General features: G+C 32.9%; 6 protein-coding genes across 6 annotated transcripts; 5 read left to right on the top strand and 1 right to left on the bottom strand.

Annotated features, from left to right (window-relative positions):
* Window positions 1-7,687: 7,687 nt before the first annotated feature.
* On the bottom strand, window positions 7,688-9,049 carry LOC107637537 (MYB-like transcription factor ETC1). Its single transcript, XM_016340944.3, has 3 exons — window positions 8,883-9,049; window positions 8,601-8,691; window positions 7,688-7,957 (listed from the first exon to the last, which is right to left on the bottom strand). The coding sequence occupies exons 1-3, from the start codon at window positions 8,947-8,949 to the stop codon at window positions 7,849-7,851; spliced, it is 267 nt and encodes an 88-aa protein (XP_016196430.1). The 5' UTR covers window positions 8,950-9,049; the 3' UTR covers window positions 7,688-7,848.
* Window positions 9,050-37,008: 27,959 nt separating this feature from the next.
* Window positions 37,009-38,649, top strand: LOC107638627 (ATP synthase gamma chain, chloroplastic). Its single transcript, XM_016341979.3, has one exon. The coding sequence runs from the start codon at window positions 37,211-37,213 to the stop codon at window positions 38,336-38,338; it is 1,128 nt and encodes a 375-aa protein (XP_016197465.1). The 5' UTR covers window positions 37,009-37,210; the 3' UTR covers window positions 38,339-38,649.
* Window positions 38,650-42,262: 3,613 nt separating this feature from the next.
* LOC107638628 (soluble starch synthase 3, chloroplastic/amyloplastic) lies at window positions 42,263-49,449 on the top strand. Its single transcript, XM_016341980.3, has 16 exons — window positions 42,263-42,717; window positions 42,904-42,955; window positions 43,046-44,191; window positions 44,352-44,560; window positions 44,940-45,210; window positions 45,648-45,823; window positions 46,159-46,266; window positions 46,628-46,737; window positions 47,027-47,132; window positions 47,356-47,526; window positions 47,607-47,735; window positions 47,941-48,123; window positions 48,233-48,364; window positions 48,461-48,572; window positions 48,665-48,788; window positions 48,911-49,449. Exons 1-16 carry the CDS (start codon window positions 42,631-42,633, stop codon window positions 49,047-49,049), a joined length of 3,255 nt encoding a protein of 1,084 aa, XP_016197466.1. The 5' UTR covers window positions 42,263-42,630; the 3' UTR covers window positions 49,050-49,449.
* A 613-nt stretch (window positions 49,450-50,062) lies between these two features.
* On the top strand, window positions 50,063-53,164 carry LOC107635908 (uncharacterized). Its single transcript, XM_088484016.1, has 3 exons — window positions 50,063-50,359; window positions 50,509-52,745; window positions 52,859-53,164. Exons 1-3 carry the CDS (start codon window positions 50,212-50,214, stop codon window positions 52,934-52,936), a joined length of 2,463 nt encoding a protein of 820 aa, XP_088340142.1. The 5' UTR covers window positions 50,063-50,211; the 3' UTR covers window positions 52,937-53,164.
* A 2,885-nt stretch (window positions 53,165-56,049) lies between these two features.
* On the top strand, window positions 56,050-56,997 carry LOC148566551 (protein S40-4-like). Its single transcript, XM_088484017.1, has one exon. The coding sequence runs from the start codon at window positions 56,151-56,153 to the stop codon at window positions 56,652-56,654; it is 504 nt and encodes a 167-aa protein (XP_088340143.1). The 5' UTR covers window positions 56,050-56,150; the 3' UTR covers window positions 56,655-56,997.
* A 10,165-nt stretch (window positions 56,998-67,162) lies between these two features.
* Window positions 67,163-67,600, top strand: LOC148566552 (anthocyanidin 5,3-O-glucosyltransferase-like). Its single transcript, XM_088484300.1, has one exon. The coding sequence runs from the start codon at window positions 67,163-67,165 to the stop codon at window positions 67,598-67,600; it is 438 nt and encodes a 145-aa protein (XP_088340426.1).
* Window positions 67,601-72,089: the final 4,489 nt, after the last annotated feature.

The following is a 72,089-nucleotide window of genomic DNA, read 5'->3' on the forward strand; positions in this document are numbered from 1 at the left end:
CTAAATGGACCTCTATGGTTACGTTCTATGTGATAGCAATAATTAAGAAATACACGCCCAATGGATGGTGAATGGAGGAAAACACACAACCTACCATGTAGGCTACAATTTAATTGTTATATTTAAATTGTTTGAGTACAGTTGAATAAAGTGAAAAAAATATTGAAGGGCATAATAATATATAAAAAGGCAAGAAATCAGTGTAAGCCATAATTATATAACAGAAGAAAAAATGATACCGCATAGGGTGAATATGTCAGTGGTAGAATTGAAAAAAACTATTAAATCTATAAAAATGATAAAATAATTTATTAAAACTAAAATGTAGCTAATGATCGTCAAAATGTTAAAAAATTTATATAACCGATACACCAACTATATATGGAACAACAACCAGTAAATACATTGAATGTATCAGCTTAAAAGTTATATCACGATCTGGTCATTAAAAACTTGTAAAGCTTGATTGTAACATAAAGAATCCCAAAAATAAAAACAAAATCAGATAATTAAATAGAATTAATAAGCACAGTCAAAATAATATAAATAAATGAACAGTGTATCTTACTTCAAACACTTAACATTATAATTAATCATTACATTGATTGATGAACAGTGTATCTTAACATTATTCTATTTCATGAAATTATTAAACAATAAACTCAAGTATAGTTATAGAATCTTATATATGGTTTTTCAAAAGCGTAAGAAATAAATAAAAATTATGAACTTAGAGGATATTATATGTATTATTTTCTTTTTTTATCTCTCTCATATATATATATATACAACATCGGTCCCACTCTAGTCTGAGTTGTATGTACTTTTTCACCACATCTTCCAAACAGATTTTGTTAGCTTATAACTCTTTATTTATAGTCCCAATCCAAGCGGAATTTATAAAACACAATTTTAGGGTAAATCACTTAATTAAATCAAAGGCCACTTAAATTTACATGAATTACTCAAAACAAAAAATGTTAGGTAAATCACCTTTATAACTATATAAATTGAATTAGTATAATTTAAATTACAAATTATAGTAGCAAAATCGACTTAACATATATCAATTTATAAAAAAATGCACTAAATATAAATCGAATTGACACATGTCGATTTACCCATATTTTTACTAAATCAAATCAATAATCAATTTACTAAGTAATGCACATGGTTTCATGTCACCCGTAATAATTCGAATTTGGATAGTTTGAATTAGCTCAAGATTTATGCCTATAGCAATTCGAATTGACTGAATTCGAATTAATCCTATTAAATTAAAACGGATTGATTCGATTTACTCTAATTCCTGTTTCAATGTAAATTAAATCGAACATGCCTCATTCAATTTAGTGACAAACCTCTATATATAGAATTCGAATTCACTTGATTCGAATTACATTTCACCAACCCAAAACGTAACATCCAGAAAAAATAAAGCAATCTATAGTACAAGATTGATACTGCGAAAATGGAAGACGACCCAAATCGAATATATCGGTTGGACGGAGTCGCGCACAATGCTGATAGCGTGCATAAAGAGGTTAGTAAACGAAATTTAAATTTTTATTTTATTTTCTTTCAGAAATAAATAATTTCTAGTGATATTAAATCGAATAGAACTTGATTATTAAAATGATTAGAATGTCTAAACTTAAAGTAGTAGTTAGAGTATTAATTTAGGGGTTGTAGTGTGTTAAAAGATTAGTAATATTAAATTTCTTAGAACTTGAATATTAAAATTATTAGAATCTTTAACCTTCAAATAGTTGTTAGAATATTGATATAGGCTAGTTGTGTGTTACAAGATTGAAATCACAAATACATGTTGGATAAGGAGTGATTAAGTATGTTGACAGATAGATTTAACAAGTTTTGATAGAGTTTTTAATGTTAGAAGTTTAATGAGGTTAAAAATTTTGTGGAGTTTAATTTAATTTAATTTGGATTTAAAGTGTTGGATTAAGTAGGCAATAGAACATTAGACAGAATTTAGAATGATTACATTTATTTAAAAAATTGAATTATGAAACGTTAGATTAATGACTTAAATAGTAGACTAACTATGTTCTATTAGAATTTAATCTAATTTTAGTTAAAGTATTTTTCGATTAAAATTGTCCGTAATAGAGAATTTTGTCATTGTCATGCAGCCCACCGCTGTATCACGAGTATGAGGAGGCAACATGGATTGCATGGTATGCCATTACACGATAGGACCATGTCGTGCCTACAGAAGGCTGGCTGACCCATCTCGCGAGGCTCAACAACCACTGGTTTAGGTTGGATGAGCTATTAGTGAGTGCATTTGTGGAGAGATAGCGTCCAGAAACATACATTTCATCTGCCATTCAGTGAGTGCACGATTACGCTACAGGATGTAGCCTACCGGCTAGGGCTCCCGATCGACGGATAGAACGTCAGCGGATGTCTGACGGACTTCGAGCGGTACATCGACGGTGGCCGTCCGGCATGGGTTTGGTTCGAGGAGTTGTTGGGTGTGTTGCCGCCATCAGACTGCATCGACAAGTTCACTGTGAAGTGCACTTGGATGCAGGAGACATTCAGTGACATTCCTGTGGGCGTAGACGAGGAGACAGTCAGGAGGTACGCGATGTTGGAAGGCCTCGATATGTAAACTTCGTGAAATTAATAAATAATTAGTCAATAAATTAATTATTATTCAAAGAAATTAGGAGAATCAAATTTTTATAATCTAAAGGAGTAGAAATATTAAAAATACGAATTTTGACACTAAATTTAAAGATTTTAGTCCAAAACTGGATCAATAAATCGAACCGGTTGGACCGAATCTGAACCGGACCCAAGGCACATATATAAGGACCAACATTTAGCCATCTTAATTTCACTCATCATCCTTTAACCGAATGAGAGTACGAAGAGCATCGAATTGGGAAGGAAACCTCGAACCCTCGTCGAACATTTCAATTCCACGTAACTTTCAATCCGGAGTTTTGATTGACGAGTCGTTAGTGGTCACGTGTTCGTCTTGAAATTCTTTTCAATTCTATTCGAATAAAGTGGTAAGAAATTAGCATTTATCTCCTAGTTCTCTCTCTCATAAATTTCATGATTTTAGGGTATTGAATGATTTTGATGGTTTAGGTAAACTCCAGTAGCAGAAAATCACTGAGTTTTGTCCAATTGATCCATGAGTAAGGTAAGAAATTGTTGAACCCTTGTGAATCATTGAATTAGTGAATCCTATGATTATTATAATGATATTGTGTGAAATAGATTGTGTTCTGGTTGATCTAGAGTTCAATTGGGCGGTTTGGAACAAAATATGGGTAATTAGGCTTGAGGAATTGACGTTTGGAAGCTTGGAGCTTGTGAAAGGAGAGGTTTTTGAGGTGTTTTGAGCTTAGGGAGGAATCGGCCAAGGTATGGTTTTGGTTTCTCGTAGTTAATATTTAATGTCACGTGAAAACTTAGGCTAGAAGACCTTAAGATAAGAATGAACTGAACAAATTGTTGATGGATTGTGTATATGGTATAAGATGTGTGGTTTAGTTGTTGTTAATGATTTGCTATTGGAGTTGGTTGGTTTTGGAAAAATATTTAATATTGGAATTAGTTTGGTTTTGAAATAATTTGATACTGGAAATGATTTGAATGACTGAGAGGTGTTTGGTCTGGTGGTTGGGACCCTTGAAGGGTGGCAGAAATTCGAGTTTTAGAGGAGATACTACTGAAATTTCTATAAGAATTGGAGTTTTGATTTGAAGTGTTATTTTAAAAAGAAAAAGATTATTATGTGGCTTGTGTATTTGAGACTATTTGTTGACTCTCTATCGCAAGATGGGACCGGACACTTTAACTCCCCGAGTTTCCCCATGGGTATGCATATATATGGATTTTGAATATTATATTATTGAGCTTGGAGTTTGACTCCATGGAACGTTATATTATTGAGTTTGGAGTTTGACTCCATGGATATTATTTTGAGCTTGGGGATGCGCGCACAAAGGGACTGTCCAATGGTTAACTACTAGGACATGTCGGGTTGGCTATATAACCGACAGATGAGACTCATCAGCCATAGAACAGGCATACATCGTGTGCATTTGTATATTTTTCTTGGGTGTGCATTGGTTTGGTTTGCTTAATTGCTTAACTCTGCTTATCTGCTACTTGTTCTATTTGCTATAATTGCACCTCTATCTGTGATTTCCTTGCTTGAATTGTATGTGTATGTTTTCTGAGAAACCCCTCTTGGCGGAGGTGTGAAGGGGGGTTGTTCTACCAGTGATTCAGAGGGTTGAAGGAGACAGAAAGTGAAGTGTTAAGTTAAAGTTAGATTTAGAACTTGAATACCTTAGATAACTTACCTAATTTCTGGTTTAGTTGGGTCTTTAAGCTGAAATCTGAGTGTCGGAGTTCTAGGAATGCCTCTGGCTTTTGCAGGACCTTTTATATTAACTATGTGGGCACATTTACCATGTTGAGAACCTCCAGTTCTCATTCCATATATATTCTGTTATTTTTTAGATGCAGGTTGAGAGACACCTCACTGAGCGTCTAGAGTTTCCTGTGTAAGCGAAGTTTGGTTGTTTTGGGATGCTGTATTTTGTATTTATGCTATGTATATATGTCTATAAATTTTCCTCTGTATATATTTATATTTGCCCCTCCTAGAAGTTGACTTGGAGAAACATGTGTTTGTTATGTAGTTTGAGTTTTATTTTGGGTTGTATATATATATATAATTATATACTCTGGCCGGCCTTAACTTCGCAGATTGAGTCTGGAGGTTGATATCTGTGTTTTTGGAACTCTGATCTGTATATCATATTTTTACCCTTCTTTTGAGCTTACCTATCCGTTTTACGATTATCCACGTGAGTGTGAAACGATTTTCTGTTTTCGCTTTGTTTAGCCTATTCTTCAAGGCTCCTAGATATAATTTCTTTCAACTATATTTATATAAGTCTTTTCTTTTAGAGGTCGTAATACCTCGCCACCTCTGCTTTACGACTTAAGCGTAAGGCTCTGTGTGGTAGGGTATTACACGATACACGGTGGGAATATCCAAAAAAGACGTGGAAATAAGCATGCGATTCATCAACTTGCCCACCCACTCGCACAGGACTCGTCTTCAACACTACAACACTACCCGGCATCGTTGTCTGAACACCTAACACCCATCGGGACAACTCATTATATGACTCTTCTTAGTCTCTGTAAATCTGAGCCACGGCTTTCTGCTTAACCAAACAAACCCTCCTGTAAGTCGGTTTAAAACCAAAACGGGCTTATGTCGCATTCAGTAGTACCTTGATCGACACGGCAGCATCGGCTCTAATTATAGGCAGTATGAAGGCTGAGATCACATCATAATCAAGCCTTCTGTGATCACTGGATATCGAAGTGGCTATACAAATATGCGGTCTATTGTACCATTTTATGTCCCAAATATCTCTGCGTTGGCAGAGACTGATACGAATCAACCATGTTCACGCGTTGCCGAATTCCTTACACTTCCCATGATACTTGCGATAATCGGATTCTAACACTTTATACTTAACTCCACGTCGGATGCCATAAGTCTTCACACTCAGCACGACCTCCTCTTTATCTTGAAATTGCTGACTGACTTGGAACTCAACTAGTCCTCCTGTATCCTATGTGTCTCTGGTCCTAAATTCGACGGGCACGCCAAGTACCCCTACTGTCTTATGGCATTCAAGTCCAAAGTTGAAAAGTGTGGGGGGTACTACTGAGTTCCTGAACTAGCCGCTCCACCACCCCCAGCTGGAGTACTGCTTGCTATGTCATCATCACTATCATCGGCAATCGTGGCGGGCTCCATATCATCATCATCATCATCATCATCATCATCATCATCATCATCATCATCATCCTGTAGTGCATCTTCCACACCATCCGATACTCCACCCTATCGAAAATTCGGTACCACATCAGGAGTACCGACCATCGCAATTGCAACATCACCGAAGAGTCCAGTATCACCTACTTCTCCATCACAAGTGCGATTTATATTAGTAGGGAAGGACATGGAGGCAACCAAACATCCCTCAGACTCAATCACGGGCACAGATGAAAAGGCACCAACAGGTATCGAACTAGAACAGGCTGGCGTGGCTGATGACTGAGGATTTCGGTTCGAACCTCTTGAACTAGAGACCACATCCACAAGCTTGGCCAACAGTTCAAGGATCCTCACTTCGAAAAATTGCCAACGAAAATGTAATAGAACTTGCAAATCTTCATCGTTACCTATGACGAAGGAATCGTACTTCACATCATTCTGTAACACGAAAATCGAAATTCTATAGAATAACTTCTCTATCCGTTTGAATTTCACTTTAGAGAGTAAAGTATGATCTTTCACCATTTATTTTATAAGTGAGACTAAGAGTAAATATGAGAGAGAAACCATTTAATGATAAAAGATCATATTTTATCTTCTAAAATAAAAATTCAAAATTTAAAAGATTTTTTTTTTTCTGAAACGGAAACTGCCCCAATAATTATAACTTGCTGTCACGGAAGAAAATACTAATATGCCAATAATGTCTGCCACTCTGCCTTATCTGCCCCACTAACTTTTTTCATGGATGATAGTACTAGTTAGTATTAATATGGATTTTGCCAAATCTATACACATTACATCGTCGAAAGTATATGGGAGACGACAAGAATACGTTTAAATTAAACTTATATTTATTAATTATTTATAATATATATATATATATATATATATATATATATATATATATATTAATATATATATATATATATATATATATATTAAATTAAATAAAATAATTTTAAATTACTATTTTCTTGCATTGCTCTTATATTTAATGTTATTAAAATTTAAATTTCATATTTGCAAAAAATTCTTTTTTCTTTATCCTTGACGAGTGCTTGCAAAATCTTGATAATATTTAAATCTAAAGCTTAACCATTTATCTTTTTCTATATAGTAGTATATAATTGATACTTTAGTTAATAAACGTTATATATATATATATATATATATTCACAAATGAGAATATCCATCTTGTTATAAAATTATTTTTTAAAAAATTTAAACTAATAAAAAAATATATAACTTATTATATCTCTAACATATTTTTTGAAATAAGAATTTTTTTAAATTTTACTTGAATCTTTATATACGTTTTTTATTCTCTTTTTTATTTATCTTATGCACTTTTAAAATTACAAAAATGATCGAACTCTAATTTTTTTAGTTATAAAAAATTTGACATTATGTCATAAAACTACTTCTCTCACACACTTATCACTTATAGTTATAAAAGTATTTTAAACAATATAATAAACCTAATAATGCTACTATATATTCTGATAACTAATATGATATAGATTATCTATTATTTTACTATAGTATGCTTTGTGACATTCTATTTTAAGATGTATATTTTAGCAAGTGCACACATTTTTTTGACAAATAACAATGTAAATATGTTTATTCTATTTTTCCCCTTCCTTAAAAAAAAACAATGTAAATATGTTTGCTTGGGATAGAAAAAATTTATATGGTTACAAAAAAGAACTATTCATAAAATTTTGTATTCTACTTTTACTCTTTAACTATATATATATTTAGACGTTTTTTTTTTCATCTTTTATATATGAAGTAAAATAATGTGCAAAATTTTAGAAAGTTAGACCATTTAATAATAATAATAATAATAATAGAAATTTAGAGCATTTAGTAAATAAGAATTTCCTAAGAAAAATTCAGTAAGCAGTTGAATTTATTACAGCAGTGAATCAGAGCAAAACAAAAGCACAAGAAAAGGCGATATGATTGGGGTTTGTTGAAGGAAGATATTATGCAGAGGAAGAGCATTGGTCACTGGGAAATGCGCACTTTGAACTCCAATACTTTTCAATCTCTTGTGCTGTTCTTCCAGGGATTCTCCCAGCGATAAGAGACCACCTGCCACAACCAAAATAAAAGTTCTAAAAACAAAATTATTGTATATATCACATGCTTTAGAAAGCTTAAATAATAATCTCATATGGGACAGTGCTTAAGTAAACTTTTTTCTTAAAACTAATATTCAATTCTAAGGAATTTAAGAGAGTTAAGAAGAGAGATCGAAAAAAAAAAAAGAAGAGATGAAACAATGTGGAATTAAAATCTTGACTGAAAAAAATAAAAAGATTTCCATTCCTCAAGATATATGGATTAAATGAGGTAACGCTACTTAAGCTAAGATTTGTTTAGCATAAATATATGTTCTCTCTCTTTTTTCCTTTTTTTTTTTTGAAAAAATTTCTTTTTATATATATTAAATGGTGAATTCTACTCAACTCTTCTAAAATAACATGTAAGTTATTCTTCATCATGTGTCAAATTTTAATTGGTCATCATCTTAACCATAGTTAGATTATTTTGTAGTTTATTATTTGAGATAGGTAATAATATAATTTCTTAAAATATCAAAACCCCACTTCTGTTAATTGAAGGACATTTCCACTCCTCTATTATTTCTTCGTCCCGTAGCTTCATACTTCCAAACACAAATTTGATTCTATATCCAGACAATAAAGGCTTAAGGAGTAAAGATCAGACAAACCTCTTCCCAACCAATCTAAACATCCTGGCAACAAGATCTTCCTCATCTTCGGAGAATTCCAACATAGTAGGCTCCTCCTCTTGTCTCATCTCTGACATGATTTAAACATTCATACATATAAAACAGAGATATATAATATGTAATAAAGAGAGATCCTGTTATCCATAACCATATATATATGTACAGGAAAAAACAAGGCAGAAGAAGCTAAGTGAAAGATGGAATAATAAACACAATAACACTTGAAAATGATGATGTTGAAGTAGTTCAATATATAATAACCTTTCACAAATTGGTCAGAGCTAGCAGTGTTTGCTTCAGTGGTACTATGATGATTGGAGTCACTCATCTTCTATGTTTTTTTTTTCTTTTTTCTCTTCAGCTTAGAAGATTATTGTGGAAAGGACTATAAAATATAATAAATGGTGTTGGTTGCTAGATAGGGGCCGGATAAGCTACTATTTATAGAAATGAAGATTGTGATGATTAGGTACTACCAATTTGATACTCAAGAGAGGATATAGAGCTGACAAAAAAATTTTTAAAATATTGCATTCACAAAATAGTTCATGAATAATTTAAAATACCAAAAAAATAATTAATAAATATTATATTTTTAATAATTGACTAAATTTTTTTTGTATTTAGTAAACAATTTATTTATTTGATCCAAATTTTTGTGATAATATTTGAATAAATATTTAAAAGATGCATAAAAAAATTCAAAACAAAAACTTATCTCTAGATTTTTCTTTTTTTTTTCCAAAAAATTTTGATCATTCACAATAATTTTTTAAAAAATATAATTTAATATAAAATTACTAAATTTTGAAGATGATAATATCTCATTTTTTCAATGATTCTTGTCAAAATATGATCTCTAAAGTTTTTTTTAGAATATATATTTAATATCTAATTTTTTATTGCATTTAAAAAAATTTTTAGATACTTATTTATCATTAACATGTTTTGGAATTATTTTTGTGAGCGTTATAAATTTTTAAATGTTTTAATAATTTATTTTTACATATTCATATTAATAGAAAAATTCGACCATACTAATAAAAAGAGAAAATATAAGGAGTTAATTTTTTTTAATTATTTTAAAATATTTTTTTGTTCATTTTCTTTTCATTGACCCACACTTGTTAGGATTTTTTATTTAAATAAATTAAATTAATGTATTAATTACTAAAATAAATAATTTTAAAAATTATTACCGAAATAAGTTTGCACGTATCTCGTTTACAATGTAAACGATATAAGGTATGTGCACGTGACATGTGTATATCTCGTTTACAGTGTAAACGAGATACCAAAAGACAAATTTTCAACAGCTATAAAAGGATTTCAACTTTTGGCATTCTCTACATATATTTCATATCTTCTTCTCTCCCGTTTTTCTCACAAAAAGAAGGCAAAAGTGTCTAATAAAGCGGATATATAGTTGTGTGTTTACCCCAATTGTCGTATGAGAAACGACGACAGTGGGGTGATATTTGAGTGTGAGAATCCGTTACTGTTGCGCACTCGGCGTGTAAGTTTGTTGTCTGAGTTGAAAAGTTTGATATTGAGCAACTTTGGTGGCATAGGGACGAGAGAGGTCGGAAGGGTGGGGTATAGGTTGCTAGCACTATTGGGTAATAGAGTTTTCCGGTTTTGACTATTTCGGCTCCTGGGGGACGAGCATGTGCGACTCATATTTGACATCCATGAAAGAATCATGGCGGAACAAGTGATGGAGCTTTCTGCCGAGGTTGGAGACATTGGTAGTGGTGGTTCTGTACACGCAACCTATGTGTAGGACGACCGACCTCTCGCACCACCACCGATTCATGTCGCCATTCCAGTGGAAGACATGGAGGTGGGTGAGGAAGACTCTGACGAAGAGTATGTTGCCGATAGTGCCGATAGTGATTCTTCTGAAGGGAGTGATGAGGAGGAGTTTGTACCGGAGATGCCGGCCGAGACAGTGGTGCGCTATGTTTTGCCTCCACCCTACCCAATTCTAGCGCTATCAGATGTACCAAGTCACTGTCATACATTGGATTTGGACGCTATGCATGAGAGAACTTTGTTTTTCAACACCGAGGAAGAGGATTACAAGCTAGACGGTGGGGTAGAGTTTCGGTTGGGCCAAAGATTCAAATGCCGAGATTCAGTGATGCAGGGTATGAAGAACTACAGTATTCGCAGAAGTGTTGAGTATCGAGTGATCGAATCGGATCGACTAAAGTACCATGTGCATTGCCATCAAGTTGCAAATAGTTGTCCATGGAGTCTCCTGTTGCCCTCCGATAGAACCTCGGATACTGGTGAGTTCATGTTTAATTAAACCTTATTTAGTGATTTATTATTGCTATATGTTGAGTAGTTTCCAACCATGGATGTTTTATTTCGTTAGGGAGGTCCAGAAGGTTGGTGGAACGCATACTTGTTTAGTACCCGCCATGTCCCAGGATCATCGACAGTTGGATAGCGGTCTCATTTGCAAGGTCATCTTACTGTTGATACAGTCCAACCCATCTATCAGCATCCCTGTCCTGCAAGGTGCAGTCCGACAGAGCTATTACTTTAAAGTCTTCTACAAAAAGGTGTGGATGGTGAAGCAAAAGGCAATTGCTCAAATATATGAGAATTGGGAGGAGTCATACAACAAGGTGCCGAAACTGTTTCAGGTGCTACAGAGTTGTGGAATATTTGTGAGCTAAGGGTCGTATCGTACTACGACGGGCACCTTCTGGTCCGCGACTGTAGCATGTTCTACAAAGTGTTTTGGGCCTTCCCATCCTATGTTGAGGCTTTCAAGCATTGCAAGCCATTTGTTTCCGTCGATGGCATGTATTTGTATGGCAGATACGATGGGGTGTTGCTTATTGTAGTGGCACAAGACGGCAACAATAATATCCTGCCTATTACTTTTGCTATTGTGGAGTCTGAGAGTACGGAGGCATGGTCGTTCTTCCTTACTAATTTGAGACGACATGTCACTCCACAAGACAGCCTGTTGGTTATCTCTGATAGATCACAGTCATAGGATACATGAAAATTCCTCGCTCTGGTGGACACCACTGAGAAAATTTCTGGTATATCCAAGACATCAACAGTGGAGTACAGCTAGCGATGTCCGTGATGTCTCAGTGTACTGCTGAGCACAGTGACTGGTACGTCCAAGCCAACACAGTCGAACCCCAAGACAACGCCCGGCACCGCCTAAAGTTCTGAAGCAGTGGCAGCCAACGCAGATCAGTAACAAGATGTAACACCTAGCATACTGTCGGAGGGTTTCTAGGTCGTCCGTCGGTGGCATCTGGCGAACACGGTCCCGCAGCCATACAAGTTTCGGTGAAAATGACTCATTCCTCTGCGTCGCCTGCTGTGGTACCACCGGAGGCCTGGCACCGAGCAGCCGCTCCACCAACTCCCATGTCTCCGTGCAGTACCACCTGTAGAAGTCACAGAAGCACTCCCCAACTGGGTCCCCGTGTGCGCGTAGCCCTAGGTGGTACGCCACGTCTTGTAGGGTGATAGTGGCCTCACCCCACGGCAGATGAAACATGTGGGTCTCCGGACCCATAATCAGGGAGTTGTCGAATGTGAAATCCCTGAGAGGCACCGTGTCGCCGAATCCAGCCTCCCTCAGATACGGGACGATGTGGCGTCCGGTGGAAGAATGGTATGACTCACTCGTCGGGGCAGGAAAAGGCGAGGCCTTTGACAAATAAATATATATTCACAATTATTAAAAAATAAAAAATTGTATAGGTCCATCAACGTATCAAAATGTCTTGACCATTCTATACATCTGCCTAACAGAATTTTACACATATGTACTAATTGGATTTATGCCGACACGATATTTTTCTACTACTATGTACTTTCTTAACTAATACACGTTTTTTCATTCCGTTACGTGAATTTAAAACATTCAATAAAGTTATTGATAATCTAACCAACAAAGTCTGACTTAACTTAATAATCTAACTATCAAACTTGGCTAGTTACTAACTAAATTATAATTATGTAGTAACAATCTAATACACGAAAAATAATCTAGAGTTCCAAATTTTTATCAGTGACCTATTCCTAGTGATACAAATTGTATTCTAGTTCTTGGCAAGTACCCTAGCTATGCCTATATATATATATAGGATTACATAAAACTCAAGATAACAGGACTAACCGCAAAGTCGGCTACCCCGGCGTAATGCCAAGTCTCATTTAGCCTGTTGATGTTCGGATCATGTACATCTACGCGTGCCATCATCGTATTATTCGATAATATTGATAGAACAGGATAAAAGAGTGGAGAAAGTAGTCGAAAGATACAAACTAGGGCCTAGAACCTCGTTGTTAACGACATGTATATATAATCGTAACCCAGCCTTATCTTATTTACAGTGTAAACGAGATACGTGCAAATTTATCTCGTTTAAATTGAAATACGAATTTCAATAATAATTTTTAAAATTATTTATTTTAATAATTAATACATTTATTTAATTTATTTAAATAAAAAATCCCACTTGTCAAGCTTCAACTTTAATTCGAAATATATTTTACTCATCTCTTTTATAACTTCTAACAAAATCATCATTAATTTTGACAGCAAGTTAGCAACAACATCAAATATTATGTTTGTTCAAGCCAATCTTTCTAACATATATGGTCATTAATCTTCTATTTTAAAATCTAAGTGTCTTATGAAAAGCGTAAAATATAATATAATTCGGATCGTATTTACATAAAATTCTTTATGAATATTCAACAAATTCATTTTCAAACATTATAAATATATAAGAGACTTAACACATTCGAAATATATTATCTAACCCTAATATTTATTTTTCTTAGACTATCACTAACTTAAATATCAAAATTTCTTACAAGTATTTCCACCGACCAATTCAAGGATCGTGTTGTGAAAATCTCCTTCCCCCTCACAAAGACTTCACTCAAATAACCTCAATCGAACAATATATTAATTTGTATTTATTTATAAGGACAAGACACTAAAATATAGATATAAAAATATAAAATCGTGTTTGATAAATGAGATATGAATAAAAATATTATATCTTGAGATACTAAATTAATATATTTTGTGTATTCTTTATGACAAAAAAATACCGAATTACTAAGTAAATACACAATTTATTTTTTTATTATTATTATCAAATTTTTATAATTATATTTTTTATTATTTTATTTTTTATTCTAAATTTTGTATGAAAAAAAATGAAAATAAATTAGACTTTATTGATTATTCTATTTTATATTCAGTGTATCATCAAATAAAATATACAAATACTAAATTTTGTGTTTTTATTTTTTATATTTTATTCTCGTGTCTTGTTTTGTCTAGTCTTATAGATTTATTAAAATTTCAATATACTTTTGTGTAACAAGAGATATTGAACGAAACATTAAAATTAAAGTGAATTCTACTCAACTCCCTCTAAAATAACATGTAACTTATCTTTTATTATGTGTCAAATTTTAATTGGTCATCATCTTAATCATAGTTAGATTATTTTGTAATTTATTATTTGAGATGGATAATGATATAATTTCTTAAAATATCAAAATCCCACTTCTATTAATCGAAGCACATTTCCACTCCTCTATTCTTTTTTCATCGCGTAGCTTTCGTCCTTTCAAGCATCGCCGTCGTGACAAAAAGCGCCAACGTCGTCATCATCATCTCTTAACGATGTCGTTGAATTCTCGTCGTAATTTTGTCCTCCTTCCCAATATAGTCAGTATTTATTGCTATCTCCTATCCTCTCATTCGATTCCTCTTTCTGCAGTGGATCATTCGTTATCAACATAATTAATGGTTCGTTTGGTTATTAAATTTTTTTATTAAAAAAATATATCTTTATTTAATTACATGATAAAACATATATTCATATGTAAAATATAATATAATAAATAAATCTATTCAGAGTACTTAAAAATATAATTAAAATCATGAACATACAAATATAATAATAAATTTTATTTTAAACAAATAAACATATCTTTTATCATATATAAATTATTTTAAAAAATGAATAAATAGTTAAAATTAATAACACAAGTCTAAAATGATAAAATCTAACTTTTTTACAAGTATTTTTTATAGTATTTTTATTCTTTTAAATTTTAATTTATTAGTACTTTATTATTTACTTAATAATTAAACAAATTATTTTCATGAAAAATAATTTTTTGTATTATTTTAAAGAAGAGACTAATAAAACAGTTTAAAAAATAACGTAAAAATAATATTTTAAATAAAAAATAGTTAATATTAAAAATTTTTAAATGCAAAAATAAATTGTATAGATATTTAAGAGATAAATATGAAATACATGTCTAAAATAAATAAAACAGACAAAAATAATTCTCTATTTCTCAAAAGTACTTCTATTTTTATATTTTATTTATTTTATGCATGTATTTCATATTTATCAGTTAAATATTTATACAATTTATTTTTGTATTTAAAAATTTTAATATTAAAATTTTTTATTTAAAATATTATTTTTATGTTATTTTTTAAACTGTTATATTGGTCTCTTTTTTAAGATAATAAAAAAATTTTATAAAAATAATTTGTTTAATTATTAATTAAATAATAAAGTACTAATAAATTAAAAATTAAAAGAATAAAATATTATAAAAAATACGGTAAGAAAGTTGAATTTTATCATTTTAAATTTTTGTTGTTAATTTTAACAATTTATTCAATTTTTTTAAATAATTTATGTATGATAAAACATATGTTTACTTGTTTAAAGTACAAATTTTATTATTATATTTATATGTTCATGATTTTAATTATATTTTCAGTATCTTAAATAGATTTATTTTATTATATTATATTTTATATATAAATATATGTTCTATTATGTAATTAAATAAAGATATTTTTTTAATAAAAAAATTTAATAATCAAATTAACAATTAATTATGTTTGTAAAGAGTGATCCACGCAGCAGAAAGAGGAATCGAGTGAGAAGACAGTAGATAGTAATGATATCGGCGCTGGCTATACTAGGAAGGACGGAAATTTAACAACGTAGCCAAGGAATGATACGTTGAAGAAAGAGAGATTGCGTGAGAGTGCAGTAGATGACGACGACGTCGGCGCTTCTTGTCATGACGACGACAGCGACGGTGATGCTTGGAAGGACCGAAGTTACGCGATGAAGAAAGAACTTACGAGTGAAAAGGTGCTTCAATTTAAGGGAGTGAGATTTTGATATTTTAAGAAATTATACCATTACCCATCTCAAATAATAAATTACAAAATAACTTAACTATGGTTAATATAATGACCAATTAAAATTTGACACGTCATAAAAGATAAGTTACATGTTATTTTAGAGTGGATTGAGTAGTATTTACCTAAAATTAAACATATCTATATATCACCTTTTAATTTGTTTACAAATTCTAACACAATTTCGGTTTGCATAAGTTCTCTCAAACTCTACGTAATCAACAAAAATGATTTTTCTAACTAGTATTTAGAGTAAAAATAAGACAATGAATTAACAAATAAACTGTAAATACTAAAACGTAACATATGTTATATCGACGACATAGAATATGTTGTTTATAACTTAAATAAATAGTTAAGACTCCTAATATTTTGTAGCTAAGACCGTACCAATAATGTCTTTATTGAAATATAACAATAAATAGAAAATAAAATCCTTAGACTTTTCCTTTTTTAAATAAGACAAACTGGTATTTACTGTGTGGTACGAAAGCAGAAAACAACGATTCAACGAACACATTAACAGGGTAACGATTCACATGTGGAACAATAAAAAAAAAAAAATTAAAATAACAGGAGAGCTTAACGTGTAAATTTCAAATTTCTCATCAGGAACTTATTATATACTAACTTGAGCAACACAAAATTTCTTAAGAATATGTATGGTTGACTAATTTTAACTATTTTTTTGTCACAAATTTTCCTTTTCTATTGTACCCTTAGCCCTTTAATTTCATTTCAAAGACATTATTATTATTATTATTATTATTATTATTATTATTATTATTATTATTTAGACTGAACGAAACTGACAACATGTCTCCAAGTTGTCTAGGAATTTTTGGCGGTTTCAGTTTCAATGGCATGATTTCAGTAACTTCTACACCATAATTCAACTTCAGACCTCAACTATACTCATAATTTTTCTTCACATAGTTTCAGCCGTAATTATTTCTCATTTGTTTTTTCTTTTGCTTTATATAGCGCCCACAATGACAATGATGATGACCATTCAACGTTCGAATCCAAGTACTCTAATTTCCTCATCATATTAGATATAAAAGAAAAATGGTTGCCACGAAAAACACGAGCAGGGTGATGAAAAGCACTAACTTTACATGAATAAATAAATAAATAAAAAAGACATCAGTAATTTCAATTTTATATATATTCCAATAAATGAATGCATTTGTATAAATAAATAATAGAAATTAAATATTGTTTAAACATATGCCGAGGGTAATTAATTGGGATCAGACATCGACTTGGCAATTATTATAGCCCCATAAGAATAGGATGTCCTTTTGCATAATTGCATGTGTTCAAGCTTTCCATGCAATGCTGGATGAACACGTGGAGCCTCAGCCTACTCCCAAAACCAAGCCTTAGCTCGTTTCCATCGGTAGCACGTTATAGATATTAGTTCGCTAGGGAGACAATGGCTTATGGATCGAACTCTTGATCTTTTAGATTTAAAGTTCTAATATTATGTCATAATACTACTCATCCCAAAAATTTCAACTGATGAAAAAAAAAGTAACACTAATAATTATATGTCTAATACTTCATAAATCTTCATTATACATATTGTACAAATATTTTATTGACTCCAATCCTCATCCTTTTCCTATACATATATATATAACACTCAATTTAACTATGCTAGCCATCGAGCACACCACAGCATCAGATTTAATTTAGAATTAATATTTAATTTGTGCGTAAAATTTGATATTTGATTCAATTTTATAATAAAAATTTTAATAAATTTAAAATAAATTTTAAAATTTATAATCGTAACTCGTATTAATTCTTAAACTATTTTCGTTAATGACATGTTGATTAGATATATTAACTTATTATATATGATTTGAATTTCTCATTCAAAACTTACGTGATCGAGACCTATTAGAGCTTTTTAAAATTTGATTGATGCCCCTAAAATTTCAAAATTTTTAAATTAAACTTGTTATTGTCGTATTTGTGAGGATGTCAGAGAGCTAGCAATCAAATTTATAGGAGGTCTAGTATATCGGGTTCACATCAAATCTAAGAAAAAAGTAGTCTAAATCTTGACAAATTAACTTACAAAATCGAACATATTATTTACAAAAATTAATTCAGATGCTAACGAACGTGAGTTACTATTATAAATTTTGAGGTCTAAATTGAGTTCGTTATAATTGATCAATTTAAATTCGTCTCAAATTTTAAAGGTCAAATTGAATATTTACTAATAAAATTTGATAGCTAATAGTTATTTACGTAAAAATATAAATATAATTGTTAAAAATATAAAAACTAGCTAATTTAGTAAAATTTTTTAAATTTTTAAATTATTTTTAATTATTATTTTTACATAAATATGTTTTTATATGGATAATTATTTTTTTTAAATTAATAAGACTAGAGTTGATGGTAAAAGTCAATAACAAAAATCTAAGTTAAAATAGGGATAAATAAAATATTTTAACGAAAGGTTAATTGTAAGATGAAAAAGTTTTGTCATACATAGAATAAAAAAAAGACTTAAATTTATTTTAAAAATTAATAAAAATAAAATAAAATATTTCATATCATGGTCATCCAGCAACCAAATGACCAATCATAAAAGAAAATCTTCCTCTCTTTATTATTTTGACTTTCTGCCATAATATACACCTTAACGGATAAGATTGTATATCTAATAAAGACAAAAAAGAAAAATAAATAAATCAACAAACTTAGATTTATATTGTCTTCACAGTTCACATAATGAGATCAGTATAGCTTTGATCACAGAGATGGCAGCAACGATGATTGAGGCATATAGCGAGGAGATTATGAGGGTAAGAATAAAATAAAAATTAATCATTTAGATTAAAGAATAAAATCACGACGTTTAAAAATGTTATAAATAAAATTGTAAAAAATAAAAAATGATAAACATAAAAGTAAAACTAATGTTAAAACTTAAGACTAAAAAAATCTTTATCTATTAAAAAAATAATTAAAAAAATTTTTGTTTTTTTTTTAAATAGTTTTTGAGAGTCAAACTAACGATGTTGAAAAAAATCTACGAAAGAAAATGATCTTCTGGATAAAAGCACAAAAAAAAATTAAAATGAATAAGGAAGAACATGCGGAAGATCACATAGAAGAGGAGAAGACCCCTCAAAAAATGCAGAAAAATACTGTAGTATCAACATAAGATATGTAAGATGCTGATATAGTTTTAGAAGCCGTTCCTCAACAATCTCAAAAAGCCTCTTATAGAGGTAAGTTGTTGAATGATGATTTTGATAAACTAAACTCTGAAGAAATTGTTGAAATGGTAACAGAAGAATACCTTTTTGATGATGAGGTGATGGACCATGAAGAGGTTTTTAAAGTTCCCTTCAATCCAAAGCTATATATTGAAGTTACACTAGAAGAGTATGATGAGTGGTGCAAGTCTTGGAAGCAATCTCTTATAGTGAAACCGTTGGGAAAGAAGCTTAGCCTCCAAACTATGGAGAGGTGGGCCAAACAAAGGTGGACAAAGAATGACACGATTAGTGTTATGGAATTAGAAGGTGGTTTTTTTTTTTTTTTCTGATTCGTTTTTCGGATCATGAGGACTATGGATATGCACTTTTTGAGAGACAGTGGATGATTGCGGATCATTATCTGCTCATATAGCTAGCGATGACGCCCTCTTTTTCTTTTGCAGGAGACTGAAGTCTAGAAGGTAGCGGTTTGAGTGAATACCAAATCTTCCAACAGAGTTGTACAATAAGTATTTTCTATGAAAGGTGGGAAAAAATATTGGAACCATGTTCAAGGTGGATGAACACATTTTCATACACTTTAGAGGCAAATTTGCACGAATTTGTGTGGAGGTTGATTTGAAAAAACAATTGGTATTGTCCTTCTCAGCTCTAGGAAAAATTTTTCTATTTGGTCTATGAAGGCCTCCACCAAATTTCCTTCAATAGTGGCCGATATGGCCATCGGCAAGGTGTTTGGAAAAGAAAAATGAAGTGACTGCTATTGGAGGAAGAAAGGAAATGGCGAATGAATAGAACCACCGTAAAAGAGTGGCAGCAGCTGTTGTCCAGAACCAGTCGGAGTCTTGTGTTCAGGCAAATCAAAAAGAAAAAGAAGTTATTACGGAAAAAATCAAGGAAAAATCAGCAGAATCTGGTCGTTGCAAATACAAAAATAAATCAAAATTTAATAATTTGCGCGAAAGATCAGGATTTTGGAGTTAATACGGAAGAGGGCCCATTTGGACCATGGATGATAGTAAAAAAGAATAAAAAAAAGAAACAAGTAGAATTTTGAAAAAGTGAATGGTGAGTAAAAAATCAGTATTAATACTAACAAATTTGACGTGCTAATCAATTTAGAATCAAATGGAAAAGGAAAGAATCTTAGAAAGGAAACAAATCAACAAGATAAGTCAAAAGAGACAAGGATTATGGCTAAAGATAAGCATCAGTATACTAAAACAACTAATATTGTGAAATGTCAAACATCTGGAGTAAAAAGGAATCAAATGTCAAAATCTCAAAATGGAAAGTCTATTGAAGTACCAAGAAGAATAGTGCTGGCAAACCAAATATGGAGAAGAAGAAATCAGCTCAACAGGAGGGAGACTTAAGTAAACACAAACTCATAAAAGAAATCAAGAGAATGGCAAAAAAAAGGGGAAAAACATCATGAATATTGGGAGCAGTTCAACAAGCTGTTGAATGACATTCACAGAAATTACCAACAAAAAAATTACGTTAACTTAAATGATCCTTTGGACCCCAAGGTTAGTGAGCTTATCGCGGTAACTATAGGAGGAGGAATATTGGAAGAAAAGACCAAAGGAAATGGTAAGGATAAACCTCCAGAAAGAGAACTTATCTATGAAAAAGATACTACCATGATGGACAAGGAAAGTAGCTAATCTTCACATACTCCTAATGAAAGCAACATAGAAGAAGGGGCTCCAAAGCCTATGGAGACCTAATCTGTTTATCTGAATAGACCAGGGAGTTATTATCCTTATCTCATGATCTTTTATTATATTTGTTTTAATTATGAATATTATTACATGGAATTGTAGAGGAACTTCATCAAAAGGACTTCAGTCTATTATTAAAGATTTAACTCAAAAATATAGAAGTTATTTTTGTATCCTTCTTGAGACTCATATTTCAAGTTCTAAAGCATAATCAACTATCAAAAGGTTTGATTTCAATGACTAGTGTATTAGCGAGGCAGATGGCTTCTCCGGAGAAATTTGGTGCTTGTGGAAAAAGAATGAATGGAATATTAAACGTCTCCATATACATAAACAATTTATTCACCTTAAAGTGAAATGGAAGGATGAAGCTTTTTGAAATTTCACTGCTATTCATGGTGGACCACAAGTTAGTAAAATAATGGAGCTCTGGTAATGTTTGGACGATATAGCTGGAAGCATAAACGGACCTTGGTTTTATGGAGGAGATTTCAACTCTATTACCAATCTTAATGAAACAAGGGGTTCTTCTAACCTTTCTCAAGATACAAATAATTTTATAAATTGTCTTAATACTTGCAATTTATATGATTTAAATTTTTGTGACCCTCCCTTTACTTGGCAAAGAGGGAATGTTAAAAGACGTTTAGATTATTTTGTTGGCAACCTGAATTTTTCTGCTAGATTTTTAGATGTGTGTGTTAAACACTTACCTAAACTTAAGTCTGATTATTTACCTATTCTCCTTGATTTTTAGATGGCCGAAACTGAGGTTGGTCCTAAGCCTTTTAGATTCTTGACACCTTGGATCCTCCACCAGGATTATAATAATATGGTGAATCAGATTTGGGACAAAAATAGCAGTCTTTTGCAAAATATCCAAAACATTACTAACAACACTAGAATATGGAAAAAGGAAGTCTTTGGTCATATTTTTAGAAAAAAGCAAAAAATTCTAAATATAATGGAAGGCATTAATAACAAGTTGTCTTTCATTATAAATCCATTCCTAGAAAAACTGCAAAGGGAGTTCTGAAAGGAGTATGAAGCTATAAATGTTCAAGAAGAGGCTTACTGGATTCAAATGTCAAGATGTAATAATATAAAGTTTGGAGACAAGAACTCAAGATATTTTCATCAAAAAGCCAATGGAAGAAAGAACAGGAATAAGATTGTGGCTTTAAAATTTGAGCAAGGAGAATAGGTGAAAGATGTAGTTTTTCTGAAAAATTGGGGAATCACCTACTTTAAGAATTCTACTCAGCAGACTCGAATGCCTCCACTTTCCTTATCACTGGTTGTTTTATGAAATTACTGGGAATAGATTACATGGATATTTCCAAAATGTTACAACTGAGGAGATTAAAGATGTACTTTTCAATTTGGAAAGTTAGAAAGCACCAGGTAGTGACGGTCTACCGACAAAATTCTACCAACATTCATGGAATATTGTAGCAAACTCCATAATCGACTGGATTAAGAAAATTTTTTAGGATCCAGATAACACTGTTGAGGTTAATAGAACTCTAATTGCGATTATTCCTAAAATTTCCTCTCCTGAGAATTTTTGGCACTTCAGACCTATTAGCCTCTACAATGTATGCTATAAATTTGTGACAAAAAAATTTAGCTTTTCGTTTGACAAAGTATGTGCCTACTCTTATCTCTAATACACAAGCTTGCTTCATGCATAGCAGGGTTAGTGTAGACAATATCCTAGTAGCTCAAGCGGTGGTTCATATAATGAGGAACAAGAGTCATGGCAAAAGAATGATGGTTATCAAAATTGATCTAGAAAAAGTCTATGACAGATTAGACTGGAGTTTCATTATAGCAACTTTGGAAGATAGAGGCATCCCGAAGAATATTAATAACATCATAAAAATTGTATCACAACTTCCACTATGATCCTCCTCTGAAATGGCTCACCGTCAGACGTTTTCTTCCCCACCAGGGGCATCAGACAAGGAAATCCCTTTTATCCTTATCTTTTTGCTTTATGTATTGAAAGATTACCTCAACTCATAAATAAATTAATAGAAGATAAAAAGTGAGAGTATATTTCCCTCACACGACATGGCCCTAAGATTTCTCATTTATTCTTTGCAGATGATATTGTTTTGTTTGCTAAAGCTGACAAAGGACAGGTGAAAGTAGTAAAATAAGCACTCCTTCTTCTTTTTTTTTGTGACAGCTCTGGTCAAAGGATTAGTTTTAACAAATCGTATGTTTATTTCTCAAAGAATGTAAATCACAGTATCAAAAACCAACTTAGTCAAGATCTAGGTATTTTCCTAATAGCTAACTTAGGAAAGTACTTAGGGGTTCCTCTCATCCATAAAAAGTGCAGCCAACACCACTTCTAGCATATCATTGATAGGATGCAGACCATAAATTTTCAAGTTTGATTACATTCCATTTAATTTTAATACATAATAAAAAACATATTTTACCGGTAATTGCAGCTAAGGTAGAAAAATTAAGAGTAAATGCTCAATCCGGTCCCTAACCATTTGAACGACGGACAAAGCGCCCCCTAAAGATATGAAATTGACCCATCGGACCCCAACCACACACGAAACCGCTTATAGCGGACCTTGCAACCGGATGGGAGAAGGTGGAGCGATGACACGTCAGTTTCTCCGTCACGTGGATATTGTCTTCTTCCAAATTGAGACCAATAGATCTCTCCCAATTTCAAAAATGGCATCGTCAAGGCCGGATTGAATCTTCTCCAAATTAGAGTTCAGATCTTTGTTGGAGCTACAGTTGAGGATTACTATATGCAAGTCATGATTGAAAAATATGGTGGTTGCTACTCACGAAGCAAAACTGAGATTGGTACCGATGCACAAAGCGAGGGTTCAAGTGCGATGTTGGGCTCGACCAGTAGCTTTCGGAAAGGTGCGAATAGTAGGAAGAAAAAATTTACAGCACCAACATGTAACTGCCGAACATATGCCATACTGTTTGAATCAAGCACCATAGACAATCCAAACAGACTCTTCTTCGGGTGCGCCTATTTTAAGGTAAACACATTGAAGTGGGACATTTTCTAGTTTCACATTCTTTCTTTCTTTCTTTGTTTCTTTTTTTTATTCTTGTCTTAGCAAGTTCATGTGTTGTTGTAGACCAAAACTCCTCATTGTAAATTCTTTGCTTGGCTAGATGAATATGTGACATCTTTCCATGCTAAAGATGTTAGTTCTAATGAATTGGTGGACCAAGTTAAGAGATTGGAAGAGAAGTTGGAATCCATGGAGTTGTTGATGGCAAAGGATAGAGCAGGAATGAAATCTAAGAGTACTAAATGCAAGACTATTCTGACATTGTTGGTTGGAATTGCAATGGCATTGTCATTTTGGGTCTTATTCAGCAGACTGTATGGTTGAAAAATTTGGTACTTAGATTATAAGAACTAGGTGGTTGAAAAATTTGTCACCTTCCCATCTCTGTAACGTAAAATTCCACTTTCATCTTTAATAAATTTGCCACCATGATAAAATACAGGCACAACAAAAACAGACATCTGCATCACATTAAAAAATGACATTATATACACTTCAAAACATCGACTAACATAAATTTTGGAACTTCAACCCACAAAATTTAAACGCAATAAGGATAAAAAATTGTGATTTTACTGATCAAATATACTTGACTAAAACAAGTTTAAACTCTGAACATGCTCTACTTTGCCCTAATTTGCAGATAAATAATTACAGAAAATTTAACCCTAACGAGACCGATTTCTCAACCAGTACAACTTTTTCATCATAGTTTCCTATTACAGAGTACGACCTATCTGATGTTCTTTACTCACGCTAAGTAAAACATGAAGAAAAAGGAAGAAGAACAAAAATGCCACTCACCGTGCCCGATTACTCTTGCAATGCAGTACTGTCGTCGCAAACTCCTCGTCCCTGGAAGCTTATGAGTACATGCCTTAACTCGCAGGTCGTCAATGTCAAGTATAGTTTTTGGAGGGAATGAAGATGAAGGGTTTGTCTGGGTTAGAGTAAAGCGTAAATGAGAAAGGAGAATGGGAGGTTTTGTGGAAATTCAAAACAGCCTTTACGACGCTGTTTCTGAAATTGGGAGGGGTCAATTGGTCTCAATTTGGAGAAAGACAATATCCACATGGCGGAGAAACTGACATGTCATCGCTCGACCTTCTCCCATCCGGTTGCTGGGTCTGCTGTAAGCGGTTTCGTGTGTGGTTGGGGGTCCGGTGGGTCAATTTCATATCTTTAGGGGACGCTTTGTCTATCGTTCAAATGGTTAGGGACCGGATTGAGCATTTACTCAAAAATTAATTGAAAGAGTAAATTAAATATATAAAATATAAAATATAATAAAATTTAAATCGTAAAATTATTATTTCGAATTACAAATCCACCCTTGTGGCCAAATGACCAAATCAGCCACCCTTGCTGCCACCAGCCCCGCCCATCCCACCACCATCCGCCGGCCATCGCCGACCGAATTTCTTCAGTGAAAGTGGTTTCTCTCGATCAAGGTATTCTGCTCATTCATTTGCAGCAGAAGTTCGCCACTCATTGAAGCACCTCGCAAGTCGTTGCTGCTACTGGTGCGCTCCACATTACAATTTTGCTTTCTCTATCATCTTCCCCTTCTATTTTTGGGTACAATTTTGATTTTTTTTTTGTTTGGCTTTAGATTGCTAGGGTTTTTAATGTTGGATGCGATTTCAATTTCGTGATTTCCAAATTTTCTCCCTGAAATTGTTGTTGTTGATGGCAATTAGATTTTGGGTTGGATTTCAGTATTAAATTTTGGATTTTGTTTTTGTTAAATTTATCACCCTGCAATGTCAAATTGTTGTGAAGTTTTCGTTTGTAAATGGGGTTCAATTATCTGTTAAGGACTTAAGGTTTTGTTAGATTAAGAGTGTTACTGCCAAAGTTCAATTTTTTTTCTTTTTTTAAGGGTTGAGGATGGAGAGGAAGGGTGATCAAGTATTGCTTCATCAAAATTATTTTTGAAATCCTGGTGTTGCTTGATACCTCCTTCATGTGAAGTAAGATTAGAGTTGGTTGTAAGAGGACTGAAAATGCACATAAACCATATTGAAAGCAGACTATCAGAATCTATGTACAGTCTGTACACTGTTATTTTCTTTAATGTTGCTAGTATAGTACTTCCAATTGTGGTAAACATGATTGAAGTTAGAACACTATGAAATCAACTAATCCATTTAACCGGCCCCATCTGTTGAGAGACAGCTAAGTTGTTATCGTATTATCATTTTGCCCTCCCTCTATATATTGGTATATATTTTACTGAATACTAATAAATATGGTGTTATGCTAACTTGTTGGGAAATCCTAAAATTTACAAAATATCACAAATCACTTTTTCATTTTTATGTTGATTTTCAGTTATGTGGTTCTATTTTTGAAAAAATAAAATAGTATTTAAGTTTGAAATAAACTTCCATTAGATGTCATGGGACCTAAAAGATGGGATGCATGAGCAAACATATATGCATATATGCTGGGCAGCTTGTTGTGCTTTTTATTTTCCACTGCCTTCTCCTTTCTTGAGGTTCTATAGTGCATTAAACTTCAATCTCTTGTGATACTGCCTCTTTGATATACTTCTGAATTCATGGGAGGCTGTCAAGAACAAACTTAATCTTATACTGTTCGTAAAAAATGCCTTTGCCAAGAATTAGAATGCAGTCTCTTCTACTGAAAGCCATGAGAGGAGTTTGAAACCCAAAGAGGATAAAGAAGAGGAGGAGGAAGAACATGAAGATAAAGTTTCTTTCTCTATTCTAAAGGAAACCCCTTCACAAGAAGTATCTTCAAGTTTGAGTTCTAAGGTTGATGGTTTGGATGGTAATGTTGTCAATAGTGGGGTATATGTACAAAGTCAACAAAGCTACCCACTAAGGAGAAAATATATGCTGCTATTGAATCTGAGCATGCTGAGGAGGAAATTAGTTTACAGTCATCAATTTTGATTTCACAATCTAAGACTAATCAAGAAAAGCACACTATCTTGAGTTCTTGACTGGTACAACTGATGCTAATGGTTTTACAATGGGAGATTTAAGCAACACAATGAAATCCCGGAGTCCAATAGTAGACATAGATAATGAGGATGCTATCTGTATGAAGGAGAGAATCCAATAAAGGTAAATCTATGTTCTCTCTCTCTCTCTCTCTCTCTCTCTCTCTCATACTATACTATACAGTTTAATTAAATTGAGATATTAGTTAATTTCTTTGAATAGGAAGTTCGAAGAATGAAGACATCTCATTTGACTGCAGAGGAGATTACCTGTAGGAAAACTCTGATGAAGAGTCCATGTTTGGAGTCCTTCACTGAGAGGGTATACTTCTATTTTCAGACTACTCTATCTTGTCTTTGATTTATTTGTGCCCTTTTTGGCTCCTTTGCTGATGGCAATTCATTGTACCAATCATGATAAACCTTTTCTTAATCAGGAAGTTTTGAGATTCACATTTATCCGTTTGAGATCAACTCTGCTAGTTGAGCCTTGTCTAAATTCTAAACGGCAATCTTCTCTTCCTTCTTGATTAACATTCTTCAGTTTTGGCTTCTGCTTCATGTTGTAATTGTATGTCATCTATCAATCTATTATCTAACTGTATTCGTCTTGGCATTCAGTCCCACATCATGTTAATATTTAACAAGCCATAAAATCGTGTTTCAGTTAATTCTTGAATCTCATTTTTTTCATTTTTTACTTTGATTTCTTACGAGGCCCCAACTTTAGAAGAGCTTGTATGAAAAAAAAAACCATGTCATCCTTAGGGCCAATTCTAATACTCAAGTCACTAAGCAAGGTTTTGGCTAGTGTGGGTCTGAGGGAGACAATCCCAGAAGTAATTCTTCATAGCTAAGTTTAGATTCATATGTGACTGTTATGTGTATGAATAAAAGAGCAGCACCCATAACAGGCCACGCAAAATAGAATCATGATGGAATGGTGAATGCAAGCATTTCAATTGGAGAAAAGTTAGTTACGAAAAGGGGACACATGGAGAATGACCCGCTGCATCAAGGATCAAGAAGAAGTGAGAGAATTAGAACTACAAAGACTTGCTTGAAAGGCTATGAGAGGGCAGCGTGATGTGGTGCTCCTTTTCCCCTGATAATTCTGTTGTGCTTTCTTCTCTCTCAAATCCTTATTCTCTTCTTAATTTATTCCTTCTTCATTCTCTTCAGGTATCCAGTACTCACAATTGACTCTATGGCTTGACTTCACAACTATTCCCTTAGTTCTACAATTTCTGTCAATATATTTTTCTTGTTCTGTTTTTTTCCTCCATTTACTCACAATTATATGTTATTGTTACATTGACTGAGAATTTTGAATATTCATTGTACCACATTACCAATTCACATCAATATATATATATATATATATATATATATATATATATATATATATATATATATATATATATATATATATATATATATATATATATATATATATATATATAATACTTTCATTCCTCCATGGCTATCGCCGATAATACTTGCATGAAGAGTTTGGAGGCTGAGGTCAAGAATTTGTTTCACATGATTGAAGCGACACACGATGAGAATAGAGCTGAACATGCTCGCGCTAATGAGGTGGCGAAAATCAAATTTGATGAGATCCAGTCATCCTTGACTCAACTTTTATAGGATCGGGCTCTCGGTCATTCCCCTTCGCAAGAGCACACCCATGGTTCGAACTCGGGGGTTGACTGGTAACCTCGTGTGGGGTTGAATCGGAGGGTGAATTTTGATCTTCCCAAATTCGATGGCTCAGATGCATTAGGGTGGATCCTCTCCATGGATTAGTATTTCGATTTTTTCAGGATACCAGAGAAGAGCAAATTGGCATCGCTGCAATTCACAATTTCACATGGCAGGACCAACGATCCCTTGGTTCCAAATGTCTCAGCACACAGCTCAGTTTCGTTCATGGAATCAACTGAAGAGAGCTCTGGAGTTGGAATTTGGGCCTTCTCTCTTTGAATCACTTAGGGAACTCTTATTCAAATTACAACACACGGCCACAGTAGATGAGTACTATGTTGAGTTGTTTCTCTGGCCAATCATACTAGTATAGAGCCACCCGAGGCTTTGCGAAATTGTTTCACTAGTGGATTATGACAGGAGATTCGCCGTGAGGTTAAGGCTTAGTTCCCGCCATCATTGATGTGCGCACTCACCTTAGCCCGCCTCTACGAGGATAAGTTTGCTATAGTGCCGAGAGCCACTATGGGACCTGCCAACCATTGCGCATCCACTGCAACTCCAAATCCAGCTCTGCCTCGAGGTCCAGTGCGTAGTGCCTTGTCACCCCTGTTACCATCTTCACCGCAGCATCCAGTACAAATATCTACCAAATCCCCTATTCATCGTCTAAGTCCCACAGAGATGCAGAGTAGGCATGACAAAGGGTTATATTACTGGTGAGATGAAAGGTTTTTGGCTTCTCATCGTTGCTCAAATTGACAGTTCATGATTTTTCAATTGGAGCAAGATGAGGATCCTCCAGGTGCGAACGTGCTGGCAGAGGTTCCAACTTCCGATGATACTATGGCATAGTTGGAACAAGTATTGGAGCATCACCTTTCCTATAATGCTATGCATAGTACTATTGTCCCTGCTACTATTAGAATGACAGCTTCGATTAATGGAATGCCGATTCAAGTGCTTTTAGATGGGGAAGCTCTAATAGCTTTATTCAACCCCAACCAGCAAACTTTCTGAACATGGCTGTCGAACCTGCTTCAAGGTTTAAGGAGACCGTGGGTAACTTTGACGTCATGACACTGGAGGGGCGAATCCCTTCCTTAGAGGTGAATTTTCACGGCTCTACTATGACTGTTACTGATGTATATGTCCTTAATGTTTATGGGGGTGATCTGGTATTGGGCACTACATGGTTGAAGTGTCTTTGAGCTCATATAGTTGACTATGATGTGGGCTTCATTAAGTTTTTGCATGAAGGGAAGTTTCTCACAGTTTATGGTGACAAAAATCCCACACTTATGCAAGCACAATATCATCACATTAGACGATTTATGAATACTAATGCTATAGCAAAATGCTTTACATTGCAGGTCCAACATGCTAATCAAGAGGAGAGAGATGGCTTGAAATTGCCTAGTGACATGCAACTTGACTTCACAGCCTTATTGTGTTTACATGCTGCTGTATTTGATACACCTTCGGGCCTATCTCCTCCAAGATCCCATGATCATGCCATTTCGTTGGTTAAGGATGTTGAACCTGTCAAGGCAAGACCCTATAGATACCCCACAATTAAAAGGCACAAATTGAACTTATGGTGCAGGATATGCTGAAGGAAGGCATTATACATCCTAGCAAGAGTCCATTTTCGTCTCCTATTCTATGGGTGAAAAAGAAAGATGGATTATGACAGTTTTGTACCAATTATCGCGCCTTGAACAGCATCACAATTAAGGACAGCTTCTCTATCCCAATAGGTGATGAATTATTAGACGAATTGTTTAGAGCTACTGTGTTTTCGAAACTGGATTTGCGTTATGGATATCATCAAATTCTGGTTAAACCAAAAGATCACTTTAAGACGACTTTCCGGACCCACCAAGGCCTTTACGAATGTTTGGTCATACCCTTCGGTTTAACAAACACTTTGGCTACATTTCAAAATATTTTTCATCCTTATTTGAGGAAATTTGTGCTGGTTTTCTTCGATGATATTTTAATATATAGCTCAATATGGGAGGCTCATTTACATCATTTGAAGCTGGTGTTGCAGCTTCTTTAGCAAGAATGCTTGTTTGCAAAATTCTCAAAATGTCTTTTTGGGGTGTCTACGGTGGATTACTTAGGTCACACAATCTCAGGGGATGGAGTTCACATGGACTTGGATAGGGTTCATGTAGTCAAGGAGTGGCCAACACCTTTTAATCCTAAATAGCTTTGAGAATTTTTAGGATTGATTGGATATTACCGACAGTTTATTCAGGGATATGCTTTTTTAGCAGCCCCTTTAACTGATTTACTAAAGAAAGATGCATTTGAATGGACTTCTCTTGCAGCTCAAGCCTTTGAGAAACTCAAAGTGGCTATCTCTTCAAGACCTATTTTGGCGTTGCCAAACTTTGATCTGTCCTTTGAACTAGAAACTAATGCTTCGGGTATGGAAATAGGTGTAGCACTCTCACAAGGCAAACACCCCGTTGCTTTTTTCTCCAAGAAGCTGTCCCCATTGATGCAAAGGCAGTCATCATATGTCAGGGAGTTTTATCCAATTACTGAAGTCATGGCAAAATTTTGCCACTATTTGCTTGGTAAGAAATTTGTGATCCAAACTGATAAGAGAAGTCTCAAGTCCTTGATAGAACAAGATCTGCATACACTTGAGCAACACAAGTGGCTCCATAAGCTGTTGGGTTTTGATTTTGAAATTCAATATAAACCAGGTCCAGAGAATATCCCTATTGACGCTCTTTCACGTTGCTATTTTGGGGTTTGGTCTACACATAAGTCTAATTGGTTGAAGATTTTAAAGCAAAAGGTTGAAGTAGATGCAACACTACAAGAGATTCTACAACAATGCCATACTAATTCCCTGAATAATCATAATTATTCTTTGAAGAATGGAGTGCTTCTTTGGCATAACCGGGTAGTGGTGTCTGCCAACAGCAATTTAATTTAAGTAATTCTCAAGGAATATCATGACGGTGCACTAGGAGGTCATGTTGGGATAGCTAAGACAATTGAACGCATTTGTTCCTCCTTTTATTGGCCAAATATGCAGTGCGATATATGCCACTATGTTCTCTCCTGCTCCATTTGTCAGCGAGCTAAAGTGGATACCAAGTTGCCGGCTGGGTTGCCACAACCACTACCAATTCCATCACAAGTTTGGGAGGATATAGCCATGTACTTTATTGTGGCTCTGCGTTCAGCTAATGGCTACTCAATTATTATGGCAATCATTGACCGTTTGACAAAATTCTCCCATTTTATTCCACTTAAGCATGATTTCTCTAGTAGGACAGTGGCTGAAGCATTTATCAAGAATATAGTGAAGATTCATAGGTTTCCAAAGTTAATTGTATCAGACAAGGACAAGATTTTTGTGAGTACCTTTTGGCAGCAACTATTCAAACTCCAAGGGACAACACTAGCAATGAGCTCGGCCTATCACTCTCAGTCCGATGGCCAAAGTGAAGTTCTCAACAAATCCCTTGAGATGTGTTTGCGTTGCCTCTATTTCGATCAACCTCGGAGATGACTGGAAAGACTTCCTTGGGCCCAAAATTGGTATAATACATCCTTCCATAGTAGCATAAAGATGACTCCATTTAAAGCCTTGTTTGGCTGTGACCCCCCCCCCATCTCTTATGCACTATGAATTCTCCGTAGACGATGAACCTTCGCCACATGAATTGTTATTGTAGTGGGACAAGCTTTTAGATTCTCTCAAGATGCACTTGTCGCGTGCACAACATTTTATGCAGCAATTTGCTAATCGTCATCAGGAAGAGTTTGTTGAAGGTGATTTGGTGCTGGTCAAGTTGCAACCTTATAAGCAACACTCGGTGGCCTTACGAAAGAACCAGAAATTGGGAATGTGCTACTTTGGACACTTCTTGATCAAGAAAAAGCTAAGTGTTGTCACATATAAGTTGGACTTGCCACCAGTGGCGAAGATTCATGATGCTTTTCACATTTATGCTTTAAAGAAGTTTCGTGGAGAGTAGAACCCTCCATACTTGCCACTACCACTTCAGTCCAATGAGGTTGGTCCTATACTGCAGCCACATGCAATACTTGAGGCACGAACAATAATCAAGGATGGTCACGAGAACTCTAAGATCTTGGTCCAATGGGGTGAATGGAATGCGATTGTCTCAACTTAGGAGAATGCTAACACTTTTGCCAGAGTTTTTTCTCAATTCAACCTTAAGGACAAGGTTGTTCTCAATGGAAAGGATAATGTTACGTGTATGAATAAAGGAGCAAAACCCATAGTAGGGCACGCAAAACAGAATCATGATGGAATGGTGAATGCAAGCATTTCAATAGGGGAAAAGTTAGTTATGGAAAGGGGACACGTGGAGAATGACTCGTTGCATCAAGGACCAAGAAGAAGTGAGAGAATTAGAACTACAAGTACTCGCTTAGAAGGCTATGAAAGGGCATCATGATGTGGTACTCCTTTTCTCCTTGATAATTCTGTTGTGCTTTCCTCTCTCTCAATTCCTTATTCTCTTCTTAATTCCTTCCTCTTCATTTTCTTCAGGTATCCAGCACTCACAATTGACTCTGGCTTGACTTTACAATTATTTCCTTAGTTCTAAAATTTTTGTCAATATATTTTTTTTGTTTTCTTCTTCCATTTACTCACAATTATATGTTACTGTTACATTGACTGAGAATTTTGAATATTCATTGTACCACATTACCAATTCACATTAATATATATACGTATATTTCATCCTCCTTACAATGACATCATCTAGTCCTTTGCTCTCAAAAGTTGCATATTGGAAGGGGTACAAATGGTGAGGACCCTGCTTCCGTAAACTTGACAATTGGTAAACCAGTCACAGAGAAGGGAAATACCACAGACATTGCACAATTGTAGGCCCCCTTGTGTTCGCCACACCACGAAACGCCTGGAGAGTGTTTTGGCAAACCAAATCAAATTTGATATAGGATTGGCTGTTTGAAATACAAAAGAATAGATGGTTGATTGAAGTGCAGCAAATGATGCACCATATGAACCGACCAAGTTTGTTTGCATTGTTCATGATGGCAGCTTTGGCATGCAATATAGTTGCAAATGTTTGATGGCAGTTTGTAGTGCTCAAGTGGTGAGATAAAGAATTCTTCTTTCCATTTGTCTTATGAATAATGCTCTACAACCAAGTTAATTACCCAATTAAGTCCAACCAAGTTGGTATAACCTAATTGACATCCATGCGCCACTATCTGTAACAACCTTTGACTGAACATGACACTATCTGTAACTGTCTTTTGTCGACTTCTTTCTCTGCTGACTTTGTTTTTTTATTCAAATTTCTCTGCGTTATTCTTCTTCTTTCTCATCTTGCTCTTTCATTATTGTCGTTGTCACCACGACGACGCCACCACTTCCACCTCTATCTCCTCCTCCTTTTCTTTTTTCTTTTTTCATTTGAATTTCTTTTATCTCCTTCTTTTTTTTCCTCCCCCTCCTCCTCCATCATCATTATTATCATCATCTTATCATTATTATTATCATTGTCGTCTTTTTCTTATATGTATAACATTTCAAATCCATAATATACCGAAATTCTTTAATGATGATGACACACAAACAAATTCAATTCAAAAGAAGTCCAGACCAGAATGCATCAAAATTAAATCCAGAATGCATCGAAATTAAATCCAGAATGCCCCGAAATTACTAAATGATAGGCATGGCAAAAATCTCCAATAGGACGGGTATCTGCGGGGATTTACCCGCTGGGGGACGGATACGGGGACGATTTTTTACCCATTGAGACGGGGGACGGGGCCTCGTGTAATAAACGGGGCGGGGGAAGGGATAGAGGTCCCCCCTCGTGGGGACCCATTAAATTCCCGTATATATGAAAAGTCTAAATTACCCTTACTATATATATAACATATATGAAATAACCCTAGCCGTCACTCCCCAAATTGAAACTCTTCAAACTCTTCACCCTTAAACCATCAGCCTCTCCTCTCCTCTGAGTCCTCTCACAAATGCACGCACAGTCACCACCGCCGACCGCTACCTCCCAGCCCCTCACCGCCACCTCCCACCCCCTCAGTCCCTCATCGCCACCTATCGAGGTCACCCTCACACTCACCGTAGCAGGGAGTGTGTCTTCGCGTCGGAGCCTCGCCTCGTCTTCTCGTCGTCTGCCACCTCCTACCCCTCACCGTCGAAATTCTCCACTCTCACTCTCGAGGTCACTGGTCACTGGCTCACCACAGAAATGCATCATCGCGTGCCTAAGTCCTATCCCGTGGAGAACATCGTCGTCGCTGAGGAGAACGTCGTCGTCGCCGCTGACCCAACTGAGGAGAACATCGCCGTCGCCTCCTGACCCAACCGAGGCAGCAGCGTCGCATCAGAGCCTCTTTGCCATCGCGTCAGGGCCTCCTCGCCATCAGAGCCTGTTCGTCATCCAGCAAGATCATCAGCCTCTTCGCTATCGTCGCGTCAGAGTCTCTTTAAAGTGATTTTGATTCTGTTAGCCCTAATTTATATTTCTGATTTTGATTGCTGTGATTTTGATTCTATTTTGATTGATGTGGTACTGATTATGTTAATTATTTGCTGTGATTTTGATTCTATTAACCCTAATTTATATTTCTGATTCTGATTATTGTGATACTGATTATGTTAATTATTTGGTGTGATTTTGATTCTGTTAATCCTAATTTATATTTCTGATTCTGAATGCTATGATTTTGATTATATTTCTCAAATTTTTTTCTGTTTTTTCAATTTTTTTTAAAATCCACAGATACCCAGGTCCCCAGCGGATACAGGGTCCCCGCTACTCGTCGCAGGGATGGGGTGGGGACAGGGACAGGTAATGGAGGCGGGGGCGGGGGGCACGTCCCCGCCCTATAGAGACCCGTTGCCATCCCTACTAAATGATAACTCAAAACTCATCCTCCTCCTTGTTCTTCATTATTATCATCTTCTTCTTCTCCTCTTCCTCTTTTTTTTCTCATCTTTCTCCTTTGTTATCATTGTTGTTGCCACTACCATCCACCACACCTCCTCCCCATCCTCCTTTTCTCATTTAAATTTCTTCAATCTCCTTCTTTCTTTCCTTTCTCCATTATCATTATTGTCATTATCATTGTCTTCTCTTTATATGTATAACATTTTAAATTCAGAATGCACTGAAATTCTTTAATAACGACGACACACAAACAAATTCAATTTAAAACAAGTTAAAACCAAAATGCATCGAAATTAAATCCAGAATGCACCGAAATTCAAATTCAGAATGAACCAAAACTCAAAACTCCTCCTCCTTCTTTTTCTTCATCATTATCATCATCATTTTTTTCTTGTCCATCATCTTGTTTTACCTTCTCGTTATTCTTCTGGTTTTACTCTTTTAATAAGAATAAAAACAAAAAATTAAACAAAGAAGAAGAAGAAATGTTTAATAATGCAAACTCACTAAGAGAGAGAAGAAACACGCGAAGGAAACAACAAGAGCAAAAAAAAGAACGATGATGTGAAGGAAACACGCGAAAAAAAAAGAGGGATCGGAACACGAAGAAAGAAGAGAAATGCGAAGAAAAGAGAGAAGAAGAAGGAGAAAGAGAGGAACGCGAAAACATTTTATGTAGTTGGAGCGTGTATTCACGCTCTCATTAATGAAATTGATTTTTATTGACCTTGGACCAACTTAGTTAGATTTATTTACGAAAAAGACTTAAATGTGTAACATGACTCTTATGTTATAATGGGACTTTAGATTTGTATAACTATTTGCTATTTAGTGTTTGTAATTTGTAAATATTTAGTGCTAAAGGTATATGTGGCGGTTAGAATTATCCTCTTAGCTGGTTCATCTTTGACACAATAAGACTCTTAGTCCCCCAAGTCCCCAACCCCTGTAATTTGTCATGTGAAGTTATCAAGTCACTTTAATTATAGGCATACCATTGCCTCATAATTCATGATAGAATTGAATTGTATAAATCTCTATTTGTCGAATTTTTTTGTGTTAGAGTTAACAACTTTACATGACAAATTAAGAGCAGAAAAAGCCACAGCTCGAATAGCCGCATATACCTTCAGCACCAACGAAATTCTGATATAACAAGCAGAAAATTGTGGTATGATGCTTTTGGGGTTCAAACCTCAATTATTACGGAAAAGGTGAAAATTAAGGGTTAAAATATGAATGATATAGTAACAAATATTGAAAAGTCGAAATTCGGACCATTTCACTTGCAACAGATGATTTTAGATGTCAGTGTATCTAATTTGAAGGAAAGAAAAAAAAAAAAAGATTTTGTGTTACCCAGCCACATCAGATTGGACCCACAAGAACCACATGTACACAGCAATCTGCTCTCTCCGCCAACCGTCAAAATTCGTTATCCCAAAACCTCATCCACTCCCTCTCATTCCCTCCACTCATTCCCCATTTGATACAACCATGGCAAATTGGGCATCTATGAACACAGAAGGAGAGGATAACATCAATCTCAACATAAACCAACCAAACCAATACACCACAACCCTCTTTCTCTCCCTTTCTTTCTGCTGCTGTAATCTACTTACATTACAGAAGCCCCAAAAGTACTACTTCATCTGCAATAATGTCTTGCTCCAACCTCACTATGTTGGTATCTTCAAAACCTTCCCTTTCTGATGCCTCCAACCTCTCCTTCCGTTCTGTTCTTAATCCTTTTCAGCTCCCTTCACAAAACTCACCCTCATGCAGCCCCTCACGGTCTTCTGTCACCCCAATACAGTGTGGTCTCAGAGAGCTCAGAACCCGCATTGAATCTGTTAAGAACACACAGAAGATCACAGAGGCAATGAAGCTTGTTGCTGCTGCTAAAGTCAGAAGGGCTCAAGAAGCTGTTGTCAATGGAAGACCCTTTTCAGAGACCCTTGTTGAGGTCCTCTACAACATCAACGAGCAACTCCAAACTGAGGACATTGATGTCCCTCTCACAAAAGTTAGGCCAGTGAAAAAGGTAGCACTGGTTGTGTGCACTGGTGATAGAGGTCTCTGTGGTGGTTTCAACAATAACATCATTAAGAAAGCCGAGAAAAGAATTGCTGAATTGAAGGATCTTGGTCTTGACTACACTATCATTAGTGTCGGCAAGAAGGGTAACTCTTACTTCCTCCGTAGACCTTACATACCAGTTGATCGGTTTCTAGAAGGAGGAACACTCCCAACTGCTAAAGAGGCTCAGGCAATTGCTGATGATGCCTTCTCATTGTTCATCAGTGAAGAGGTTGACAAAGTAGAACTCTTGTACACAAAGTTTGTGTCATTGGTGAAATCAGATCCTGTGATTCACACCTTACTTCCGCTGTCACCAAAGGGAGAGATTTGTGACATCAATGGAAACTGTGTTGATGCTGCTGATGATGAGTTCTTCAGGCTAACAACAAAGGAAGGAAAACTAACTGTGGAGAGAGATTCTGTGAGGACAAAGACAGAAGACTATTCACCAATCTTGGAGTTTGAGCAGGATCCTGTTCAGATCCTTGATGCTCTCTTGCCGCTTTATCTCAACAGCCAAGTCTTGAGAGCACTTCAAGAATCACTTGCAAGTGAGCTTGCTGCTAGAATGAGTGCAATGAGTAGTGCTACTGATAATGCTGTTGAATTGAAGAAGAACTTATCCATTGTCTACAATAGGGAGCGTCAGGCTAAGATCACAGGTGAAATTCTTGAGATTGTTGCTGGTGCCAATGCTCTTCAATAGGTTATTTTTGGCCCTCATCATCATTATCATCATCCATGGTTGGATTTATTTGTAGGTATCCAATATCATAAAAGGGTGTTGTTACTCCCTTTTGTTACATTCTAATGTTCTTATTTATGACAATTATGAAACTGTGCGATTTTTGCACTTCTGAAATGCAAAAAACCTTGTGCACTAGGAGTCTCAACCGAAACCTTTCGGTTTTTTTTGTCAAGTTTTTTTCCCTCCTTTTCATCTCACAAATTATGTATGTAATAAAATAGATCTATATATCATAAAATTCCCAGAGTTCTCTGTTGATTTATTTGCAACCACCATGGACATGCTATACTTTTATTTTTTTGACTAGAATTGCATGTGATCAAGACGATCCTTTAAAAATACAAGGATTTTACATGACAAAAAAGAAAGGTTCTGAATAACACACGACTTCATCTGATCAGCGTCTTGCTTAAGGTATTAAGAAATTGAGGTTTTCATTGAGAAGATGAAACTTGCTTCTTGTTTTTTCTTTCTTAAATATTATTGGAAGCATAAACATCTTTAACGAGCACTTGTTGCCAAAGCCAACAACATAAACTATGAAACTCTTGAAGTTGAAATCGATTTAGAAGTTTCAAACAAATTATGAATTGCTTCACCATGTATGCTAAACCTAACATCTCACCAGTGAAACTAGAAACTAAACCAGAATCATCAGGGTGAAGCTGGTCAGTTCAAGAAATCCTATTAACTTGTCCTTGTTTATTTTACAAGCATCATCACTCTTATCAGTAAACAGGACTCTGCTGAGTTATTAAGAGGAAGACCACAAACCCTGATTCCATGCAAACTCTAATAAAATCCCATTGTACTCATTTCTCTGAAAATTTAAAAAGAAATTATTCCAATAGTTAAGGATGGAATATTCCCATAACCAAATAAGAAAGATGTATGTCACATCATTTTTATGTGAAACGAAGAGAAATAAATGTCACAAAATAGCTGGCTATTACCATATATATTGCTGATTTTTTTGTTGCTGTGGCATCCCTTCAGCTTGATTGGTTCGCATCATTTCTTCAAGTTGTCGTGAGAGAAGAAACTGAAAAGTAGAAAAGAAAAGTCTAGGGGTTAGCAATTTTGTTAAATTCTAGCCAGCATGTAACCAGCAAAGAAAAATAAGCCATTAAATGAAATTTCACATTAATCTCACATCATTAAAACCATCATTGATGGCTATTTGATGGCTACAAATCACAAAAATTATTGGTCCCCTAGCATTCTTAAAGTAGAAAAGCCAAAAGCAAAACGGAAAATCTGATTTTCACTTTGATTGGTTCACCTTCTTGAATGTTCCTCTGACCATGATGGAAACAGAGAATTTGGCAAAAATGATAAATCTTCCCCCAGATAACTTTTCAACTACTCCGATAACTTAATATTGGACTATGCGCTTGGATTTATAAACAAATTTTTACCAGAGTTAATATGTTATTTAATTATATTTATTCTTTTATATGATAATTTAAATAGTAAATATACTATATATTTATATTCACTTATATAATAATATATAATTATAGATATTTATATGGATATCAAAAGTAAAATATGATAAATTTTTAGAGTTAAATTTTAAAGTGGTTCTGAAATTAACTTAATGCATTATAACCGTTTTTGAGATTTTAATTATATTAATCTCTGATCTATTTTTTGTTAACGGTATGTCGACCGTTAGTGACACGTGTTACTTCATAGTATGACCATATGTAATAGTATGATGACGGGTCCATTAGTGACACCTAGTATGTTGACATGGACGATTATACTATGTGTCACAATAGTATTTGACCAGATCCGGAATGGGATATGGTTCCGAAGGATGAACTGGACAGTTCCAATAAGATTTCATTCTTGAACAAAAATCCATTTTTTGGTTTATTTCATCTATTCCATGAACGGAATAGGGGGGATACACGTTACACCACGATTTTGAATCAGAAGAGAGATCTCAAGAAATGGCAGATCTATTCACTCTATCAATAATCGAGCCAGATCTGGTGTATCATAAGGGATTTGTCTTTTCTATTGATTCCTCCGGATTGGATCAAAAACAATTCTTGAGGGGGGTATTCAACTCCAGGGATGAGTCGAAAAATAAATCTTTATTGTTTCTACCTCCTCTTTTTTATGAAGAGAATGAATCTTTTTATTTGACCATGTGTCTGTTTGTGCTTGTGCCATGTATCGTAACATTATTCATTCACGTATTATCCACTATATTATCATTATAGATGCACTAAATTGGTTCATAATTCTGCATTAAGTGATTCATTTTAGCCATTAATTTTGAATGTCGTGCATCAAATTAATCCATTCACGAATTTTTTCTATTTTTTTAAATTCAAAATTTTTAATATTTTAGATGCACTATTTTCAATTTCATTTTTTCTCGTATTTTTAAATACAAATGTTTTTATAAACATTTTTAAGATTTTAACTTTAATCATACAATTCTTTTCTAATTTAATATTGATAAATTTTATAATATATAAATATGTTATTAAAAAAATTATATGATTAATTAGACAAATTTTTTTATTTTCATAAAAAAATACACGTATTTTTAACAAGAAATCAAAAATCAAATTATGCATTTTTTAAAATTTTTCGTTTCCCATGAAATACACATTTCTGGATTTAAAAAATATTTTTTTAATCAATCATATAATTCTTTTATTAAATAACATAATCATTGTTACAAGGCGTATCTGAAATTGATAGATGTAGTTATATGCTCTAAATGCCTAAGTCACCAAGAGTTTAAGCTAATTGATGTGAGAATTAAGTTGAGAAATACTTGAGTTTGTTGGAGTATTTATCGGGAGAGATGATAATTTAGTCATCTAAGTTGATAATCTTATCTAAAATAAAAATAAATATATAATTTCTTCCTTTGTTGCATGAAAAATTAGCCTAGGTAGTGTATTTTTCCGTATTAAATTATTATGTTAAAATTAAAATCATAAAAACATTTATTAAATGTACTTATATTTAAATATGTGAAAAAATAGAATTAAATTTTCTGCATTAAGATATTGAAAATTTTAAATAAAAAAAATTAATGAAGGAACTAATTTGTATACGACATTTAATTTTAAAGACTAAAATGAATCACTTAGTGTAAAATTAGGGACCAATTTAGTGTATTTACAATGATGACATAGTGAATGTCACTTAGACAAATAATATTAGAACACGTGGCACAAATTAATACGTGGCCAAATATTATTATAAAACGTGGCACAACTGTCTATGTCAGCATGCCGCGTCACTGATCGACCTATCATCATATGATTACATGACCAAACCATAAAGTAACTTGTGTCACTAACGGTCCACATCATCAAATTACATCAACACCTTGGTAATAATAAATAGATTAGGAACTAACCAAACAATGTATATTTTTAATAATCTTAGAGATATAATTGATATAATTAAAAGGTGAATTTTATGGTGTCTAAATTGCCTAACTTTTTTTTTAAAATAAAAAATAAAATGTTTAAAATAAAAAATAAATCATTTAAAATTTATTAATATTATTATTTATCTTTTTTAGTAACTTAAGTACAAAGTGATAAATACCAGCATTCACCGGATTAAAATCAGACCAGTTTGGTGCACAATATCGAGATTCGAGATCACTCTAGGACTTAAATCTATGTTTTTGTTTAAAATCAAATTATAGTAACAACTTGATTTTCAGGTTGGCAGAATTTTAATTAATCATAATCATATCCTCATCATCATATTATAATAACAATAACAATATATTCATGAAAAGTGACATGCAAATACGACAGAAGACAACATTTGATTTGATCTGACAAAAATCACTCAACATGAATCATTTTGAGCCGTTGGATGATCGATCAAATTGGCGAAGCTGTCGTTACTTGTTACACGAACTAATGAATGCTCATCACACTGTACTTACAACAAAGCTTCACAGAATGGAATAGCAGATTCGAATTTATTTATATTATAATTATAAATATGTGTGGCTGTCAGCTGACATGCCTAACATACATTGCCACTGTCACATAACTACAAACAAACTCTTACATTTCATTTTCATTTTCTTTTCGTGTTTTTCATTCGTTTACCCTCGGTTTTGATACGAGTTTTTGGTGCACGGATTCATTGATCAAACACAAGCATGTGCAGAGTGAAGTTTGATCATATCATAGAATAAGAAACAAAAAAAAAAAGACATTTTTGGAAGCAAAGTAGGAAGCTTTACGGACATGTCTTTGCAACTCAGCTGCAAAACCGCATCTTTCAATCTCAACCCATTTCCTTCTCCGATAAGAGCGGCAACAAGCTACCAACAAGTAATTAACCAACATGTTTCTTTTTCATCGTACTTTGTCTTCGAATGTTGTCTCCTCTGTTCTGTTCTGTTTTGCTCTGTTTTTTTTTTTAATTATTATTTATTGAAATTGATTGAATTGCTCTGGATGTGAAAATAATATCATATCATATTCATATGTATCGAATTTACGGTTTTACCTTTTCAGTGTTCACCAAGCATGGCAGTTAGGGGTTCTTATTGCATCAATTCTAATTCAGGTTATGAGCTACCCTTTTCTTCCTTTATTATTTTATGTTTATTCAAATTAATTTTTCAACTTTATGAATTTGGGATTTACCTTTTGGTAGATTTTTCAAGGAGAGGACAGCATAAGAAGGGATCAAGCTCAAGGGTGAAGGGCCTTGCTTCCAAGGGTTTCATACCAAAATCACCAATTGGAAGAAGCAACAAGAACAGGTATGGGAATAGGGGGAATAATAGTAGAGCCAAGGGGGATTCATTAGCTCCAATAGTTAGTGACAAAGACATCTCAGGAGATGATAATAGGCAAAGACTCAATGGGAGTATTGATGCCGAGGAAGCTGGTGAAGGGGAAGTTGGGAATTTTCAGTCTGGGGAAACTGTAAAAGGAACCAATTCTGATAACCATGATGAAATAAGTGAGGAAACTGTAAATGAGGAAGCTTCTCGGTTGTTGAAGTTAGAGTTGGAAGCAAATTCAAGCAAGCAGGAAATCGAGAGGATCGCCGAAGAAAACCTTTCACAAGGGACCAAGGTATTTGTATATCCTCCTGTAGTTAAGCCTGATGAAGATATAGAAGTGTTTCTTAACAAAAGTGTTTCAACACTAAGTTATGAACAAGACATTTTCATCATGGGTGCATTTAATGATTGGAGGTGGAAATCTTTTACCTATAGGTTAAGTAAAACACATCTTAAAGGTGATTGGTGGTCTTGCCAAATTCACATTCCCAGAGAAGCCTACAAAGTAGACTTTGTGTTCTTCAATGGCCAGGATGTGTATGACAATAATGACCAAAAAGACTTCTTCATACCCGTTGTTGGTGGAATGGATGCGCTAGCTTTCGAAGATTTCTTGCTGGAGGAGAAACGAAAGGAACTAGAAAAGCTTGCCAGGGAGGAAGCCGAAAGGGAAAGACAGGCGGAAGAGCAAAGACGAAGGGAAGCTGAGGAGGCTGCTAAAGAAGCAGACAGGTTGCAGGCAAGGGCGGAAACTGAAAGAAGGCAAGAATTGTTGCCACAATTGATGGAAAATGCTGTGAGGTCCCTTGATAAAGTTTGGTATGTTGAACCTAGTGAATTTAAAGGCAAGGACTTGATTAGATTATATTATAATAAAAGCTCAGGTCCTCTTACAAATGCTGAGGAAATTTGGATTCACGGTGGGTACAATAAGTGGAAGGATGGATTATCAATTGTACAAAAGCTTAACAAACCTGTCGTAAAAGGCGATGATTGGTGGTATACTGATGGTATACACTTTTACATATCTTCTCCTTATTGCTGATGTTTATTCATTTCCTTGAAATTAATAATCTTCTACTAGACTTGGGAAAAAGTGTGAATAGATGAAATATGTACTATGATGTGAACAGCTGACTTATCAGTTATCACCTATTTTGTTTTATACAGTCGTTGTACCTGAACAAGCTTTTGTACTGGATTGGGTATTTGCTGATGGTCCACCTCAAAATGCTATTGTGTATGATAACAATAGTAATCAAGACTTCCATGCTATTGTCACAATACCTGATGAAAAATATTGGGTTGAGTTAGAGCAGCTGATATACCAAAAACTCCAGGAGGAAAGGAAGTTAAGAGAAGAAGCTATTCATGCAAAGGTTTGTTCATACCTGAGATGACTTCCAGATGGTAACATTGAGGCACTCGCTACTTTAGATACTTGTGAACATAAAGAAAAGCTTATCAGTTGTTTAATTTTTGTTTACCATCTTGCAAATATATGCATATAGAAGAAATAGTTACATTCTTATGTTTTATTCTCAAGGCTGTGGAGAAGCTCATCTTTTGTATTTTGATCTATGATTTGAAATTCTTCTAACTGTTGAGGGCAAAGCTCTAGGTTGATGCTTATAACTGTTTCCTAAATAGTAAACACTAATTTCTCTCTTAATCTATCTTTTGAAGGGTAAATAAAAGCCAAAAAAATATTAGGATAGATATCGGCTACCAAATGTTAATTTTGTCCTGCTCTTGCAGGCTGAAAATACAGCAAAAATGAAAGCTGAAACAAAGGAAAGAACTTTGAAAGGATTTTTGCTTTCCCAAAAGCATATTGTCTACACAGAGCCTCTAGATGTTCAAGCAGGAAGCACAGTGACAGTATTTTATAATCCCTCCAACACAATTCTCAATGGAAAACCTGAGGTCTGGTTTAGATGTTCGTTTAATCGTTGGTCTCACCGTAGTGGTCCTTTGCCACCTCAAAGAATGCTGCCAGCAGAAAATGGTACTCATGTTAAAGCCACGGGTGAGTCCTCCCTTAGTTTTTACTTTTGAAAGATGATTGCACCATAGTTTCCCAGAATCCAGAAATTAGCAATATCAAGGATTTCAATGTCTAGCTTTCCTAATTCCACACACGAATAAAGACAACAAAAAAGAGGAGAGAAGGGGGGGGAGGGGAGGGAGAAGAAAAAAGGACATTGTATAGAGTCAGAGATAAATCTAATGATGAGAAATATTGATGAACTTTTGAATGTTTAAATTGTTGTATTAATAATTGCCATAACCTGCTGTCTACTAAGCTGTAGACTAACCATTGATCTGAAGGCTAAAAAATGTAATGATGACATCTGTGTCAAGTTTATGAACTGCATCACCCATGCAAATATTATTTGTCTACAACTTGATAAATTATGTGTTTGTGAATTCCTGAAGAAGTACAATGATTTTGTGTATCTGCAGTCATGGTTCCACTGGATGCATACATGATGGATTTTGTATTCTCCGAGAGTAAAGATGGTGGAGTCTTTGATAACAAATTTGGAATGGATTATCACATACCTGTTTTTGGAGGTATTGTAAAGGAATCACCTTTGCATATCATCCATATTGCCGTTGAGATGGCCCCAATTGCAAAGGCAAGCTTTCCTTTTAATCCCAAGGCTCATAGTAATTGGGAATTTACAGTTGTGACAGACAGTTAAATATGGTCGTCTCTTTGTAGATCAACACATAAGTTGCAATGTTTTATCTTTCAAGACCTTTGCATGAAATTGTGGAATTTGGGATGTCTGAAAATATAGAATTTTCCATTTGGATGAGGAAAAAGAAAAAGGACCTTTTGTAATGTCCGAACTTCTTAATGTTCAAGGAAATCTGAATTCAACACTCTAGAAGTGGGATGTTAGAAATATTTCTTTTCCATAATTGCTCTTTGTTCATAAAAAAGGTTGATGGTATATACATTTGGCAGGTTGGAGGCCTTGGAGATGTTGTTACTAGTCTATCCCGGGCCGTCCAGGATTTAAGTCACAATGTGGACATCATTCTTCCAAAGTATGACTGTTTGAACCTTAGCAATGTAAGCTTTTATTTCTCCCAAGTTGCTGTCTTACTTTTATTACATCCTAAACTATGTCCTGTATTACTTGTATTCCATTATGAGCTGTTCCTGTAGAATAGAGTATGATATTGCAATCATTGTTGAAAATTGTATACCCTGAATTTCAATATGAAATAAATCACAGTATTGTATAGACATGAAGGTCTAGTTGAGCACATTTCTCATTATCTGGCTGTAAAGCATCTGCATGGATTGCTCTCCTAAAATGTAAAGGCGATTATTGTTGAGCACATTCCTTAACATCTTGTTGAAAATGCATATATTTTGTTCATGTTTGTGAGTGTTATTGTTTTATATTAATATATGGCTTCTGATGCAGGTAAAGGACTTCAATTTTCACAAAAGCTATTTCTGGGGTGGAACTGAAATAAAAGTATGGCATGGAAAGGTTGAAGGCCTCTCTGTCTACTTTTTGGAGCCTCAAAATGGGTAAACGCTTTGGTTTTCCATCCTTTTTTCGTACAAGTATATCGGAAATCATAACTCATTAGAGGGTCACGGTTGTTGTAATATCCTTATTGAAGTGAACATTATCATAATAAAATTGCTTCATATTAGTCTTGAAACTCTTGGATTCTTTAGGACAGCATATGCTTGTAGTGTGTTTCTCTGACATATTCTTTTTGTACATACCTTATGAACATTGTGATTGAGATGAGTAGACCAACCTCCTTCATAAATAGAACTATGCTTGATAAATCTCTATTCTTTCCTGCAGATTTTTCTGGGTTGGATGTGTATATGGTCGTAATAACGATGCAGAGAGATTTGGTTTCTTTTGTCATGCTGCTCTTGAATTTCTACTCCAAAGTGGATTCCATCCTGTAAGACATCATTTGACTAGTGATTGAATGGTTACTTCCATTACAGTTTTGATAGATATGTTAAACTTATTACATTCAAACATTTCCTTGAAATGTTCATTTGACATAATTTGTTTATATAACCTTGTATGCAGCATACAAAAGTTTTGTTAAAGAAATAAGAAATCTCTTAAATAATTTCCATCTTCAAGGATGTATTCTAATGGTTCCTAACAATGAATAGGATATAATTCACTGCCATGATTGGTCCAGTGCTCCAGTTGCATGGTTATTTAAAGAAAACTATGCACATTATGGTCTTAGTAAAGCACAAGTTGTCTTCACAATTCATAACCTTGAATTTGGAGCTCACTTCATTGCGAAAGCTATGAAATACTCAGACAAGGCTACAACTGTAAGTGCAATTATATTCTTAGCTTCTGCACTCTGGTTGTGTTTTTTCATTTCAGATTTTCACTCATACATGTTTTGCAGGTTTCCCCCACTTATTCAAGGGAGATTGCTGGACATCCTGCAGTTGCCCCTAATCTTCACAAGTTCCATGGCATAATAAATGGAATTGATCCAGATATATGGGACCCTTATAATGACAATTTTATTCCTGTAAGTAAACCTATACATGTAGTTAACATTCTGACTTATTGATAACCTATGTCTAATTGTCTATAGCAGCTCAAATAAGAACTATGTCTTCTTATCCATGCCCCCAAAATATTGTAACTGCTCAGATGCTTGCATCATATTTTTCTGCAACTTTGAATGAATATTTGAAACCTGTCATTGATATGAGAAAATATAATTGTTTCAGGTACCATACACATCTGAAAATGTTGTTGAAGGGAAAAGAGCTGCCAAGCAAGCTCTCCAGGAAAGGCTTGGTTTGAAACAAGCTGATCTTCCTTTAGTTGGAATCATTACTCGATTGACTCATCAGAAAGGAATCCATCTCATCAAACATGCCATATGGCGCACACTAGAACGCGGTGGACAGGTTTGTCCTCTGTTCATATTTTATTACACTTCAGTGTGCACCAGCAATGATGTAGCTCCCTACATAATATCTTATTGTTCCTTTTATATTTTGAACACTTTGGAAATAGGTTGTATTACTGGGTTCGGCTCCAGACCATCGCATCCAAAATGATTTTCAGAATTTGGCCAATCAATTACATTCTTCTCATAGTGATCATGCCAGACTTTGCCTTTCATACGATGAGCCTCTTTCGCACTTGGTAGAACTCAAAAAACTTCAATATCTTGTTCTGTAATATATGTGCAAGGTACTGCATAATGGAGCACTACTTACTGTGCTGAATTTTGTGTTCTAGATATATGCTGGTGCTGATTTCATTCTAGTTCCTTCAATCTTTGAGCCATGTGGACTCACTCAACTCACTGCAATGAGATACGGCTCAATACCTGTTGTTCGAAAAACTGGAGGTTTGTAACTGCTTCAATTCTTCAAGTCTGTCATTTTAATTTTTATGGTCTATTGAATTCACTTGACAATTCATCTTGACATAATTATGTAGGACTTTACGATACAGTATTTGATGTTGATCATGATAAGGATAGAGCACAAACGCAAGGTCTCGAGCCAAATGGATTTAGTTTTGATGGAGCTGATGCTGGGGGTGTTGATTATGCACTAAATAGGTGAGTTTATGTTATACTTATATCATCTTGCATGGTTATTGTTGTATGTTTCTGTAGTTTTAACTTTTAAATGCTTATTCTCATTACAAAAACATTGATTGCTTTTCATGGAAACATTTCAGGGCAATATCAGCTTGGTATGATGGGCGTGATTTGTTCAACAGTTTATGCAAAAGGGTGATGGAGCAAGACTGGTCTTGGAACCGGCCTGCCCTTGATTATTTGGAGCTTTACCATGCAGCACGCAAGGCTGCATCATAAGAGTCGTTAAATAATTTGACAAGTTTGACTAAATTATCATCAAACAGTTATCGACTATCAACTTCACATAAAGCATACCTGAAAATTTCTACCTTCAAAGTGATATTGAGATTCTTCCCTCTTTTGTACAGGTTTTGGTCTAAAAGTAACTGGTAGTTACATATAGTGAATCCTAGTCAAAGATTGCTACTGCAAGGTGGCATCACTTTGTGTAGAAGAGCCTCAGATGGTTAATGATTTTAGTGGCATCCAATAAAATAGGTTAAGTTTTGCACTAGGTTTTTGTTTTCTTTCAAATATTTAAATACATTATTCAATAAATATTATTCAAAGATATATTATTTAATAATGTGTTGCTATTGTATTAATTAATCAAAATATTTAATAACTTTTTTCAAAACTGTGCATGGTTAATGTATTTGAATTAATTTTATAATATTACAAATAATAAGTCAAAAGTAGTATAAATGTTCATTTGTTGAATATTAACATAGAAAATTAAAGTAATCAATTAGTCAAACAACAAAATATATTAAAACAAAGAATTGATTTTTATACATTAAAATGTGATACTATTTTACATTATTTGTCAATAAAATTATAAAAAAACATTATATCCAAATAAAATAGTTATCCGCCAATGAGGTATAGCTCAAATGGCATAGTTTTTCCATACTCAATTAAGAGGTTTCGGGTTCAAGTCTCCTATCTTTGGTAAAAAAATAAATAAATAAAATAAAATAGTTATCCATTGTCATAATTAAGCACTATGATTTTTCATTTTTGTCATTTATTTAGAATTAAATTTTGATGCATGCCAGTAAAAATTTTATGTTGATCACGTGATTGATTATTAAAAGAAAATTATAATTCGAAGATTATATAAAATATTTTATACTTAATGTATTAAAATTAAACGTTTTTTTATTAAAAAATTAAAATTTAATAAATACAGTGGCAAAAGGGATAACTCCTGTTTTTTCAAATAAACAGTCCATAGTTTGGCAACGGTCAGAATCCCGCCACTTAAATAGTTGAATTCTCAGTCTCACTCATCCCGCATTTACGAAGGATTCATTAACATTAAATTCATTATCTAAAAACCACAATCAAAATTTGTTAAATCCCTGATTTCAGTTCTTCGCGGAACAAAAAATTGGCTATGAATTCATCAAAGTCGTCGTCTTTGGGCAGATCACACCGTAGAGCCTCAGAACTCATTGACCCCATGAGACGGAGTTTCGCTACTAATCCATTTGCTAAACCCTCCTTAATTCCTGACCCTAACCCTAGAGAAGCAACTCCTTCAGGTTTCACCTTTTTTCCTTCTCTCTTTCCATTTCAGCTTCACCATATTAGTTATGAATGTCAATTCGTGAGAAAATTAACAGTTTTGTTTTATTTCCTATATTATTGAAATTAGTTAGGTTTTTTAATGGGTGTGGGGGCGTTTTTGCAGGTTTTCCGAGAAGAAACTCTTTTGGGGGAAGAGAAGGCGCAGCAGCGTCTTTCCACCGTGACCTAGATGACAAAGAAAATGAGAAAGACTCGATTTTGAAGCCGTGGAAGGTACGATCGCCAGCTGCTTCTTCGAAGTGCGGGAAGAATTTCATGTCTCCAACGGTCTCTGCTTCTTCGAAGGTCGGTGCGAGGAAGAAGGTTCTTGGTGATAGGAATGAGCCTGCTCGAGTTTCTGCTCCCGTCGCAGCCACCAAAATCCCCACCACGAAGGTAACTTTTGCCGAATCAGTGCATTATAATAGCATTCTAAAATCAAAGGATGGTGTAAGAGAGAAAAATTTTGAAGCTTTGCCATCATTGGATGATGGGGTTCCCAAGGAGGAAGTGAATGTTGCTTCTACCTTGAGTAGTGAGTTGTGTGGTGAAGTAGCTTACAGTTTGAATGTTCCTTGCAATGTGAAGGATGAGGCTGGATATTCATTTCAAACTGTTGTTGATGAGCCTGATTGTGTTAACCTTGACCCAAGTTTTAATCTCAGTCCGATTCCTACTCCTCCTCTTCCGGTTTCGACTGGTGCCATAATCTCAGCTCCTCATGATGCAGATCCTTTGATGCCTCCTTATGATCCTAAAACGAACTATCTTTCCCCCAGACCACAATTCTTGCATTACAAACCAAAACAACGATCTGATCTTGATGATGGCTTTGTGTATGAAGACTTCTCTGACTCGGAAGTTACTGAAGATTCTAACTTGGAGGATGACTCACAGAAGGAATCAGAGGATGTTTCTTTGGAGGAAAGAGTTGAAGAATGTGCTGCCAAGACTTTAATGATGGAGGAAACGGTGGAAGCAAAAGAGATGCCTAAACCACGCTTTTATATAAGGTGGAAGGCTGTTATTGCTCTTCTTTTACTCCTCTCCGTTGCTTTTGTATCAATGTCGGCCTCAAGTTCTCAATTGGGGGATGGCACTGTGTTTCAAGACATATATGGGGTATATGAGTCGTCTGAATTCTCAGAGTTTGTGAGGAATCATTTTAATCGTTTCTCAGAATTTGCAAAGGCAAATTTCGATGGCTTATATCAAAATTTGCTTACCTGGTTTACTGAGTCGCTGTCATCAATTTCTAAGTTCATTTCCAATGTCGAAAGTGTTCACAGTTTGGGCCACTTGAAATACTGTAACTTAACTGTTATGCATGAATATAATGCAGTTGATCAGGGACTTATATTTGGGCAGAGTAAAATAGACATTGGTGAGGCTTCAGAAGTGTACCCCCTTGTACTGAATGTTGAAGATAGTGGAGTAGCCTCAGTGATCGATATAGACGAGGATATTGAGGATGTTTGGGCAGAGCATTATAATTCCATATTTGAAGAACAAGATCAGCAAGATCTTGAAATAACTGCAGATGTTGAAAAAGCATTAGATGATGCTCTGGATTGTGAAGAAGTATCTACAGGACAACCAGCCAATGTGGTAGAACCAGATCAGGATTGGCAACTTGATCAAGTGATCAAACCTGAATTGTATCACTTGGAAGCTGATATAAAACTTAAAGTCCAGTCAAATGCAGATTCACAGGCTGCTGATGTTCCCAATATGGAAGTGTTCAATGATGGGGATTTAGATGCAAAGCAAGCTTTGGATTCAGAGATTGCTGAAATTCTTACAGGAGCCTATGGAGATAATGACAATAAGTTGACTGAAGCGAAGGAGGAATCTATTAGCATGGATGCTACAAGCGAAGGTGACGAGCAGAGACTCGGAACAATCAACCTCCAACCAAACATGGTGCTGTATTTGCTGCTCCTTGGAGGTGCAATTTTACTTACAGGTGCTGCTTTCAACTGGTTAAGTAAAGGCAAAAGCAGAAGCACAAGGGTTACTACCAGCTTTGCGGATCAACCTCTATTTGCTAAGTCATTCCATGCCAAGAACTCCTTGGTGACTCCCAAACAAGAGCAGAATTACCTAGAAAAGCCATCTCTCAGGAATGAGCCTATCGAAATAGACATGAATGGAGAATCATGCCCTTCAGAAATGAGCAGCATTCATAAGAGCTCACCTTATTTGCAAAGGTTAGTGAAAGAGTCTAATGAGGTTGACAGTGTAGAGAAGAAGTCAGTGGCCAAGAAGAGTAGAGACTCTTTTGCCTTTTCATCCGACTATTCCACAAGTTCACCATCCTATGGAAGCTTTACTATGTACGAGAAAATTCAAATAAAGAATGTGAGTATTTGTTTCCTGCTGATATATGTAGTGAGCAAACTCATTCATCTTTTTCTATTGAGAAATACTTTTGAATTGTTTCTTACGTGTTTTGTTATGTTGCTTTTCTTCAGGGGCATGGGAGTGGGGAGAAAGTTACTCCTGTTAGGCGTTCAAGTAGGCTTAGAAGCCAAGCCACTTCTCCATTATGATATAACCCAAATTGCATATTTGCCTAAAATGTGTATTGTTAATGAAACATTAGCATTGATCTAACTAGGATAATGTCCTTCATCTTGGATCTTGACTCCTGTAGCTAAAGCAATTTAGTGTTGTAATTGAAGTAACACTTAGTGTTGAAGGAATGGCTTGTTATTTTCAACTTTGTGTTGTAGAAAGTTATAATGGTAATGATGAATTGATTCTCATAATCTCATGCAGTATGATGAAACCTCTTATCCCTGATTTTTCTTCTTAAACAAAAACAATTTATATGTATGTCCTTCTCATTATCATTGTTTGACTGAAATACTTTCAAGTGCTTCAAGAATTTCCCTCTGCTGTGCAACATTATATTATTTCTTGCAATGATGCATAATCCTTGATCTGATTTATTCAATTTAATATCCAAAAACTACTTGAGTGGTTTTAACAGAGGAAGGTATGGAGCAAGAAGCACCTCATTGGATTCTTTTGATTTTCACATCATTGCATGCACTGGTGAAATTTTTACATAACATACTCCACAGAAATGTTAGCCTTACATTTTGCTGAGTTGTTTGATTTTATCCTTTAAAATTTAAATGATTAAATCAAGGAAAATTTTCTTCTCTTTTAAGCCATTACTAACATCAATTTAGAGTATCAAATATGAGTGATGGTTGTGCAGCCACTGCCTATAGATAGCTGTGTGAGGAATCATATCACATTTAATAATGTCAATAGTCAATTCCTAACCAGATAGGTCATTGAGAGAGGTTCATAGTGTAAAAACTCCATAAAAGTTGCTTCTCCCTTCTATTCATTGAAGCAACACAACACTGGGAATGTTGGCTAAGTTACTAGCTGCTACAATATATATAAGAGCTAATTATATGGTGGAAAAGGACATCATATTTCATCTGCTGGAAAATTATGATAGTATGGTTTAATTTATTTGAAGAAAAATTATTAGTTACAATTGGATAAATAATTAATTGATTTACTTTTAACAATTACTTTATAAACTATGTTATCATTTTCTATCAATTTTTTTCTTTCTTTTTTATGAAGAAACATCTTAGGTCATGTAGTAATTAATTTCTGCTCCTATCTCAGCAACTGAGACAAGACATCACAGTATGGAGCTTCAAACATAGACCGAGAAAAATAATAAACATAAGATCTTCATTATAATAGTTAGTAATATAACTCATAGTCCAAAAAGCATTGAAGAGAATATAAAGAAAGGCTTTGGTAGAATACTATGTCTATACCTATTAATATTATACTTGGTAGGAAGAATTTTAAGTGTACCATGTAAATTGGTATTTCAATAATTTTAACCGTAATTTCAATTATAAAAATATATATATATAATATATATTAATTAAAATTAGCGATTAAGATTATTGGAACGTCGGTATTTCAGGTACATTTGAAAAATTTTCTACTTGGTATTTGGTAAGAAGCTCCTTCTCTCTCTCTTAGTACCATATCTAGAACTGGACAAACATTAATAAAGGTTACCTAAATTGTCACATATGACATGAGAGTGACCAGCTAAGCTAATAAGAGGCTGCAGATGAAGATTTTGATGGTGTTGAAGATAAGGCCTCTTTGTCCAAATCAAGGTGTTGCAGCCTTTCTGATCTTTAGCTCTTGAAGAAAAATAATACATTAGTTATTTATACTCGTGTAAAAGAAAATATTTTGTCATTTTCTGTCTTTTATCATATAAATTGATATATGAGTGAGTATCAAAAATAAATATAAGTAAACATGGTATTTCTCTTTAAAAGTACACACACTAAGAAAAAGGGATTAGAGGCTGTTATGTTGAAATATCAGTAATTTGATACAACAATATCTCAATTCAATATGTACATAATAACAATAATAATATATACAAAGAAAGTTATTACAATATTAAATTTATCATGTAATTATATATAACAGATAATAATTAATCATCAATAATTTTTAAAGAGTAGAAAAGAGCAATTTTCATGAAGAAAATATCATTTCTTAGAAAAATGAATTGAGAAAGCAGATAATGAATGCAGTGAGTGAGAGAGAGCAGAAGTAGCAGAAGCCTCGACCAGTGTTAACACACTTCTTAATGAATTAGATAGATAGAAATCTCTCTCTCTCTCTCTCTCTCTCTCTCTCTCTCTCTCTCAATGCTGATGTGTTCACTTCCACCCTCGTCCTCCTTCCTCTGCCCCCCTTTTGGAGTCTTGTAATTAACCATCCCCTTCATTCATTGTTTACAGCTTACAAAGTTACAAGCTACAACTACTATTGAATTTATTTTGAATCTATTCATATAAAATTTTCTTATTTTGATATTATTATCAAAATAGAATATGGGCATAGCTTTTATTTTAACTATCATTCATATTTCATCCTACAAAGATATGAATACAAAGAAACAAATCACTCTATAATCTCTTTAGTATAAATCATATACATGTATCATTTTATCACAAAAACTAATAAAAATACTCATCTTTTCACTGTTATATTAAACACTAATTTCTTTGTAGGGGCAAACATAAGTACAATAGTACACGCTTATCTAATATTATATCAAAAAAGTACTAAATACACATTAATATTAAGAGATATGTTTCAATTTCTGTGGCAAATAGCCGCGTAAGATGTTCACAAAATATAGCTGGCTAATAATAGTTAAATAAAAATGAAAATAATAAAAAATAAAAGTTATAAAGTACATGGTGATATGATATAAATATAAAAATAATTACTACACATTTGTTGCTTCTGTTGGACTTTTGTGCCTGCCTTGTGTTTTTCTGGTCTCAGGTTTTTACTTTTTAAGGCTTCTTCCTTTGTTTTGGTTAGTATTTTAAGGAGTTAATCACATCAGAATTCCCATTTGAAGAAATAATAAGTATTTTTGTTGAAAAAGTCCATAGTTCCAACAAAAGTAAGGTAGATTCCTGATATTATTCTCTTACACACCCTTTCTGCTTTTTTATTCCCAAGGACTTAAAAAAATAAAAAACGAAGAAAAAAAAATAAAAAATAAAAAGTCTATTTTATCTGATTATGAAAAGAAAGTTTTGGTCACTTCATTGTCTATATATACTGAAATAGAAAAGTGTGTCATCATTGCTCATATCTCAATCTGGTAATACACTTCTTTAATTTGCTGTTTCACAAATCACCTTATCTATCTTGCATTTGCATGAAGCAGGGGTAATGGCAGATTTTGGTGAAGAAGAAGAGAAGGATCATCATCAAGATTCAGCTGGTTCAAGAACCATGATGATGAGAGTGTCTAAGGATTCTTCTTCATCTGCATGGCCCATTCCTGCTGCTCCAAGGAAGATTCCAAGGGCTAATACCACATTAACACCCTCTTTCTCTTCTTCTTATGATGATGCCAAAGTGGTTAAACTTGAAGGGTCTTCTTCTAATTCATCTTCATCAACAGAACCTATGAACATCCCTGACTGGTCAAAAATTTATGGTAAGAGTAATAGCAAGAAAAAAAGGTATGATTATTATGATGATGAAAATGGTGATGATGATGGTGATGGTGATGATGATATGGTTCCACCACATGAATGGATATCAAGGAGACTAGCAAGGACTCAGATCTCATCATTTTCAATGTGTGAAGGAATGGGAAGAACACTCAAAGGAAGAGATCTTAGCAAAGTCAGGAATGCCATTTTGACCAAAACTGGCTTTATTGAGTAGCAGATTAAATCATAATGGTTCTTATTAATTATTAGTATTATTATGTAATGTGCTATGGAACTTAGAGAAATAGACTACTTCTGGCTTGTTAAATTTTATGGGCAAAGAGGGGGATTATTAATTGTTTGTAGTAAATTAAAGGAGCATTGTCAGATTCTCAAGTTTTGTATGGGTTTTTGGTATATTTAATATTAGGCCAAATCAAATGAAGAGTTTAATTTGTTACTTAGCTTATATATCATTTACTTGTCTTTCAGTCTTTTATATCTGATTTTCTACATCTATTTTTTTTTTTTTTGGTTTAGTTTATCCAAACGGTATCTCCATCCCGACAGGTTAAGGACTAATTCGTCACGGATCTGAGCTCCATTTAAAGGTCTGCCGCTGGTCAATGAGTTGCTGCATGCACAAGGCGGGGTTCAAATTCCCGACACTTGCTTAAGCGGACGAGTGAGCTGACCACTCGACCAACCCAAGTTGGCTTGATTTTCTACATCTATGACCATCATTGCTTAATGCTTTAAAAAAAAAAAAAAAAAACTCAAATAATGAAACATGTTATGGGCCACCAATATGTTAAAAAAGTATAAGAGGATCATGCGCTTCACTCTGCAGTCCTTCTCTTACGGACAATCTGCTGGCTCCCCTTGCAATTGCCATTTCCACTAGCATTTTTTTTTTCAGACTTATGAAAAAGTATTTTGATTTTTTTTAATTAATGTAAATTTCCTTAAAAATTAAATGAATTTCAATTAAAAAGTCTTCTCAATAATGATTTTCTTAAATTTAAATTCATCGTAAAGTAGAGTTAAACGCCTTGAATTTTAGCTCAAGCATTTTGACTCTACTTTCAATTCAAATAGATTATTTTTTTTCTAGCATTTAAAAAAGTAAACTTTTTTTTTTGGATTTTCCAGACTGTGTAAACTGATTGGCCCCTGCTTGTTTTATTTAATTAATTTCACAAAGCTCCTGGAAAACACAAAAAAAATTGTTTTGTACTTTTAAGTTGTTTTTGGTCAATTTCATACTATATTGGGCCTTAGGCCCATTTTACTGTACCGTTTGGATGATCAAGGCATATTCCAAGTTTAGTTTCAAATTTTCAATACAGTTATACTAAGATGAATTAATTGAAGATAGTAGAATCATGGCATGGAATTTGGGGTTTAAGGTCAAAATGTAAAAACGTGCAACCATACAAATTGAAGATTTAGATTCCATATGTCTCTTGAGGGGCACGTGCACGTTCTTGTTCAAATTAGTTTAGTTTAGTTAATCTCCCAATATAGGTGTATCAAGAGTGAATCCTCTCCGGTGAAAAAAAAAAAAAAAGATAATATCCAATGTTTGATTTTATCATTTATTGTTCTTTCTCTCTTATTAATTTCTAGTCCCACTTATAGAATTAAAGGTAAGAAATCATACTTTATTCTCTCCAATAAAAAAAATGGAGAGAGTCCATTTCCTAGGTACATCTTATTCTCTACTATAAACATATAAAAGAAGATACCATGAACATATAAAAGATAAAGACATAAATATTAGTATTTTTATATTTTATTAAATAATAAATTAAAATAAATTATAAAAATTTAATTTATTTTTATTTTTTTATTTTAAAAATTAAAAAAATATATAATAATAAAAAATATAATTATAAAAAATTAATAAAAATAATAAAAAATAAACAATAAACAATATTTTTTATTAATATTTTTGTATTTTTTTATTAAAATAAACAAAATATATTAATTTAATATCTTTAAATATAATATTTTTTATTTTTTTTTATTTATCAAATATAATTTTGTGTTTTAATACACAAACTTAGCCTAGAGGCTTTGCAACGTTACCGTCCTTGGAGAGGGTATCTATGATCTATCTACCTATTGAAGGCAGAGTCATTTTCTATGCAATTAACGTGACACCCCCGGACTCTTTCCCTTTTTCTTTTCCATTCATTCATATGAACCATTCCCTTTTCCTTCTTTTTTGTTTATTTTTGCTGGAAACTGAATGACGCTGTTTGCATTGATGAGAAGCATGAGAAAAAATAGAAAGCGTTAAGCACGTATGTAGGGTTGTAACAACACACCTTGCACGTTAACGTTAATTGTTGATTGCACCTTACATATAAGGTTCCTACATATATAATATATAATGTCCAATTCAACTATATATATATATATATGCAAGCCAATCAGCGTTTGTACCACTTGCAAACTCACAAATTCCAACCGCAAATAGTTGGCCACGAAATTTTCTCTGTTTGCTAGAGATAAGTTGATGTCTCCTAGCTTATTTATCAAATTGATGAACCTGCTGATCTATTGCCGTTTATAAAGTAATAATAATAATAATAATAATAATAATAATAATAATAATAATAATAATAATAATATAACCATGACTACTAACATTATTCGTATTTTATTTACTTATATATAGCTAATTTATGGTTAATTTAAATTCTATTTAAAACTTTATCATTGTCTAATTAATTACTATCTACACAAAAACGTTATTTAAATTTTTTATATTTATTTAAATTAATGAATGAGCTAATTATTTGACCAGATTAAATTGGTTAGTTGGTACTTAATTAAAGTTTCTAAACCTAACAATGTGCATGTATGAAGAAAGTTTCTTAGACAAGACTTGTGTCTTTTTGGAAAGTCTGCAGTGCAGATGGATTTAGTTATCACTAATTGCAGTAGATATCTTGAATATCACCAAAATATTAAGTAATGTTATACAACATGCTCACGTTGAAACAATAATAGTTATCGTTATAGAATCATTTATACTTTGTAGCACACTATAATAATATCAAAATTGAGTACTAAATCAACTCAGAATTTTCTTTATAACTTTATGATATACATACAATAATTTTAATTTGCATGCAGTAGAGCAGTTAGTGCAGGTCTTGAACAGAGGAAGGAGCTAAACCACTTTGTGCTTTCATATTAATGAAAAGGTAAGGGATATGTTTCGGTTTTCTTCTATATATATATATATATATGCAGTGACATAATCATAAGTGATTGAAACTTTTGGTTTAGCTTATTATTATCTGAATGTAAGTGCTTTTCATCTGAGTTCTGTTCATTTCCCTTGATTATGCTCCTCTGAATTTGATGATAAGTATTATTCTATTATTATAAAACAAACTCAGATGTATGTTTCTTTTATCCATCTCTACCCAGAAAATTTATGGACATCTAAGGTGTCCTAACAAAAAACTGAAGTCTCACGATTGTAATCTAAGTCCTACAGTTTTGATGAATCTTTGTCTTGGAATCTTGATTACTTCAGCATTTTATTACTCCTCTCTATTATTGGCTGCATTGCATAAGATATATGCCTCTATCTTTGTACACGTTCATTCTGCTTTTATTGTCCATAATGTCCTACATACATGTACGTTCCTTCATAATTCTTTTATTTTATAAAAAAAACTATGTTATTATATATATTAGTTATATTATATTTTATTATTTAACAAAATGAGTCACTCAAATAAATACGTTTAAAATAATTTTTTAAGTTATTTTTTAATAATTAAAATTCAATACATATAACTGATTGAATCGTGTTATTTTTGTCAAAATTAGATTAGACAAATTAATTTGGCCAAAATATCGACGAATTAAATTTTAAACTGGTTTAAATTAATTTTTTTTATAGAAAATGACTACAATATCTTTATTATAAAAAATGACAAAATACTCTTATTTTATATATATATATATATATATATATATATTAATTTTGAGAACTATAAATTCTAACCCTTCTCTTCTCTCTAAATAGTCATGGGGTTAAGATTTAATGTTTTATATATATATAATATGAGTATTTTAGTTATTTTCTATAATAAGGATATTATAGTATTTTTTATAAAAAAATAATAATTTAGATCGGTTTAAAATTTGATTTATCTATTTTTTTGGTTAAATCAGTTTGTCCGATTTAATTATGACAGAAATAATACGATTTAATCGATACATATATTAAATTTTAATTATTAAAAAACATCTTTAAAAAAATATTTTAGACGTTTTTATCTAAATGATTCCCTTAACAAAAAGTAAATGCTATGATATAGATACAGAAAGACAATGGAAAGTGAGAAGCAAACTATAATAAATTGAACAATGCTACAGACTACAGAGTCATTTTATGGGCTTTCTTCACTATTTTATTAAAAAAATTCTAATGAGAATTTGCCATATGCAATATTTACGGCCACTTTCATTAATTAGTTGTATTGATAACATTAAATTATCAATCTGAAATAGATTATTAAGCATTGTTAACAAAACTATTAGCCTTAATATCTGGATGAAATCAAATAATAAAAAAATAATACATAGTACACAGTACATAGAAACAACATTGAAATAAAGGAAATGCTCTTATCCATCCAAATACTTCTCAAGTGCCCAAATTTTCATTTTAAAGTTAGAAGTTAGAACTTAGACATAGTAATTAGAGGGTGTTTCTTTCTGAAAATATTTCCAAAATTTAGCAAAGCAAGTAGTATTTGTCTAGAAAGTGCTTTACTAATCACAAAGGTAGAAAAAATATCAGATCTTGTTGCCTCCTTTATATAATACTACATTGTCAAATAGGGTAGCCATATAGAACAACTTTAAATGGAAGCAAACTTGAAACTACACATATAAAGATGCATTATCTCGTCCGATTAATCAAGTCTCTATCACCAAGGAAGAAAGAAGAGTTCAATCAAATTTTCTACCTAACTTACCAAATTTTCACTCCAACAAATTGATGATCGAATTGGGACACACAGTAATAATTAATTTCATGAGACATGGTCATTTCAAAATAATATATAACACTCCTTACTGCACCAAATATAGGTAGGTGAATGAATATTCTAAAACATATTAAATTGAACGTCATCTCACTTTTATTGAATTTTTTAATTAGTTCATACATTTCTGCCATAACCCGTCCTAAAATCTAAGAGTTCTAAGAAGACTTACCGGCATGCTAGCATACTTATGAATGAAGTCGCAACTTGAGACCAATAAAGAGAAGAATGGTGATGATCAACAATTAAACATGTGATATTGGCACGGCTCAATCAAATAAGAGGACTTTAGAATCTATCAAAGCACTGCCTTCTGATTGAACCGTACCAATATCCCATGCTCTCTGAATTAATCTTTGAACTATGATCACCACCACCTTATCTTGTTTCTGCACTTCCTGAAGAAACAAAACAGCCGTGTATATATTTATAGGTTAACGAAATATGTCTATACATATAAGAATGAAAAAGACTCACCATTCACATGATAATATAACATAACATCCCTGAAGAAGGTTTAAAGGAAAAAAAAGATGTGGCAAGAAAGGGTCAAGGGTGTGGCATGTTTTTTGTTTGGAGTAGTAAGTATGGGTTGTGCTGTGAGATTCTTGAAATTTAATGGAATGGAAAGGGAGGGAGGGACAGTGTGACAAAGACACAGATAGCAGGGAGCCTTAAATATTGCCAACAACCAAACACCTTATTAGAGGTGGGAACATTAAATTATGGCTCTTGGAGAGAAAAAGAGGCATGTCTTTGAATCAATTATACTACTATGTCACATACATATAGTAGATAGAGAAGAAGGGTCAGTGATTATGAGTTATGACTATGAGAGACAAAGGTATTTGAGTTTTTAGGCCTTCCAGGTTTTATATTTATGATGCTCACAGGATATAAGTTGGTCTGCTACACCAACCACATTTTTGAAATTCAAATAACCTTTTTTGAGAGCAAAAAAAGGAATTAAAAAAAAAGTTAATAAGGTTTTATGTGGTTGGTGTGAAATGTGAATTGCACTTAGTGCTTGCTTTGATTGATTCATGCATTTTCTATTGCATAACCAACTTCATTTGGAAGCAAATTTTGGTTTTTCAAATTTATTTATTTATTTATATTGTGCATAGTTTCTGAACTGGTCACTCACTCACTAATACTTTTGTCCACTTTCAAAGGAAGAAATAACTATAAGTGGAGTTAGTTAAGGAAAGGAAATAGTCTTTCGGCGTAAATAAATCCACAAAAGGAAGCTCACATGAAAGTATATACAATATTCACGCAGAATTTCCCTCTCTTATTTCTTTATTTATTTATTATAATATCTTCTGGTTCTCTTCATGTGCTTATAGATTTTAATTAATTTCTATGGACTGTGATATTCAATAAGGCGTTGGCCACATACATAAAGGTTTTTATTTTAATTTTTTTTTAACGTGACAATATTTAATTGCATATCTTATATTATGCTATATATAAAGATAAATTACATCTTTTAACATTTCTAGTCAATGTTTTTTTGTATAGATTATGGAATACATACACCAAGAAAGTATTATGATAATGTGATTCTAATACCTCAAAAAGATGTAACATGTTCTGTCTCTTGTATCATATATAACCATAATAATATTTGGACCCGGAAACATATTGGGGCCTCACCTTTATTTCTATAACTTTAGGAATTTCAATCCCACGCGTGAACAATTTTTTTTTATTTATTCTTTTTTTTTTTAATTTAATCTAATCTAAAGGGTTTGATTTCCGCATAAATCGTTCAGATGCATGACCTGATGACCAATAGATTAATAATAAAAGGACCACATATAACTAACCGAAATCTATTGATTCAAAGAAATGACTCAGGGCCTACATTGACATAGACATAGACATAGAACTAATAATACATACAGGGTGCAAGAAAAAAAAAATTAAAGTAATTATTTTTTGTAAGTTGAAGGGGTTGTTTAACATTACTCATTTGATATAATTGTGGTCCTACCCTTGATCCAAATAAATTCTCTTTTTTTTTTTTTTTGTGTGGTAGAACAGCAGCAGACATAGTGTTAATTAGTTCCCATGCATGCCTGGGACCTGTGACAACTTGCTTGTAGTCTCCCCGCGAGCCATGCCCATAAATGAGGCTTAGATTTTTTATGCTAAAGTTTTTTGATTGCATTGTTCATTGAAATGGTCGATACTCATTTTCTTTTAGATTTCTCGAGATTGAGTTTCGGTATGTTCCTGTGTTGATAAATTTCTTCGAGATTGAATTAATTCCTTCTTCTATGGAAAAGATGTTAATGTTGCAAGTGTGAGGAGGGTTAAAGTTAGTCTCACATCTAAAAAAGTAAGAAAGAGTGAGGAGTTTATAAGGGAAAAGTCTAGAAGGCCAGCAATTTTATTGAATTTTGGCCAGCATGTAGCCAGCAGAGAAAGGAGAGCCATTGGATGAAATCTCACACTAATCTCACACCATTAAATCATCATTAATGGCTATTTGATGGCTACTAATCACAAAAGTTGCTAGCCCCCTAACATTGCTCGTTTATAAGATGAGAGATCCACTAATGTCCCATATCCAAAAAAGCAAGGAAGAGTGAGGATGTAATTTTTTCATCTTATATTATCTTTTGCGATTAGCGACAGTTTGAAACCAAGAATAAGAGTGTGAATATTTCTAAAAGGTAATTTGACACTCCAAATTTTTCTCAAAAATATTAAAACTTATCTCCTTTGAGTAGATTCCAGATCTCTTTGGAAAAAATGATTGTTTATAAAAAAACAAGTAATGCTAGGAAACAATTTTTTTTTCAGTTAATATTAATTGTTTTTTTAATTATTTTATTTATCTAAAATTTATATCCTAAATTATAAATATTTAACTTTTAATTCTAAATTATAAATTTAAATATTAAAATTGACTAACTAAAAGTTGATTATTTTCTAAACTTTTTCTTATAATAAGTAGAAGATAAATGAATATCATAAAGATAATGATATAGATAAAAATCGAATTATTATAATGTTGATAAGGATTTTTATTACCGCTGGCTTATTTATCAATTATGACTGACTTATAATGTAATAGTCAGGTCAGGTATAAAATAAGGTGAAAACTCAGGTGAAATTGACTTTACGTGAAGTTGATACCTGAGAGCTGTTGGATGAAAATTTAGTCAAATCAGTCAAATCATCTAACAGTTTTTAGGTATCAACTTCACGTAAAGTCGACTTCATCTGAGTTTCCACCATAAAATAATGACTAATTAGTATTGAAAGAATCGTCAAATTCTCTATATATGAAATTTTAAATGTTTGATGAGCAAAATTATTTTAATTTCGATAAAATTATAGTTGTGATATTGAAAAAGAAAAACAAAATTTAAAGCGGAAGTGTTCCTTTTAGGTTATGGTTGCTGGTAGTCGGTAAACAGTGATTTTATTTCAATAAGTATGTTTGATGGACACCCTACACAAACTTTCTTCAATAATTTCATTCATCCATTTGTTGCATTACGGTTCGATTCTTCTCTTTTTGTCTGTCAAAGGGTTAGAATTTAAACATTTAGCCAAACTTCTAATTATTGCAATTCCCCACGATGCTAGAGTAGTCAAGATTGTGTTATTTCAAAAATTAGCCAAATAATGTGCATGTTTTAGTTAGTTTTGATTAACCACTTGGTCATTCAGTTCAATAAACTTGCCTCATCGGTTGGAGAAACTTGTGTGTAAATTGGATAAACCTATCAATAATATGAAACATTTTAAGGAGTAATACTACATATCCAAATTTTTTATGAACCAAGTCTAATTAAATTAAATAATAAAATTTAAAATGATACTAGTTATAACTGATTTTTGTTATGTTAGACCAATTTAATTGAATTTAATTAATAAAAAAATTTAGATGTGTAGTATTATTTCATTTTAAAATGATAGATGCATTAAAAAAAATAAAGCATTTGTAATAATTTTTTTGTATTAAATTTTAAAATTGTTACAAATTGTTATTTTTTTTAACAAGAATTAGTTATTATTATAAAATAAGCATCTTCTATAACAATAAGATAATTTGTTGCAAAAAGTTTTTATTTTTTATAACGAAAAGTTGTTTGGTTGCAAAAGTTTAAAATATTTTATAACGAAAAATTATTTTATTATAAAAATTCAATATATTTTGTGACAAAAAATTTTTATCGCAAAAATTTAGTATCTTTTATACGGGAACGTATCTTATAGCAAAAATTTAATTAACATATTTTGATTTATGTTAAATTAAATTTAATTAGTAAAAGTTCATGAGTAATTATTTTAATAATAAAACATTATGTATAATTTAAAATTTAAATGATTAAAAAATAAGATGAAATTTAGATTTGAGTTTCTTATATTTTGCTAAAATTTTTAAGCTATATTTTTCTTCTAAAACTTGACTCTAATTTCCTAATTTCACTAACACACTTATACGTACGAAACAATGCGCACACACAAAATAGAGAGAACTAATTATTTTTGTTCAATTAAAAAATGATTATTCATCAGCATTATTCGCAATTATGTTCTAAATTATATTGAGCTTTATTTTTCTAAGTCAAAACTAAGTGTTTTATGTCAATGAGTAATAACTCAAATGGCATAGTTTCCCTATACTCAATTAAGAAGTTGTGAGTTCGAGTCTCCTATATCTTTAATTAAAAAAAAAAAAAAAAACTAAGTGTTTCATGAATATACAATAATAATTTCTCGCAAGGACATTTATCTCATGGTAAAATTTAGTTTGTTAAATAAAGTTACTTAACTAAGTGTCATTATCATGCATACATACACCGATACACGTGCACCTAGAACTTTGGTTTTCGTCAATATGCAAGCATTAACATATATAATAATTAATGAGATTGTTTGGATTATTTCGTTGAGTTTGACTCATGACTGTAACATATACATGAATGAAACAATCGCTTGGTACGCACTGTTCAGTGTTAATTAAGACCTTAACGCCCCCCTTTTATCTAGGACTTGCGATCGATAAGATAGAATAATATTTAAATTTTATTCTAATTCTATTGGTGAGTTTATATTTTTTAAAAATTTTATTTTATTTTATGAATAATGTTAGAGAATTAAGAAGGTATCAGCTAAAAAACCAGCCAAATGTCTCTGGATGAATCTAAAACTTCTACGTGGATGGTGCTTATGCTAGATATTAGGATGTTTTTTTTCTTTGTAAATTGGATGGTTCTAAATCTATTTTTTTATTTATCATATTTTAGGTATTTGGAGAGGGAAGGAAGGTGAAGAGACGGAAGCTAATTGAATCAGTTTCCGTGGTTCACGTTGCAATGATACTGAACGTATCTCCTCCTAATTTGAATGTGGTGAAACATTTAATAACCAATATTTTAAATCATAAATAAATAAGTTAATATATATGGATATTTCTTCTGTTAAGTATCAGAATGTTTCTTTTTCATACTAAATGAATGTTCTTTTATATATTTTTTGAATGTTTTTGTATTGCAAATGTGAATATCTTTATTTTTTTAAGAATTTCATAGTTTTTTAAGAATTTCTCTCCTTGGTTCTTTTCTTTCCAAAGTTTGATGAAAGCTTCTCCTCCGAATTTGAATTCGAACCCGAGTTTCTTGACTTGGAACGAACAATGGTTGTTCCTGGTTGTGATTATGCTTCTTTCAAGGTGAAAGACCTTCCAGATCCGATTCTGTTTCGTCGATCAGGTGAAATCTACACACTATTTCTCAGTGTGTGCCAGAAAGCCTCTTTGGTTGATGGTATCATAGTGAATACCTTCAATGATTTGGAACCAGAGGTCATGAAAGCTTTACACAATGGTTCTCATCCTTCTCGTTCTATTTTTTCGGTTGGACCCATCGTTGCTCATCCCAACCAAAACCAAGATGAGAAGATTCATGAATGTGTTGCATGGTTGAACCATCAGTCATTGAAATCTGTGTTGTATATATGTTTCGGGAGTGGTGGAACACTCTCTCAGGAGCAAGTGAATGAGATAGCATTTGGATTGGAATTGAGTGGACACAAATTCTTGTGGAGGTTTTTAGAGGTGGGTAGGTTAATATGAAAGAGAAGAAGAAGGTTTTTATAAGCTTTAATTAGGTTTACTTAATCAGTTTAAAAATTTTTAAATTTTGAATTTAAAAATTTAAAATTAATTATTAATAATTATAATTAATTAAGTTGTTCATTTTTTGGCTGGTTAGACACTTGATTTCCTATACTTTTCCTTATTTTATTTACAAGTTGAAAATTTTTTAATCTTAATTCTAATTGTACCGTAAAATTTTATATGTGATTCAATTTATAAAAAGAAGATATGGGTTCAACTTCTATCAATTTTATTCTACATGTATAATAATATTTAACTATGTACTATAATAGATATTAAGATTGCGAATTAGTCGAATAAGGTTATATTTAAATCTGTATTTGACACTATTCACAGTTCAATATGTTCCATTTTTAACTTAATTTGTTACGGATTAGATTGTCAATCCTACTCGAACAGATTGAATCAGATTAAATATTCGTGAATATAATTAGTATTACTAACGCTACTTCTATCACCCGATGATGAACCCAAAGTCATAGGTGACTCCTTAGTTATTTGCTGAATTTTGGTATTACTTAGAATTACTACAGTTATTACTTATGAATATTCTCTATTTAGGGCTGCTTTTATTTTATTTGGATATTCACCATATTTTTGTTAAAAGAAATTGGCAAGTTTCCTAATTTTTATGATTGACAATAATTGACATGCTATGGGGTAGATCTCAATTTTTTTTTTTTTTTTTTTTGTGGGGGGGGGGGGTAGGGGGCGGGAAGGAGGTGTTGGTGGTTGTGTGTTTTCAACTTCCGCCCCTCTTCAAGAGAAAGAGTTAAGACAATCGATGTTTTCCAAATTATATTAGACTAATTACTCCAAATAAAAGTTTTAATATGAATAGTACTACAATAATATCGGTTAGCGACACTGTTTTAGAGGTAGTTTCAAAAACAGCCATTATTTACCAGTTTAGTAACAATTTTAAGAGAAGCTGTTATATATATAGTCTTAGTTGGCAACGGTTTATGCATAAATAATCGCTATTTGTATTTTCTTATCAGCATAGGTTCAACTTGTCCCTCTTTTTCAAATCTAGTAGAAAATTGTAGCCATAATTTTTTAAAACTCTCATGAAAAATCATCACAGTTTAAAGCTGTTGCATATATTTTAAACTGGCAATGAAAATAGTGGCGGTTGTAATTCGTCATAAATTACTTGTTTTACAACAGCTATTCTAGTGATTAGTTAAAATAGCTGTTAAACTGCTAATGACACTTAATATAATCATCAGTAATGCTATATATATATAAACATTTTTGTAATAAAGTCCAATTAAGTTAGTATAAATCTAGCAAAAAAAAAAAACACGAGCATGTCACTATTTCTTTTTTTTTTTTGTGCTTTTACAAAACAGAATTTTTTTTTATGGAGAACACAGAAACTTATTGATATAGTACAAAAATTTTTATTCATAGCACACAAATTTTTGTATATAACATAAACTTATCGATATAGTATAAAAAATTTTGCATATAGCATATAAATATTTGTACATAACACATAAATTTTTGCTGTAAATAAATTTTGTTAGTTAAATAAGTCAATATTTTGAGTATGTAATATTTTAAAAAAAAATTTGCTGTGCACCGAGACTTTATACTGTACATATTTTGTTGATTGGATGTTAATATTCTAAAAATGTGGTCCTTAAAAAAATTTATACTATATACTAAAATTTATGTATTATATACCAAATTTATGTGTTTTATATTAAAATTTTTATGCTCTAATTTTTTGAATAGATATAAAAGAAGAGAAAAAAAGAAAAAAAAAAAAAAAAGAAGAAGAAACAATACCTACATGCGTACAAAAGAGAAAAAGCAGTGATGACTTGATTGAAAATTTAGTTTAAAAAACGCTTAAACACCTAATTTTGTTGTATAATCATTGGTTGAAAAGTTACCGTAAAACCGTCTCAAAACCCCCCACGACCTTCTGATGCTTTTGGTGTAGTGAGTAAATTACCTCTATAAAAATTATCAACACTAGGAATCCTATTCCAAATTTATCCTAGTAGTTCAATGATAACGATTCTAGATTTAACTCTAAATAAACAAGAGATTTGATTTAGTCATTCATATATAAAATTTATATTAAAATATAAAATATATATATATTTGTAATTTTGTATACAAATATATAGGAAATAATTTTTAGTGGGTAGATAAAATCTTTTAATGTAAAAGATGCAGAGTAGTGTGAAGAAAAGCGATGAGTGATTAGCAAAATCGAACCCTTAGCTTATGCTTGAAGAAAGTCCTTCCAACCAATTAATGACCGCACGATTGATTTGTCCCTATCCTCATGTGAAATAATGTCTCACCTCTTCTTCAATTTCACCTTGTGCACTAAAATTAAAAGAACAGGTTGCAGTTTACACACTTCATAAACATCAAGACCTTGACGCATCATTAATTAATTAATTAATTCATTTTTAGTATTTACTTCAAAGTTCAAAGCAAGTTCTTTAGTATGTAGGGCCCACGCATGCAAGCAACCATTGTTGAATTGAAGCTCGCAGCCTCTCCGGCCTCCGCCAGGTTGGCCTGGAACTTGAACGGGTAAACCGTTGGACTGAAGTACAGACACATTGATGCCAACACAAAAGAGTAAAGACATACATAGCATATGGAATATTAATTTAAAGTTTTTCTTGGACACATAAATATTAATTTTGATGAACTATCAATGTAAAATAATTTTATATATGAATTTAATTACGTAATTTTATATCAATAAAAATAACTATCTATAATATTTACTGGCAAATTTACGGATTTACGGATTTACGGAGTTAAGGTGGCCATGGTCCCATTTTTTTAAAAAAAAATATTATTACTTTATTATTATTATTATTATTATTATTATTATTATAGTATATTAACACACTAAATAAATTTACATGTTAAAAATTTGATATGTATAAATTATAATGTGTATTATAATATATTAGTAGCAATTAATAAATAGGTTAAAAAAATAAAAACGTATAAATATATAAATAATTAAAGTTATTAAAAATATAGATTTGTATTAATGTAAAAAGTAACAACTATAAAAAATTTTTTATTTTGATTCTTTCTATGGCAATAGTAACAATTAAATAGATTTTTTAAACAATAAAAATTATTAAAATAAAACTTTAAAATAAGATAAAAGATAAATTTTTAGTAGATTATATGATTGTATATATTGAAAAAGAGAATACTTCAAATTTATTTCAGATGATAAACTATATTTTAGTTATATGAAATATCACAGAACAAATTTAAAAATATCAAAATTCTAAAGTATGTAGTTGAATATTAATTTCGATATAATATAATTATTAATTTTGACCTATATACTATAAATTATATTTTGTTGATTTTTTATTATATTATTTTAATTTATTTTAGATTTAATTTGACTCCCCTGTTATAAAATTTTTGGTTCTGTCACTGATAATATTAATCGTATAAATAATCTTTTAAAAAATTAAATATGATTAGATGACTGTATAAAATATTTTATACAGTCACTACATCAATATATATAAGTTTTTGTTCAAATAAATTATAACAATATTTTAAAATTTTATAAAAATTAAAGTGTAAATTAACTATTATTAATTGAGTTCAAATCTATTTTGTCTCTTGAAATTTTAACTTGGCATTTGATTCTAACATTTTAATTTAACATATTAAAACTCTCAAATATTGAATTATAATTCACGTTTGTTTTCGGAGTGATATCTTTAACGGAATATTGATGTTGACGGTAATCAGTGGTTAAAAGAAGGGGGTTGAATCTTAGCCTTTTTTTTGCTGAATATTAATTTCTGTTTTTTTTCAAAGAAATTTCAGGAGATATTTCTGTTTTTTGTCTCATAACCAGTCAAGAGACATTTTCTTTTTGTCTCGTAATCGATTAGGAGATATTTTTTAATTTTGTCTCCAGTGCAACAGAAACAGAATAGGGGGGAGAGAGAGAGAGAGAGAGAGAGAGAGAGAGAGAGAATCACACCCAGAAGTATCTTGGTCCAACTGCTAAGTGCAATGCAGCCTACATCCAGTCTCCATTACAACAGTGACGGAATTTCACTATAATCATCAGATTACATACACCAATTCTTCCCTAGGAACTACCCATTCCTATCTGAGACAAATCCAGATTCTATCCCTAAATCTGAACTTGACTTGGACACCTACCAAGCTTTCAACTGTAAAGTGCTAACCCAACTTGCAAGGGAATCCCACAGGATCATGAAACACAACATACAGATGTACAAAGAAACTCTTAGACATCTATGGCTTTTTCTTTAATTTTGCTCACTGCATCTTTCTTCTCACTGGCTTTTTCTTACAAACCTCACTCTATTTGCCTTTTATCATGAGACTCAGACAGACAAAACTAAAGAAAAGAAAACAAAATGAAACTCATTAAAGGAGAAGAACTATGTTA

Source organism: Arachis ipaensis, chromosome B4 (genome assembly GCF_059453495.1).
Source record: "Arachis ipaensis isolate K30076 ecotype BB chromosome B4, ASM5945349v1, whole genome shotgun sequence".
Classification (NCBI taxonomy): domain Eukaryota; kingdom Viridiplantae; phylum Streptophyta; class Magnoliopsida; order Fabales; family Fabaceae; genus Arachis; species Arachis ipaensis.

What these genes read in the sequence shown, in the direction of transcription:
- LOC107637537 (XM_016340944.3), bottom strand. Translation starts at nt 8,949, where the DNA reads ATGAGTGACTCCAATCATCATAGTACCACTGAAGCAAACACTGCTAGC. An exon ending in CTCTGACCAATTTGTGAAAG is followed by an intron (nt 8,692 to 8,882) that starts GTTATTATATAT and finishes AAATCATGTCAG; the next exon opens with AGATGAGACAAGAGGAGGAG. An exon ending in TTTAGATTGGTTGGGAAGAG is followed by an intron (nt 7,958 to 8,600) that starts GTTTGTCTGATC and finishes TGGTTGTGGCAG; the next exon opens with GTGGTCTCTTATCGCTGGGA.
- LOC148566551 (XM_088484017.1), top strand. Translation starts at nt 56,151, where the DNA reads ATGGCAGATTTTGGTGAAGAAGAAGAGAAGGATCATCATCAAGATTCA.
- LOC107635908 (XM_088484016.1), top strand. Translation starts at nt 50,212, where the DNA reads ATGAATTCATCAAAGTCGTCGTCTTTGGGCAGATCACACCGTAGAGCC. An exon ending in TAGAGAAGCAACTCCTTCAG is followed by an intron (nt 50,360 to 50,508) that starts GTTTCACCTTTT and finishes GCGTTTTTGCAG; the next exon opens with GTTTTCCGAGAAGAAACTCT. An exon ending in AGAAAATTCAAATAAAGAAT is followed by an intron (nt 52,746 to 52,858) that starts GTGAGTATTTGT and finishes GCTTTTCTTCAG; the next exon opens with GGGCATGGGAGTGGGGAGAA.
- LOC107638628 (XM_016341980.3), top strand. Translation starts at nt 42,631, where the DNA reads ATGTCTTTGCAACTCAGCTGCAAAACCGCATCTTTCAATCTCAACCCA. An exon ending in TACTCATGTTAAAGCCACGG is followed by an intron (nt 45,211 to 45,647) that starts GTGAGTCCTCCC and finishes GTGTATCTGCAG; the next exon opens with TCATGGTTCCACTGGATGCA. An exon ending in ACTGTTTGAACCTTAGCAAT is followed by an intron (nt 46,267 to 46,627) that starts GTAAGCTTTTAT and finishes CTTCTGATGCAG; the next exon opens with GTAAAGGACTTCAATTTTCA.
- LOC148566552 (XM_088484300.1), top strand. Translation starts at nt 67,163, where the DNA reads ATGGTTGTTCCTGGTTGTGATTATGCTTCTTTCAAGGTGAAAGACCTT.
- LOC107638627 (XM_016341979.3), top strand. Translation starts at nt 37,211, where the DNA reads ATGTCTTGCTCCAACCTCACTATGTTGGTATCTTCAAAACCTTCCCTT.